Here is a 72,089-nt window from a genome sequence, read left to right as displayed (position 1 = left end):
CCATAGTGCCAACTTCTAATAGGGCCTCAAAAGGTCATGGCAACCATTGACACCGGAGCATCCATCGAACTAAAGTCAGTTGACGTATATCACACCCTAGCTGAACCCCCCGCAGCTGGAAAAGGCAAAGGTCAGGGTCATTGCACTTGGACAACCATGTCTCATTCTTGGTTGTTTCTAATCACTGGTGTCCCACAAGAGTGCAAGTATTGACACCGTCATCCATCTAGCTGTAAAAGAACATGGTATGCTGGTTAGTGGGCAGACCGCTAAAGCACTGGACCTGATCTTGTTTGTCCTTGGAGTACAAGAGGAAGAATTATCCACCATCCTTGGCTAGTTCACAGAACTGCACAAAGGCATCGGCTGCCTCTGAGGTAAAGAGGTGAAACTGCACATCGACCACTCCATTCAGCTGAGAGCTCTTCGACATCACTTTCCACTATGGGAGCGACCCTTGACCTTGTTTCCAGGTAGGTCGATCCCCACGCCGCGCAGCTCCACCTGACTGCGCCCGTGCTCCGGTGACCAGCCTCTGCTTCTGAGGGTGTTTGAGGCCCGCCTCCACCCTCTACCTCCAGCGCCTCTTCCCTGGTGGCCAGTCGTAGGCCTTAGGTTTGCTCTGTGCCCGCTCGCTTTTTGCCTGTGACCGCTGTTTTTGTATTGCCTTTTGTATTGTTTTGTGACTATATTTGCCTTGTGCCACTTGTTCCCTGCCTTTGCCTGTGCTTGTTCCTTCCTCTGTGCCCATTCCCTCGCCGATCCCACTCCCCACCGCTGCGTCCCCGCCCCCATTTCTCTGTGCCCTGCTCGCATTTGGCCTGTGACCGCTGTTTTTTGTATTGCTATTTGACTGTATTTGCCTTGTGCTACTTGTTCCCTGCCTTTGCCTGTGCTTGTTTCCTTCCTCTGTGCCTGTTCCTTCGCCGATCCCGCTCCCCACCGCTGCGTCCCCTGTGGCCCCGCCCCCCGCCACCATTGCTCCACTCCCTCCACCCAGCTGCTCCTCCCTCCCACCTCCCCTTCTTATGGCGGCCGCTGCACGGCTGTGCCGCTGGCATGCCAAAGGCAAGCCAGTCTGCGCCCGTCTGAGCCTGGACCACGCCCAGTGCCAGAACCCCTGGCCCCCGGAGGCAACACTGCACCCAACTGCACTACGACACCAGCACCCTCCACGCACTCAACCCCAGACGAGAACAGGCCTGCTACCGGGCCACACCGAAGCGCACCCACGGGCCCTTCACCTGCCGGAACTGCAGCTTCACCAGCATCCAGCCCGCCAAACCATCAAGCAAAGATCTCAACCACCTCCAATGCATCCTCCTCCACACCTGTTCCACTTGCAAACACGCCATCAAACTCTGGGACCTCCTCGACTCAACCACCCCCGACGTCGCCCTCCTGACGGAGACCTGGCTGAGCACCACCTCAGCACCAGACATCGCCATAGCCATCCCAGAAGGCTACGGTCTCCCGCAGAGACCGCACCAACGGACTGGGAGGGGTTATCGCCATCGTCCACAAGAACACCATCAGAGTCTCGACCAACACCGATGACACCCTCAACACCGCCGAGCACCTGCACTTCCAGATACACACCGACCCCAACACCACCCTCAGAATAACCCTCGTCTACAGACCACCCGGACACCGACCACAGTTCAGCGACTCCATCGCCGACCTCATCAGCACCCACGCCCTCGCCTCTATGGACTACATCCTCCTCAGGGACCTGAACTTCCACCTCTAAGACAACAACGATGCCAACACAACCGCCCTAATCGACAACCTTGCCAACCTCGGACTCAGGCAGCTCGTAACAACACCCACCCACGCCACTGGACACACGCTTGATCCCATCTTCTCCACAAGTCACCACGTCTCCTTCAACCACACCACTGAACCCCACTGGACCGACCACAGATGCGTCCACTTCACCTTCAGGAAACCCACCACGCACCACCGCACCCAACAGATGCCACGCCGCTGCTGGGGCAAGGTCACCAAAGACCAACTGACCACCACCCTTGCCCTGAGACCACCCCCTGACCCCACCAACCCAGACACCGCCGCCCTCAACCTTAAACAGTGGATCAACGACTGCGCCGACACCCTCGCTTCACTCAGGACCCCCGCTGACAACCACTCCAGCAAAAAAGCTACATGGTTCATCGAAGACCTCCAGGCCTCCAAGTGCACCTGTCGAAAACTGGAGAAGAACTGGCTCCGCGAACGAACACCAAACAGCTATACGGCCCACAAGATCACCACCCGTAGACACCACCAACTCATCAGGACCACCAAGAGGACCACTATCAAGGACCGACTGGACAACAACGCACACAATAGCAAAGAGCTCTTCAGCATCGTGAAAGAAATCTCCAACCCCAGCGCCAACATCAACGACATTCCCCCTTCTCAAGACCTGTGCGACTCACTGGCCACCTTCTTCCACTGCAAGACATCAACAACAGCTTCAACGCCACAACCCCCACCTCCACCACCGAACCCACCCCCCCTGCGACCAACATCCGCACCAGCCGCCTGAAGCCCTGGTCCAACATCAGAGACAAAGACACCATCAATACCATGAACTCCATCCACTCCGGATCCCCGTCTGACCCATGCCCACACCAGGTCTTCAACAAAGCCAGCGCAGCCATCGCCCCCCACCTCCGGAAAATGATCAACATCTCCTTCGAGACAGCAACCTTCCCGGAAAGCTGTAAGTACACCGAGATCAACACCTTACAAAGAAAGAAACACAAGGCGGACCCCAAGGACCTCCAGAATTTGCAGCCCATCTCCCTGCTCCCGTTTCCGGCGAAAGTCACGGAGAAAATTGTCAACTGACAACTGACCCGATACCTCGAAGACAACAACATCCTTGACCCATCCCAGTCCAGCTTCCGCAGCAACCACAGCACCGAAACCGCCCTCATCGCCGCCACCGACGACATCAGGACCCTGATGGACAAAGGAGAAACAGCCGCCCTCATCCTTCTGGACCTTTCAGCCGCCTTCGACACGGTCTGCCACCGCACCCTAACAGCACGCCTCCACACCACTGGAATCCAAGCCCTGTCCTGGACCACATCCTTCCTCTCTGGCAGAACCCAGAGCGTCCGCCTCCCACCCTTCCGCTAAAGACCACCGAGATCATCTGCTGCGTACCTCAAGGATCCTCTCTCAGCCCAACGCTGTTCAATATCTACATGGCTCCACTCACCCACGTCGCCTGTCAGCACAGCCTCAAGATCATTTCCTACGCCGACGACGCCCAGCTGATCATCTCCCTCACCGAAGACCCTCTCACCGCCAAAGCCACCCTCCACAGGGAATGAAGGCCGTCGCCGAATGGATGAAGGACAGCAGGCTGAAGCAAAATTCTGACAAGACAGAGGTCCTCATCCTCGGCTCCACCCCCTCAGCCTGGGACGACTCTTGATGGCCTACCTCGCTGGGAACAGCGCCAGCACCCACCAACCACGCACGCAACCTGGGGGTCATCCTCGACTCCACCCTCTCCATGACCAAGCAGGTCAACACCGTCTCCACATCCTGCTTCAACACCCTCCGAATGCTCTGCAGGATCTTCAAGTGGATCCCCTCTGAAACGAGAAAAACCGTCACCCAAGCCCTCGTCACCAGCAGGCTGGACTACGGAAATGCCCTCTACACAGGAACAACAACCAAGCTCCTGAGACGGCTGCAACGCATCCAGAACGCCTCGGCATGATTGGTCCTCGACATTCCCCGACGCAACCACATCACCCCCCCCTGAGAGACCTACACCGGCTCCCCATCAACAAGAGGATAACTTTCATACTCCTCATCCACGCACACAAAGTCCTACACAATACCGGACCAGCATACCTCAACGGACGACTCAGCTTCTACACCCCCACCCGCAGCCTCCGCTCAGCCAGTCTCGCCCTCGCCACAGTCCCATGCATCTGGAAAACAACTGCCAGCTGCAGATCCTTCTCCCACCTCGCCACCAAGACCTGGAACACCCTCCCCACCAACCTACGACAGACCCAAGACCTGCTGACCTTCAGAAGACTTCTCAAGACCTGGCTCTTCGATCAGTAGCAGCCACCCCCCCCTCTCAGCGCCTTGAGACCCTCACGGGTACGTAGCACACTCTACACATTCCTTGATTGATTGATTGATCTCCAGCCAAAAGTGAAAAAAGCTCTGGGGAAGTTAGAATGTGTAGGCATAATCTAGAAGGTGACAGGCCCCACCCGCAGGTCTATCCCATCATAATCATGAGGAAACAGAAACAGCCTGGAGAGGTCTGCATCTTTGTGGATCTGCAACATTCCCAATGTCGCCATCAAACAAGGACACCATCTAACTCCCACAGTAGACAACATTCTGGGAGAACTCAATGAAGCAAAGTGGTTCTTAAATGTTGACCTCCGCTCCTGTTACCATCAGTTACCACTCCACGCGAGTCAAGGTATATCACTACCTTTTCCACTTATGTCGGTCTATGTAGATATCGTCGCCCTCAACTTTGGCATTTCAAGTGCTGCTGTAGCCTTCCAGAACACCATTCAAGAAATTATTAATGGTCTACCAGGAGTCATCAATGTAAACAATGGCATTCTCATACATGCCGTGGGTGAAAACCACAGACACCTCCGTGGAGTGACACCTCCGTGGAGTCCTCCAGAGGATCAAAGATCCTGGACTCATTTTCCATCGCTAGAAGTGTGAGTGTCTGAAATGGGTAAATAATTTCAGGGGAAGGAGTGACACCAGACCCAAAAAAGTCTGAGATGTCCAAGAGGCCCGGCACCCACCAACATCTCAGTAGTACGGAGCGTCCTTCGTATGGTGAATAACTGTGGGAGGTTTATTCTAGACCTCCCAGGTCTCAACCAACTCAATCATGAACTCACCATAGCAAGCCCCACTTGGACCTGGGACACTGAGCAGGAAGAAGCATACCGCAAGATGAAAAAAGCTCTGACCATGGACCCCACTCTGTCCTACTTTGATCCACAGAAACCCACCAATATTGCAGTGGATACCAGCCCAAAAGGACTCAGTTCTGCTCTCGCCCCACAACAACCAGACGAAGGTTGGACTCCAATTGTGCATGCACGCCGGTCGCTCACAGAGACAGAACAGCAATAACATTTAGCCATCATCATACCCTGGGCATGCAGGCACCTCCACCTCTTTGTTTATGGACACCCTTTCATAGTCATGACGGACCACAAGTCCCTGGTGCCCCTGTTTCAAGGATCTGTTCCAAGATGCCCCCTCAATTCAAAAAATGTATGCTGCCGCTATGGGAATATGATTGTGGAGTTGAATACCGACCAGGTACCACCAACCTAGTTGACTATCTCTCTCACCACCCTCATACCTCAACCCCTAAAAAAGCCAAAGAAGAAGAGGAGACAGAAGTGTATGTCCTCCAACTGGCACTCACTGCTGTTTGGTCAGGAGAATGGAAAACCCTAAAGACACATCTGTTGCAAAGAACCTCGGAAGGCAAGAGGGTCCTAGAATCTCTGTTCAATGATTGCCAAGAACTCTAAGCAGATGCAAACGGATGCCTACTCCGAGGATTGCGCGTGGTAATCCCAAGCAGCCTCAAAGAGAAAGCTGTGCAACTAGCCCACCATGGCCACCAAGGAATTGTCAAAACCAAAAATAGACTTTGCACCAAAGTATGGTTCCCAGGTATGGATACGATGCTGGAAACCACACTAAGATCCTGCACTTGGTAGCAAGTCTTTGGATCTCCAGAAGCTCCTGCGCTGGTACTCATGTAGGAAGATCCACAGCAGCCTTGGGAGTGTGCCAGTTTGGATTTTGGACATCTACATGATGGAAGACACGCACTTGTCATGATAGACGACTTCACAAATACCCAGAAATTAAGCTCATTAGGTTGCAGGCAGCCTCTGAAGTCACTGCAAAAATAGAAAAGATAATAGCCTCTCATGGCCTAATGAAAGATGTGGGGACCAACAATAGACCACCTTTCCAAAGCCTAGAACTTGCAGAATACCTTTGCTCCTGGAGCATCAAACATCACAAAATAGCACTGCGTTGGACACAAGCCAATGAAGAGGTCGAGAGGTTCATGCGTACTTTGAATAAAGTATTCTGCATTGCTCACACTGACCACCAACACCTGGAGAGAGTGAATTATAGATTTCTATGAGAATACCAGCAAAAGGCATACTCCACCACTGGGCTATCCCCAGGAGAAGTCAGCATGGGGTGTATCATCAGGGACACCATACCACATCAACCAGGATGGACCCCAGACCCCATTGACGAAGAAAGAGTCCTCAGTAGAAGAGTCACGAACAATCAGTGAGCCAACAACAAGCAGAGAGTTCAGCAGTCAGAAGCTCAGACAGGAGATTCAGTGTTTGTCAAGGATAGATATCCTGGTAGCAAAGTCCGATTACCATTTGAGTGCCAACCATGGTCACTAAAGAGGCACCATGGCATCATCATAACTGCCCAAAGAGGTGATAAAGAAATCACCCACAAAGTTACCTTCTCCAAGAAAGTCTACAAGACACTTCAAGAACTATGGATACCTCCTCAGACACTGAACATGGGGCAGAGCAGGAGGATAGATCACTTTCACGGGCGGCAGCACCATTCCCAGGAGGACTTCCTCCTCATCCGGATGGGACTCAATCCGACTCAACTCGGAGAGGTGCAGAGGCATCAAGATCTGCCACACGAAGGTCCTCAGGACAAAGTGACTACCAAAGGTACCACCTGTTAACCAAACCAAGACCATCCACCCACCTGAAGAACTTCCTGGTCAGATGACCCAATGATGCCAGAAGATGCACATTCAGGAAAAGAACTGTACCCTGGGCTTTGTAACGTAATATCTGTAATGGGTAATTTCATAGTACAAATACAAAATGTTCTCATTCTGTTTTAATAAAGTTGGAAAGGAATGTACTATTCTATTTCCCACCATATCACACAGTGAATGCGTGTTGCTCAACTGTGTGTGTCTAAACTAGCCACTAAATTCGGCGTTCCAATAATAGATCTGACATTCCCACTTGAACTAGCCAGATCCGTTTTAGTCTCTGGCACTTTAAGAACTCAAAGTTATATGGCTCTGTTTGACCTTTATTATACACCCTCTAAGATTGCGAGCTGGGGTGGTGTTAGAGGATCTAGGGGCGACTCCTGTTCTAGATGTAAATTATTTGCTGCAGACGCAATTCATATGTTTTATGCATGTCCGGATTTTAATATATTTTTGAATGAAATTGAGGTTTTTCTTAATCAGGTACTTAAGATTCAGGTCCAGTTAACACCAGAGCTAATTATTACCGGATATGAATACTGAAGTGGTGTTGAAAGAACAAGATATATTCGTTCATTTTTTTGTTTATTGTAATAGCTATGATCAGACTATGTATAACATCACAGTGGCTAAGCCCTGAGCCTCCTACTTTTAGTCATTGGAAAGCTAGGATGCTTGCATGGTATAAATTAGAATCATCTGTTTATTTGTTGAGGGGGATGAGAAGGCGTATAACTGCATCTAAGAATTGGGCCCCTTTTGAGGACTGGCTCTCGCACTGAGACTTAGCATTTTTTACTTTTTCAATTTTTATTTGACTGTTTCTTTTTTTAATCTTATTTACTGATTTATAATTGAAAATCGATGTTTGTGCACTTATTTGATGCATCTTTGTGTTTCCTCAACCTCAATGCCTGTCTGTTTGCCTCCTAATAAACCGCAAAATAAAAAATAAAGTTAAAAAAAAACAAAAACAAATACAAAATGTTCTCATTATGTTTTAATAAAGTTGGAAAGGAATGTACTATTCTATTTCCCAACATATCACACAGTGAATGCGTGTTGCTCAACTGTGTGTGTCGGAGTAATGGTTCAATCCTACGCAGCATAAGTAGGCGATAATCAACGTTTATGGGCATGGCTTGACGGTAAGTTACACACCAGCCCTTAACAGCAACAAGTGCTGCAGTGCTTTATTTATTTATATGCACAGGGCCCCCAATAATAGAATAAGGGGCCAATTACACAGTAATAACAGCAAGGAAACCAACAGTAAAAACAGATCCATCAGACCATAAAACAGGCCCACAAACAACCAAATAAACATTCCATACACTGACCTGTCAGCCCAGCCCTTCAGCCATTGCAAGATTGCCTTTTAGGCTGGTTTTCAGATTCTCAGAGAAATAAACCTGAAATCTGCACCTGCTAGTTTTCGACCTTGCATGAGTGCAGATTTAAAATTGACAGGATTTGACAGAGGTTTCCAAATCTATGCCTCGACCTTTGTAAGAGTCTCGAGGGGAGATTCTCAAACATTTTGAGGTGGGTTAGCATCACAAAAGTGATGATAACCAGCAAGAAATGTTTTCTTCCTGATTGCACTGCAAAGTACCCACAGTAATGAATATGGCACTCTCCTGCGCGCTCCCTGTCACGCAACGCAAAGCATTGCAGCATTTGTGGCTGCTGCGCTGCATTCCGAGACACCTTTGAGAATCTGGGCCTAAATGTCTGATTCACAACGGTTGGTGTGTGATTACTCATGACTTACTCTTGTAATATTCCAGACAGACTCATGAATTGATGGAGAAAGTCAGAAGTATTCCTAGCTTATGTCTGAAATTGAGATGTATTATAAAAGTTATTTGCTGTAAATTCGTGGGTAAGGCCCTCTTGTTTCAAGGCATATTTCTGGAGAACCTTTGTGAGTTTGCACTTGTGACTATGCACATATATTTCTTGTTTTGGGACAAAGAGAAGTATAGCAATTTTTGGGTCACCTGTCAAAAGTGAAAAAGTGGAAGTAGAACCAATATCAACATGATGCAAAATCAGAAATTGAGAGAAAATCCCACATATGTTCATAACAATCAAGTAATAGAGGACTACAATTCCACATCTACTTTATGCACTAATATTCTCGGCATTTACTGTGTACCTTGTAATGCACATGAACACTAACTAAAATATGTAATATCAAAATAAAAAGTGATGGAGGCACAGCCAAAATTCTCCAAAACGTTCCCTTTTTTCTTAAATATAACGTGTTAACTCCGGTCGTCTAATTAATGAGCATTATTTTCTTCACATTCCCTTTTCAGGAAGGGGAACTGTAAATGCTAGCGTGTAGGTTATGTATCATAATAAGTGGTGTTGGGTGAAATGTATGTTGTGTCGGAGTTTTTGAGGCACAAGGTGTGGGAAGGACTAGTCAAGAAGGACGGACACATTGAGGAGGTACGGGGTTTCTGCAGCATTAAGGGAAACTTGGGTAGGGGAGCAATGAAGGGACTGCTCTGATATGGCAGCCCGGGCTTTTCCCCAGGGTGAATATGTGGACCTGAGGAGAACAATGACAGCCATCACCCAGGGCCAGTCTACAAGCTGTCCTGCGCCTCTCTTCGCTGGAGCGTGAATAGTTCCAATCTACAGCAAAGGGCCACTGAAGCTGTCCAAAACTTCACAAGATGTTCATGTGTTGCATTTGAAGATATTAATCTGCTGCTCTCGAGATAGGCTTGCACTCCACACACTCAAATACGCGCCTGTATGTGTACATCCATACATATTCTCAGTATTGATATGGTGTGGCCCATGTGTCTGGTCCACATGGAAATTAATGCACACTCACAGGGTTGAACCCATCACCAACTATCGAAAGCTTTCATTCACTTGCAGACAACCTTAGCCTGTAAGCCTTTTTTCATTTCAAAAGTTTGTATTGGTTGTTTCCACAGGAACACAAAAGACATGTGCATACAATAAAGAAAACATAGTCAATGATGGGTACAATAAAAATGGCGTCCGGCTGTAGAAATAAAAATAAATACATGCCTAGGCGAAAATAGATCATAGGGAAACAAAATGGAAACTTGGGATAAACAGGAAAAGAAAAAAAAACGGAAAAAAAAAAATTTAATGGAAGTACGGATGATTTAAAATTCTAGAAAGGTGCCATGAAAGTGTTTGCGGAAAAGCAGACAAAGGAGATTTTTCATAAACCTCACAAACATTGTTTAAAACGATAGCAACTAAGCAAGCTTTATTTTATGGATTAATAATATATGTTTTATTACCATAGTATTACATTGTCCATTACCATACACATAATAATTAATAGTGATATTATACCTTGTGTTCAACTAGTGTCAGTATTGTAAAATACAGTATGGACAGTCATTCCTAGTGAACATGGAGTACAGACATTTAAAATCACAAGTCTTTTAACAGAAAGCTGCTTTCTACTTCGGCCACCTTTTAAAAAATATTTCTGTATTTATTTGTTGTAGAAAAACTGTACAAGATGCCATCAATTACAACATTCATGTGAGCTCTGTTTGAGCTCCCACACATTATAACAGCCCACGCCACAGGGGAAAAGATTTCCCTAAGACAAATTTGACTCAATTCATAAACTTTATTCGATTCAAAATGATAGAACCACAAAAGTATACAGACCTTAGTTTAAAAAGAAGAACATATTAACATCAATAAATCAGAATGATTCATTTTACAGTTTACACATTTTAAAATCTAAAAATAAAAGTTTCCAAAAGGAAGTTTATACAAATATTACAGTTAATCGCACCCTATACCAAAGGATAAAGTTTGTAATTCATTTTATACAGATAGCAGAGGAAGAAAGGTATTTAATCAAGTAAACTAGCAATACCGTTTCCTAAGTTGCAATGACAATCGTATGAAACTTAGCATGGCGAAGCATACTCCAGGTGAGGATAACGACAACAAATAATCATAACCCTCTTTGTAATTACATGGTCGCCGATTTTTTAGAATAGGCTTGATAAACCTAGTTCTTGGTTCCTTATAAAGAGGACAAAAAAGATGAATGGTATTTTGACTGGTTTTGTCATCACAAGGACAAGGGGGTAGCCTCTCACACCAACCCCCTTGTTTTGGGAAGGCAAAAAGAAAATGGAGTGTATTTAATCTAAATCTTGTCAAATAAAAACGCCATTGAACATGGGTGGTAAATGTTGAGTAAAATTGAACTTTCGGTTTACCCAAGCAATTTGTAGGCTGGTCCAAATGTGACATATTTAAGCTGTTACGGTAACTTGTTTTGATTAAGTTTTTTATATCCCCCTGCATAATTTCGGGATTATCATACAAATGGTCCAGACCAATTTTATGCAGAGTATCGCTAACATATGAAAGCCATGGAATCTGCATTGCATGTTCAAGATTTTTACAGTCCCGAAGGATGTCTTTTGAGAGCTGCAGATCTTCTGATAACCATACTTTACCCCATAATATTAGAGGGGAGACGCGGATGATGTCAGTCACATATTCCAATCCCATCTCAGTATGGCAAAAACTGTTAGATGAACCTAATGGGACTGCTAACAAGCGTTTTAGGAATTTATTTTCCATGACCTGGATCATAGCTGGGTTTTCTGTCCCCCATACCCCTGCCCCGTAAGTGGCCACAGATAAGCACTTTGCTCTATACAAAGTTTTTAAGTGTGGGGCTGGTTTTTGTCCTAATTTACTACAAAAACGAAATAGACCCTCTATTGATCGGCTAGTGCTTTGTACACGCGCCTTCATCAAAGGAACCCAGCTCAGTTTGTTATTAAATAAATTTCCCAGGTAATTAAAATTTTCGATTTTGTCAATGGTAGAAGTCATTACCATGAACTTACGGGTTTTTGTCCCTTTAGGACCACAGACCATGGCAAAAGATTTTGCAAAATTGACCTTTAGGTCCAGGTCCAGCATAAAGTTGTTAAATGCATCCAAACAGGTCTGCATACTGTTAGCTGTAAGAGTCATTGATACCGTATCGGCGGCATAAGATAACATAGGTATATCTTGCCGTTTACTTTTGGGAAATCCGTGCAATGTTCCAACAAAAACTTTTCCAGGCCATTAGTGTAAACTAAGAACAAAAAAGGCGCTAAGATGCAGCCTTGTCGCACACCCTCGGTTGAGGGGATGGATTTTGTTCCCCCCCCCGGCCCAAATCCTATTGCCACAGTTGTAGCCGCATGTAATCTACGAAGCAGGGTAACATGGGGTTCTTCAAAACCCATGTCCTCCATCATGTGCCAGAGTTTATTTCTGCAAACAGTGTTAAAAGCACTGGATAAGTCCATGAAGGCCAGGTGGATGGAAGAAGCCCTAGCCTTCATGTACTTACCCATAATTAGTGCCAAATTTAGACACTGTTCGGTTGTTCCCTTTCCTCTCCTAAACCCATATTGGGAGTTTACAATTAGGCCCGCAGAATCTGCCCAAGTCTCCAATCTTGCCAGGATTATCCTACCCAATAGCTTGCATGATGCATCAATTAATGATATTGGGCGATAACAACGTGGATCGCACTTATCCCCCTTCTTAAAAATTGGCACCACCACTGCCTCCTTCCAAGATAGGGGAATGCGACCAACAATAGCTGCTTTGAAAACATTCAAAAGCAATGGGGCCCATAGGACAGTATTATGTTTGAAAAAGTCCAACGGCACCGCATCTGGGCCAGGGGCTTTTAATCGAACACCTTTCCTCAAAGCCTCCTCCACTTCCGAGAGAGTGAGCGAAGAACTAAGCAGGGAAGCTGTGACCGGGAGGTCCACATCCCCTATTTCATCCTGCAAACCTATAAGGGGTGTAGACTTAGGGTTAAAAATGTTCCCATAATGGGCCTTCCATGTCTCGGCCGTTATCTGCATCACCATATTATCCTTACCATCATTTGAGACGAAAGGACGGTTTATGACCTCCCAAAAGAGCCTACTATCTTTTAAGTCTGAGGCTTTCTCTAAATCATCCCAAGCTAGCCTTTTTAGATCTAGCTTTCGTTTTTTAATTGCCTCTTTATAGGTGCGTCTCGCAGTTTTTACCAACTCCTTATTCCTTGGTTTTTGGTGCAAAGCCCTTTTTAATAATCTTTGGGCTGCGGAACAAACAGCATCAAACCATTTAAAGCCCTTAGGCTGTTTAGAGACCAGTGGTTTTTTAAGATGTTCTGCCACATTCCCACATAAAATTTCAAAGTTTCTAATTATATTTTCTGGGTCTGATGTTGGTGATAAACAAAGCTCAATTTCAGAACTATTAGAATTTAAGATCTCTACCTCCAGCCCAGTTGCATCTACTTTCTCCCACTTCAGGGTAACTCCTTTATTCCTATTATATGTTATCGGTTGGTCCCAGGTTGGATGTCTTGCAATAGCAGGAGGGCACAGGGTTAAAATTAGAGGGTTATGATCGCTCACCGGATTTACATGTGTCTCAAATTTATCAATGTAATGTAAATGACTACTAGATACAATAGCGAAATCAATAACACTCATGGAACCTCCAGTTCCTTGGAAAGTTGGTATTGGACATGAGTTTGGGGGAACCCATGATTCCATTATGCATAAGTCACTGTGCCTTTAACAGGCCGGTCTCCCCACACTCCTCCTTACCCCTGCTTCCTGGTTTGCCGCTCTCCACGCCGCATCTCCTGCAGGCGCCCCAGCCGCCGCTGAGCCGCCGCCAGCCCACACTCGATTTCCCGCCGCCAGCCCGCACTCGATTTTCCCGCTGCTGCCTCCCTGCGGCCCGCCCCCCGACAGCCGATTGGATCCACGCTCCCACCACCCAGCGGACCCTCCCTCCCGGCTCCCTTCTTATGACGCCCCCACGCACGCACAGCGTTGACGCGCAGCGGGCGCGCTGATTGTGCGCCGAAGGCAAGCCCGTCTGCGCCCGTCCGCACCTGGCCCGCGCCCAGCGCCAGGACCCCTGGCCCCCACCGAAGCAAGACGACCCAACGGACCTACGACGCCGCCACCCTCAACGCACTCAATGCCGGCCGGAACCCCGCCTGCTGCCGAGCCACCCCGAGACGCATCCACGGACCCTTCACCTGCAAAGCCTGCAAATTCACCTGCCTCCGAACCTGCACCGCACCCGCCAAGCCAAGCACCAGCAGCAACCACCTGAAGTGCATCCTGCTCAACACCCGCTCCGTCCACAGACACGCCGTGGAACTCTGGAACCTCCTCGACGCTACATCACCGGACGTCGCCTTCCTCACGGAAACCTGGATGAATGCCTCCTCTGCACCCGACATCGCCATCGCCATCCCGGACGGGTACAAGATCATCAGGAGGGACCGCATCAACCAGACCGGAGGAGGCATCGCCATCATCCACAAGAACACCATCCGCATCACGACCGACGCCAACGACTCCTTCGCCGCAGCCGAACATCTCCACTTCCAGATTCACACCGACCCAAAGACGACCCTCAGAGGCACCCTCGTCTTCAGACCCCCGGGACCACGCACACAATTCAGCGAAGACATCACAGACTTCATCAGCCCGCACGCCCTCCCCTCTGCTGACTACATCCTCCTAGGGGACCTCAACTTCCACCTGGAGAACAACAAGGACCGCAACACCACCGCCCTGCTGGAAAACCTCGCCAACCTCGGACTCAAGCAACTGGTCAACACCCCCACCCACTACGCCGGCCACACGCTTGATCCCGTCTTCTCTTCCAGCAAGTACATCACCTTCAGCCACACCACCGGACTCCACTGGACCGACCACAGCTGCGTCCACTTCAGCTTCAAAAGAACCACGACCCACCACCTCCCGCAACAGGTACCTCACAGGAATTGGAGCAAGATCACCGCGGACCAGCTCACCACCTCCCTCAGCCAAAGCCCACCCGCCAACACAACAGACCCCAACGAAGCAGCCCGCAACTTCACACAGTGGCTGACCGCCTGCGCCAACGACCTCGCGCCACTAAAGAACCCTCCCAGCAGACCCAGAAGCAAGAAGGCATCCTGGTTCACCGACGAACTCAAGGACTCCAAGAAGACCTGCCGCACCCTCGAGAAAGCCTGGCTCCTCAACCGGACCACCGACAACATGACCGCCCTCAAACACGCTACCCGCAAGCACCACCAGCTCATCTGCACCACCAAGAAGAAATCCCTGAAGGAACGACTGGACAACAACGCCCACGACAGCAAGGAACTCTTCACCATCGTCAAGGAGTTCTCCAACCCCAGCACCGGCACCAACGACATCACTCCGTCACAAGACCTCTGAGACTCCCTCGCCTCGTTCTTCCACCGCAAGATTACCGACATCCACAACAGCTTCGGCACACCACCCACGCACCCAACCGTCGAAGCCACGCCCCCCACCGCCACCCTTCGCACCTGGACCACGGTGACCACCGAAGACACAACCCGCACGATGAACACCATCCACTCCGGATCACCAACCGACCCCTGCCCACACCACATCTTCAACAAGGCCGACTCCACCATCGCACCCCAACTCCGGAACATCATCAACACCTCCTTCAACACCGCCACCTTCCCGGAGAGCTGGAAGCACGCCGAGCTCAGCGCCCTCCTGAAGAAACCTACAGCAGACCCCACCGACCTCAAAAACTTCCGCCCCATCTCGCTGCTCCCTTTTCCTGCTAAAGTCATCGAGAAGATCGTCAACAGACAGCTGACCGCCTTCCTCAAGACGAACGGATCCCTCGACCCCTCGCAGTCCGGCTTCAGAGCCAACCACAGCACCGAGACCGCCCTCATCGCAGCCACCAACGACATCCGGACCCTGCTCGACAAGGGGGAAACAGTGGCCCTCATCCTCCTGGACCTCCCCACTGCGTTCGACACTGTATGCCACCGCACCCTAGTCCAGCGCCTCAGCAACATCGGTATCCAAGAGAAGGCACTGGAGTGGATCATCTCGTTCCTCGCCGGAAGAACACAAAGAGTCAGCCTCCCCCCGTTTCGCTCCGAGGCCACCGAAGTCATCTGCGGCGTCCCGCAAGGATCTTCACTCGGCCCCACCCTCTTCAACGTCTACATGAGGCCTCTTGCAGCCATCACACGCCAGCACAACCTCAACATCATCTCTTATGCCGACGACACCCAGCTGATCCTCTCCCTCACCAGAGACCCCGACGCCGCCAGAACCTGCCTACACGAAGGGATGAAAGACGTCGCCAAGTGGATGAAGGACAGCCGCCTGAAACTAAACTCGGACAAGACGGAAGTCCTCATCCTGGGATCTTCACCCTCTGCCTGGGACGACTCCTGGTGGCCCCCAGCCCTGGGCACCGCACCCAAGCCAACTGACCACGCACGCAACCTGGGCTTTATCCTGGACTCCTCCCTCTCGATGACCAGACAAGTCAACGCCGTCTCCTCATCGTGCTTCAACACCCTATGTATGCTTCGCAAGATCTTCCGCTGGATCCCGACCGAGACCAGGAAGACTGTCACCCAGGCACTGGTCACCAGCCGACTGGACTACGGAAACGCCCTCTACGCCGGAACCACAGCCAAGCTACAGAAAAGACTCCAGCGCATCCAGAACGCCTCCGCCCGACTCATCCTAGATGTCCCCCGACGCAGCCACATCTCCAACCACCTGAGGGACCTGCACTGGCTCCCCGTCGACAAGAGGATCACGTTCCGGCTCCTCACCCACGCACACAAGTCTCTCCACGACCTGGGCCCCAAGTACCTCAACGACACGCCCACCCGCCAGCTACGTTCTACCAGCCTCGCCCTCGCAGCCGTACCACGCATCCGAAGAGCCACTGCCGGAGGAAGATCCTTCTCTTACCTGGCTGCCAAGACATGGAACTCCCTCCCCATCCACCTTCGGCTGACCCAGGACCATCTCGCCTTCAGGAAACAACTAAAGACCTGGCTGTTCGAGCAGTAGCATACCCCCTCCCCCAAGCGCCTTGAGACCCTCCCGGGTGAGTAGTGCGCTATACAAATGGTATGATTGATTGATTGATTGATTAATGACAATAATGTTATTTAACGCATCACCCTGAGGTGTATGCTTAAAATGTTGCATAGGGTGGTCATTTAGATCCACCAGACCACAAACATTCGATCCACCAAATTTACACAAGAAATCACCAACCCATAAAATAAATAATGCCGGTAAATTACTACGTGCCTTGGATATATCCTCCTGTAGATTCACAATTACAGCAGTGTCATAATTGTCAAAGATGTTGTAATACCAATTGATCAACAACAGGGGCACAGGAAACAGGGATTGCAGCAAGAGTAATTGATACCAGGGCGTATCCACTATTCTAGATGCTTTTAAATTGCCCCATTTTAGGGAAATGGTGGTCATAATACCACCTTTTGCCCTGCCTGCCTGTGATGGCACAGCTAATACATTGAAGGATTGAAATCCATCAAGGTCCTGATCAGTTCTACTCCATGTCTCCTGGAGACACACGATATCATGGGTTCCTACATAATTCAGCCATGCATCATCCTGTAACCTCCTAGAGAGGCCTGTAATGTTCCACGAGATTAGGCGAAGCCCAATTACCCCCGGCGAGTCACCCAAAGGATCTATATACGTGGCCACATCCGGCCTGATATCGGGCAAATCTAACATACAATTTACAGTGTCACAAACTTCCATTTTAACAGGATTTCCATTCGTCACAATACAAGTTAATATCATCTCATCAACGTTACCTCTCAACCTTTCAGTCGTTTGTTTCACTAAAAAACTACCCACTTCACCACACAGTTTGGCTAGTTGGTAGTCAGTCTATATCTCCAACCCCATCAGTGATTCAAAGCGATTTCTTAAGGGTATATTATTTGGTGTCCACCCAAGATATTCCTCACCCTGAATTCTCATTCTTGGGTAGTTTTGGGGTGGGTAGGGAAGGGCATGCTTTAAATTGGGGTAAAAATATTCCAAACCTATGCATTGTATATCTCCCAATCTGCCAAACCTTGGTTCACGACAAATAAAATTCTTAACCCAGTTTTCTTTCAAATTTATAGGGATACAGTCTCCCTCCAGATATTTATCACTTGGCCCCACCCAAGGAACCCTTCTGACATTTAAAATATCTGTCCTAGAGGCAGGGGGAAGCGGTCTATTTTTGTTAAGCCAAAAGATTACTGAGATCCCTATTTGATTCCAGTTTGTTAGGTCTAAGCCCTGGTACTCCTGTCAAATTAGCTGTAAAAGGGGCAGAATCAGGAGGCAAATTTACACAAATCGCCCTTTTTACTGAAGCCTTTACTCCTTGGTTTATTGGGCCCTGTTTTGGTATTACCTTAGGCCTAGTAATAGCCGCCTGATTGGATACAGAAGACTTTAATGTAGATGGAGCAGTTGCTGCAGGCTTTTGATTTCCGCCCACAACAACCGCCAAAGTGGGGTTATTAGAGACTGTTTGTGGTACAGCTTTAGCAGAATCAGCTTTTTCAGAATCAGCATTTGTTACTGTTTGTAACACCCCTACTGGCTTCTTTAAACCTGCTTTCTTTGTAGCAGTAGGTTTCCCACCCAGATTCTCAATGCCCTCACTATTCTTAACCAATAGTTCAAGGGAGTGGGTGTTAACCGAAACAAGATGTTCTAATTGGTCCAGTTTCAGATTTATTATTTGCGTCTTTTCCAGTAAGGGCCTCAAAAGACTTTTAACCAATTTTTCAATATTATAAAGTAAATCATCGTTTAGGCAGGATTGATTTGGGGGTTCAACATCCACAGGCGGGGTTCCCTTTTGTTTAGAAGATTTGGCCACAGCTCGATGGGTATTGAATTTGGCTGTGTTTGCTCTGCTACCCTTATTATGAGTCCCTCCTCTTTTCCGCTTGCTCGCTTTTAAAGTTTCAATTAAATTCAGATCTGGTTCTGAGACATGAGAATCTGCCAATATTGGCGCTGTTTGAATCGAATTGCAATTTTGAGTGCTATCCCCACTAACAGTACTTAATGCTATACAGTCCGCTTTTAAGCTGTCCTCCAAAACGTTCGGGGTTACTAAGTGAGAAACTACATTACTAGATGCATCTGGACTGGGTACAGGGTTCATTATTATACTTTTATCAGGCGTGATTGTAGAACCAATCCGTCCTAATGACGACCTTTTCCCTGTCAAAAGATCCAAGGATAATCGCTATTCTGTGAGAGCGATTTCTTTTTCCAAAATCCCTGTTGCCCGGGTAATAAAAGCATCCAAAGGTCCAGTAGCTTTCCCACTACTTGTCTTCATAATAACTTGCCTATCTTTCCCAGAACGTAGGGCCATCATGGGACAATTCCTCAAGTCAGGGATGATACAATTTAAAATAGAACAAAACAACTAGTGCTACAAACCCCTGTTGATACGTACACATATACTAAACCATATAATGGGACTGTTACAAGAAAATGTTTCAAAGCTTACAAATGGAAGAGGGTGAGCCCAGCCCGTCCTTTTTCGTCCTTGGACGGCCTTAGACGGCCCGCCCTTTGCCCGGGCTTAGCCCCGGGCGCCCCCGGGCGCTCCCGGGCGCTCCCGCCCGCGCGGCGGGGTTGGTGTCTGACTAAAATAGGAGTAGGAATGAGCGGGGGGCGTGTCCAGCAGGGAGAGCAGCCCAGGTGGAAGCAATTGGGCACACAGGGACTCCTGGGAGATGGAGTCCCTGCCTCGATGCTCGCAGCCCTGCACGCAGCAACTCAGCCCACAAAGGTCCTCCTCGGGTGTATAGCCCCTTGACGACTCCCGCTGGTGTCAGTGCGCTGCGGGACCCGCGCAGCGGGTCCGGCGAGCGGTGTAGAAATGACGGTGGCAGAAGAGTGAGAAAGGCAGCAAACAAGGTCCGGCCACAACAATCCAGGTAACGAGGTCAGAATCCCCAATCCAAATTTGACTCATCTCTCATTGCTGGGCATGACCAGCAAAACGATTTCGAAGGCAATATGGGTAGCATCACACCCAAAAAATAGACCCAATTATAAAAATAAAGAATTTATAAAATTACACAAACTTTAAAGGAGAAACATGTAAAAAGGAAAATAAAACATAAATGTAGGAGATCAGTGAAATGGTTGGAAGATAAGAAGTCAAAAATAAACATGACCCTACGGAGAAATAGATTAAACATAGCCCAATCTCAACTAATGAAGAAAGTCAGAAAACCCCAAAAAAAATCGCATTGTTCTTATATGGACGTAATGCACACTAGCTAATTAGCAAGTGCCTGAAGTAGGTCTTGATAAAGGTTTAGGGTTTGTGGAGGATTAGTGCAAAGATTTCTCTTCTACCATGAATTTATAACTAATTAAATTCAGTTTAGTGGGTCAAGAGAGGAGCCCTTGCCCATGTTGAATCTCAATGTAGCTGACTGTGGTGTATCAGACTAAAAAATAGAGGGCTCTATTCACAAGGAGAATTCCACTTGTTTGTATTTCCGCACACATTGACTTCCATCTATGCCTGGGTAGAGATTTCTCCCAATTTAACCAGTGACATCAACTAATTCAACAAGTGGATCACAGACAGCGCCGAATCTGTGGTCACTTTTTCACTAAAGGTGACTTTAAGTGCTTCGGAGCATGATCAAATTCTGGAAAACTGTTTTGTGATAAGGGTGGCTTGCAAACATGGCGATATTCATAATACACTTCACTAAATCTTGTGGTGGTAGTGGCAATTGTCGGATAGGGACATGGACTTGTTCTTTTATATACTGTGATTCATAAATTGTTCTGTCACTGATTATGTTTTTATTCTGCTTAATAACGATCTGTTTAGTAAGCTTTAATTTCAACCCTAAATTCATGGGTTCTTCTATGATATACAATATGGGGAGCACTAATTTCAGGTGCTTGTTTTTATAAAAAAGCACTTGGGAAATGACTTTTTAGACAACAGTAATTTCGGGATGTAGCGTTAGGACAATGATATGTTGATTTAATATTCCAGCCCTGAGGAAGTCGTAGGGTGATTTACCCAAAAGACGAAACACATGTTGGCTGGTGCAAGAGGTGCTAATTGATTAGAAGACAAGATTTGATGAATCTGAAGACTGCTGGAGTACTTGCTTTTAGACTATACAATTGCATTAGCTCTGAGATCTTGTTTCAATTGATGATCATTTGGTGATGTAGGTTGACATCCCCACTCTTCGGAGCACTGCATTGATTGTTCTAATTTAAACTATTCTGGGTACTATGTTCCAGGGCACCTAATTTCCCTTATTCACCCACATCAGTTTGCCCTAAAATAAGGTGGGCTGCACGGCATAATACTAACTTCAAATACCTATATGGCAAATTCAATGGATTGAGTGAAGGTAGTGGAAGAGCTATTTAGAAACCTAAAAATGGGTACCAGTATAGGACAGGTAGTTGGTGGAGACAACCCACTGGGGTTTGGGTTTATCACAGTTTTAATAGCACCAACATGGTGTATATATTAGAGATAAACATTGTTAAGGGACATGGTTTTTTGATATACAGTTTTGGATATATCCTTACACTGAACTACTTTCACTTAAGTGGAGATGTAATATGAGGATTCCTTTTCTTTAGAACATGCTCCGAGTTCTTGTTTCCAGCAGTTCCAATAGCAGCAAAGAGATCGTCACAATAGTCAAGGGCTTCACCATACCAGTATCTACCACCAACAGTGTCACCCCCCCTGCCAAGACCTTTGTGCAAACATATCCGAATTCTTTTTATCAACAAAATCACAGCTATCTACAACAACTTCAACCCACATTGGAAACCCAGTAGTCTCTCCTCCAGCCTACTCACAGAAAGCTCAGGAAATGTCTTCAATACTTGGAAATCAGTCATTACGTAAGAAGCAATTAACTTTATAAGAACCATCCACTCTGGAGCTCCAGCAGACCTTTGCTCCTATCACATCTACAGCTTGGGTGTCTCCCTGATCAGTGAAAAAATCATCTAAAGCCTAACCACCTCTCTCGCCACCACCGCTGTTGGAAAATTGCCCTCTGTTAGATCTGGAGGTCTCTAGTTGGTAATGGTATTCACCTTTGTCCAAATAGGGACCCTTTTTTCTAAGTCAGGATAAGGGGATTACACTCCTAAATAACCCCATCTCACCCCCTTGGTAGCTTGGCATGAGCAGACAGGCTTATCTCAGAGGCAGTGTGTTAAGCAATTGTGAAGAAAATATACACAGTAATACAGTGAAAACACTACAGATGGACACAACACATGTTTTATAAAAATAATATTCTTTATATAGACTTAACACAAGACCATAAACGACAAAAAATCACAATACTACACTTAAGATTGCTTTAAAGGTGATAAAGCGTTGCTTAGTTCAAGTTGATGATAAATGCGACAAAGTTCTCAACAAAGTACCTGGATGCGTAAAGCAAAGTAAACAAAAGGCTAGCAAAAGGGGGAGATGCGTCAGTTCCGTGATCCGGGGGAAATGATGTGTCGTGCCTCAATGCTTGCACAGAGTAGGGGATGCGTCGTGATCCTTACCGATGCGGGGTTGATGCGTAGATTCTCGGCCTGCTGGCCCGTTGCGATGCGCAAGATGGAGCCTTAATGCGATGCGATGATCCGGTTGCGATGCGAGAAGATGGCGCCCTTTATGCGACGATGCCATGACACTGCGATGACGATGCGTAGACGCTCTGGTAGCCTTGCAATGACTCTGTACTTTGGAGCCGCGACAGGCCCTGTGACACGGTTCTCAGGTGATGCGATGGTGATTCTCTCGATGGCGTCATGCTTCCCCGGTGATGCAACAGCAGGCAGCTTTGATGAAGACACGCTTCCAGGGAGATGCAGCAAAGGCTTGCTTCTCTGGCGATGCAACGATTTCAGCTGCGGCGGTGACACGCTTCCTCTCAATGCGTCGCGCTTCCAGCTCCCAGCGGCACGCAAATGTCTGTAGTCAGAAGTCCCAGCAAGGACATTCAGACGGGAGCTGGAGATGAAGTCTTTTGTACCGAGACTTTAGCAGGAGGCACGCACAGTTCAAGCCCTTGGAGAATAATCTGTAGATAATGAAAGTCCTTAAAAAGTTCCTTCTCCTTTCCTTGGCAATGAAGCAACCACTGCAGGCCAACCGAGCAAACAGCACACTGGCAGAGGGGCAGTCAAACTCCTGCAGCTTCCTTGGTCTTCTCCTTGGCAAAAGCTTTCTTGTTCCAGAAGTGATCCAAAGTTCTTGGGACTGGGTCCCAATATTTATACCCCAAAATCCTTTGTTCTCTGAAGGCAGAGAGGCCTCTGCCTAGTCCAAACCAGTTCCTGAGCACTTTGTTTACATGACTCTCTCCTTCCTTTCACTGTGCAGGGCAGAGACATCAGACGCCCCACAGGAGGTGGAGCCAGCACAGGGAAGGGAAGGTACAGCCCTGAAGCACTTTGTGACATGATTCCTTCTCTCCTTTCACAGTGCAGGGCAGAGACATCAGACACACCACAGGAGGTGGAGCCAGCATTGTAGAGGGAAGGCCCAGCCCTATTCACGTCCCAGGTGCAACTCCTCCCTCCCATCTAGATGCAGATCTCTCTATTCACCGCTGGGCTGCCCAAGCCTGTCTCCTGGAATCCCCCAGCCTGTCATTCACAAACCCAGACAAGGAATACACAACCTAGCGGAGGCAGGCCTGGACAGTTAGGCAAGGAAATACCTACTTTCTAAAAGTGGTATTTTCAAACACAGAATATTAAAACCAACTTTACTAAAAGATGTATTTTATCATTCTGAGTTCAGGCATACTAAATTTTAATGTCTACCATGTTCCCTGAGTCAGTTAGGATTACAAGAATGTAATAATCTAACTGCCCATTCTAGCCTATCGAGAACAGGTAGCCTTGCAATAGTGAAACATTGAAAATGGCTGTAATTCACTATTAGGACATGCAACACACCAGAGCATGTCCTACCTTATACTTACAATGCACCCTGCCCTTGGGCCTACCATCGGGGTGTCTAATATGAAGCAAAGGGAAGGTTTAGGGACTGGCAAGTGGGTGCACTTGCCAAGTCAACATGGCAGTCACAGACTGCACACATGCCTTGCAATGGCAAGCCTGAGACACACTATACAAGCTGCTTCTGTGGGTGGCACAACCAGTGCTGCAAGCCCACCAGCAGCATTTGATTTACAAGCCCTGGGCACACATGGTGCACTGTACTAGGGGCTGACAGGTAAATAAAAAAATCCAATCATGAAATCACTAATTAGTTCATCAAATGAACATAGGGGGCACTTGCACTGTGGCACTGAATAGCAGTGGCACAGTGCCCAAAGCATATAACCAGCAAAAACATATCAAAACAGAGGCGGCAATCAGTAAAAATGTAAGGGAAACTCACGCCAATGATGCCAGGTCTAACACCCTCTCTGAAGGGGCACCCTTCACGTTTTGCCTTCCTCCTCCTATTTTTCTGACCCTCTTATTGTTGGCCATAGGACTCAGAGCACTTTACCACTGTTGACCAGTGCTAAAGTGCATGTGCTCTTCTCTTAAACATGGTAGCATTGGTATATTAACAATTGGCTAATTTAGTTTACTTGTAAGTCCATTGTAAAGTGGTACAACATATACCCAGAGCCTCTAACCTAAATGCTACTAGTGGTCCTGCAACACTTATTGTGCCACCAACATAAGTAGTCTTTTAAACCTATGTCCGGCCTGCCATTGCAGGTCCTGTGTGTGCATTTGTTTCCCACAGCGACTTGGCATTTAAAACCACTTGCCTTAAACACGCCTTTTCTTACACATAAGTCACCCCTAAGATCGGACCTAGCTAGCCCATAGGGCAGGTTGCTGTGTAAGTAAAAGGTAGTACGTATACTGTTATGTTTTATATGTACTGGTTGTGACAAACAGCTACATTCATTTTTCACTACTGTGAGGCCTACTCTCCTCATAGGTTAGCACTGGGAATTCCTTAAACACTATTAAGCTGTAAATCCTGATCAGAAAGCAGTAGCTGCACGATGTTTTACATCTTTGGAATGTTAATGATAATTCCTCTTGAATGGTAAAGTTGTATTTAACATTACTATTTTAGAAAGCCACTTTCAGAAAGAGGGCATTTCCTTGCTCTTACTGCTCTGTGTGCCTGGAGCCTGTCTCCAATACACATCTGGATTGGGTGACAGCTACACTTTGTGCATTCCCTCTAGACAGCCACATACACAGGTAGGGTGGGTGTGACACAGAACGCATCTGCATTCATCTGCATTATGATACCTCTTACTGGGCAGGAAGAGAGAGGGGAAGTTAACACTTATACCAGTCCTGTTTCCCACTCAAAGGGTTATTACCCCATACTGATAGCCTGGAGTCGGGGCTGGGAAGAAAGGACCTATGTGTATTTCAAAGACCCTTCTTTGAAGTCACTCCTAGTTTGAAGGAACAACTGGATATAGCCTCTGACCCTCCCAAGACAGTACACAAATGGAACTGTGAAGTACTCTTCCAAGAGTAAAGACTACTGTGCTACAAGCATTGGCACTCTGCTTGACAGCTGCTCTGGAATAACTGCATTTCTGCTTTGTGTGCTGTCCTGCTGAGAACAAGGACTAGACCCATCGCATTGGAACCCAGAGTGACACCAAGGGCTTGCTGGCGTGCCCCTGTTCTAAAGTCTCAGGGCCATCAAAGACTTCCTTCAATCCTGCAACAGCATTTGGACTCTGCCATCTGTGAGTCCTGCCATGCCAAGTGGTGTCAATCCAGTCCTGGGCACTTGAAAGTTGACATCTGTTACACAGAACCATAAAAATCATTGCAGTAACAACTTTGCTCCGATCAGAACACATGCATTGCCAACCAGTGATGCACCTAGGGCACATCGGCGTGCAGGTAAGTCTTAGTCTCCTCTCAGTTTCCAGAGCACTTTTTAGCAAACAATGTGCTAACTTTCAATTTTTGGATTTTGTCTATCTGGGCTCCTTTGGCACGACTTCAAGGGTCAAGGACTGAAGAGGCACTACATAGAGTGTTGGGACTCACTCAGGCTGGGTTCATGTGCGGGTTCAAGATGTCTGGAGATTTTTCTGACCATGTGGGTCTGATCAGGAGGACATCCATCTAGCCCTTCAGGCCACTCACTCTGCTAGTCCTGGGTTCAAGCAGTGGAACAGGGCTCAAGCAGCAGAACAGCCTGTTAGGGTTCAAAGCAAGCTTCAGACAGCGGAGGAGTTAATCCTTCCAGGTGCAGCAAAAAAGTTTTCTGAAGTACACAGCAGGCCAAAGCAGCAGGCATCGCTTTGAGAGTACTTCCTGAGGTCCAGAAAGTGAACTGAACCGTGGGTCTGAGTACCCTATTTTTATTCCTGGTGCCTCCTTTGAAGTTTCTATAGATTTTCCTTTGAATTGGTTGGAGTTACTGGCCTCTCCTGCTCTAGCTCCAATCCGACTACAGGAACAGTGAGGTAGTGTGAATTCCTTTGTGTCACGGCAGGCACAGCCTACTGATTTGCAAGTGGGGCTGTGCTCAGGTGTGCACTCCTACCCTGCCAGTGATGCCATCCAGGCCCACCTAATCCCGCTGTTGTGTGGCACTCTGGGAAGAATGTACAAAGTCCAACTGCCAACTACATCCAGTCATATGACCCAGAAACAGATGGCATGCGCAAAATGGCTAGGGGCAGGAAAATGTCACCTTTCTAAAAGGGGCATTTTCAGAATATTGACTTAAATTTGACTTAACCATTGGAGAAGATTTTAAATTACAATTCATCTGGGTCCAAACAGCACATCTCTACATGCTCCAAATCCAAAGTTCGCACTGATTAAATGTAATAAGGCAACTTAGTGTTACTCAATGGGAGCGATATGCCTTCCAGCAGTGAAAAACAACTTTAGGATCTTTGCAGTACTAGGCCATATAAAACGTAAACGCACATGGCCTGCTTTTTTAATACTGAGAACTGTGCCCTTTGAGTCTTTTGGGCTTTACTTAGGGGTGACTAGTTTGTATTTAAAAAGAAGGTTTAGGCCTGGCAAAAGGCTTATTTTGCAAGGTCAAAATGAAAGCTTAATACTGCACTTCAGGCCTGAAGCATTGTTTAAAGTGCTTCTTTAGTGGGTGATACAATGTGTGATTTAGGCCCACTTGTAGCATTTAATTTATGGCCCTGCGAACATGTAACCAGTAGATTAAATGTGACAATAAGGTGTATGCCAATTTTAAGGTATTTTAGGGAGAGGGCAGAAGCATTTTAGCACTAGTTAGCAGTGGTAAAGTACACAGAGTCCTAAAGCCAACAAAACCTAATTAAGCTGTAGTGTTTTATTTAGGAAACCTGAATCGATATTCCTATTTTATGCCCTTGTCCGGCTATAATCAATAATATCCATACAACGGCATAATAATCATATCCATAATTCAGTCGTAGCACATGCTGTCACATTAAGCAAGGCTACTTCTCCAGGCCCCCTTGTAAAGCACACCGAGTTCTCTAAACAAAACCAAGCCTCCAGCAACCTGGGAAATCCCCCTTGCTATTGTTTTGATTTCGTCCTAGAACTCCTGTAAAGCACTGTAAGAATGGCCAGTTCTTAGTGACATCTTTATTGACGTCTTATGTCCAACCTTACGTCAAACCCAGGCACCTTTCAGGTATAAATATACCAACGTTGCCTTAAGCAAACACACGGTGGTGATTCTGGAGCAGAGCAGCAATCTACTTGCCCGGGAGCCCAGCTGATGCGAGAGCCCACGGACGCTGCCCCTCCTCCTTGACGCGCTGAGAAAGACGCTATCTTTTCTCCTGCCGAGAAATCCAGCTCCGGCGTTTCCAGCCAACCCTTGCGGGTTGCTGGGATATCGAGTCCTGAGAGAGAGATACCAGACCTCCTGCTTTCTATTACCCAGGTACGGAACTGACTAAACCCTTACAGAGAATTCTTGAGTCAGATTCTTGGCAAAACAAACTTAACTTAAACTGCTACTTACTTACTCCTTCCCACGTAGTAGGCTTAGGTCAGGTACATCGGGGTAGGCGTATTTAGAAGCACCAGTTGAGTATGATTAGTCAATGTATATATGTATGTATATATTTTATCTATTTTAAAGTATCATATGGCTAAGAAACCATATCAATGCTTTTACAGTATTATTTTATAATCCTCCTTTTACTGTACGCACTTTACTTTACCATGAGCATTACAATCGTGGCAATTCATTTCTCTTGTATGAGGAAGAAGACTGCTCTATAAATAACACCTTTTTATTGAAAACGCCCGTCTCTCTTTTCTCTGCATTCTGGTGAAACTAAGTACGCACATTTGACTGAGTGAAATAGCTGTCTTTTGTTTTCACACGACTCTAGAGATATACTCTTATTCAGGGAGAGCAAAGTTGTCATGTTGTACGGTTGTCAGAAGCTAATCCCTTCTTGTCTATCCAGGGAGGTTAAACTCCTCCTCGTTTATTCAAGAAAGTTTCTAGTGACCTCTGAGCTAGCTGGCAAACCTTAAGTCTAATATAGTCAGTAGAGACCTAGATAACCTCAGTCCTACGTCTACACTGCTGAATACATTATTCCAATGCGCAGAGCCTATTGGGAATATAGGAACTACACTACATGGTGCCCAACGTTTGGTAAGGCGATAAATCTAACGCAAGACGTTAGAGTAACTCAGTCGTGCTTTTTCACACAGACCCTTTTTCCCATAAATATTCCAAAAGACATCTGGAGTGGGTAAAAGGTTAAAAAATCCACCGGAACTTAGTAGGAAGAGATTAATATGTATAGTTTCTGGTTTAGTCAACGCGCGCGGGACGGAGCCCGGGGTGAAGCCCGGGCTAAGGGCGGGCCCTCTGAGGCCCTCGCAGGCCAGAGTAGGCTGGGCTGGGCCCACCCCCTAATATTTGCCGTTTAGTAGCCCGTGCCCTGCCACGCCGAATATGTCTACAGAAGAGGAAACCCCTGGAAAAAAAGGAAGGTTACGCAATGGGTCATTGGACAATTATTTTCCCAAGGTTCAGAGTGAGGGTGAAAAGGACTCTATTTTAGCTGAGCGTAGGGCCGAGCGGCGCCGCTCAATTGAGAGCATGAAACACAGACCCCTTAGCGACAGCTCCCTGATTGTTGTGACCCGGGAGGAAGGCTCTGTAGATTTGAGTGGGGATAATGCTAGTCAGGAAGGCGTTCCCCTTTTGTTTCGTGATTTTGTATCCACACCTTGCTTGCCCTCGGATAACATTATAACTGTTTCTCCTACCCCTAGTCCTAGTCGCATCACAGTCATAACCAAGCCTAGGAAACAGAAACCTAAGCATTTAGTTGCTGCCCAGATTCATTGCCCGCCACCTAGTAAAAAAAGGAGGAAACTAAAGGTGGCACCAGGTAAAGCTAAAATCTCGCATACTGAATTTGGTAAAGGGGCAAAAACCCTCAATACAACTAAGATTATCCTAGCAGAGGAGTCGGATTCTACACCAGCAGTAGTTCCACCATTTGTAAATAGTTCACTTGAAGCAGTTGCACAGGCTGTGGTTCCTGTCAGTAATGCTGGAGCCACAGTATCTGCTACTCCCCCTCCCCTAACATTAATAGGGAATTTGGAGTTTTTGCTGAGATCACTCCTATTACCTATTAATGAGTCTATTAAAAAGGTGGAAATCAGACTGACCATACTGGAAACTGCCATATCTAGCATGGTTACTATGACTAAAACTCAGGGGAATGGGAATGGGGTGGCACACCCTACACCTATAGCCAGGCCCCCTTCTACCATCGTTCCAAAAAATCCAACTGTATCAGCCCAGGCGGCCAAAAAAACCACGCAACAACAGGGTAGGGTTGATCTCCCCTCTCAAAACCCATTGCCTCCAAAACAGTTAAATGCACCTGTAATTGAAAAGGGTGGTGACCCAAAAAAACCAGGCCCAAAGGCCCCGGCAAGCAAAAATAACCAGAACGACCATGGGGTAGGTAGCTATAATAGAATACCACGGAAAAAGGTGCCACAAGTGGAGATTCCCCCAGAAGCAGTGCCCTATGTGGTAGTTTTGACTGGGGTCCCCCCGTTAGCAGAAAATAAGAAGGAGGGATACGTAGATCTCAAAAATAAAATTATCCATTGGTTGAGGACTTACAGGCCGATAGCGCCCAATATAGATGGGGATATAGTGCATGTCAGACGGATTAACTGGCTGGGGAGTAGAACTAAAGATATAGAGGGAGACCTAGTGGTGGTCAACTTCAGAGACCCCAGAGCATCAGACTATATCTTAAACTGGCCACCTGGAAATGGGGAAACTTGCATTATCCCTCGGGCCCTAACTTATTTCTATCCCAGGACTGAGGCTATTCCTCCCAAATATCCAATTAAGTTTCAAACATACAGGCCACCCCTCACCGTGCCATACAACAACAATTATCCCGAGTATGGCCAACATTTTGCTCCGGTGCCTGACCAGCACTCCGCCTGGTCTACGGTGCCTTATAGACACAGGTTGAACCACGACAGCAGGATGGAACATCTAAGACCCTTCACTCCCTTGGACACTTACAATCGGTTTTCGCAGCTCTCAGGGCTGGAAAATTGCGATTGAAGTTTAGCGCCCATGGGGGTGACATGTGAACATCTTGGGGAGGAGGCCCCACGTCTTCGCGGTAGTATAGATGCAGGGCAAGTTAGTCCACCTCTAGTACAAATTGCCATTACTAATAACATTACTGAGGCTCCCATGATAGTCGAGTCTATGGCCAGCACCTCTAGTTGTCCTGTAAACCCTACTCCCTTGGCCCAAGATGGGGACTGCTGTATGACCATGGTGGACAATGAGGGTGCGAATAAGGGGGGACACACCATAATGCCCAAGGGTCGGCGGGTAATAAACCTCCTATCTTGGAATGTTGCGGGGTTAAAAAGGAAGTTAGATCTACCAGAGTGGCACACGTTCATTGAGAGGTTCGATGTGTGCCTATTTCAGGAAACTTGGAGCCTATTACCCTTATATAAATCGGGGTATACCACCCACTTTTTACCTGCAGTAAGTAAAGGAAAGGGTAGACCATCGGGTGGCCTCATGGTCTGGATTAAAATAGAGCTGGACTGGGTGGTCACACGCCACAACTTGGAGTGTAGGGACATACTCCACCTCTCCTCTAGAGGGAATGCGGAGAGTGGTAGGCTAGACCTCTTTAATGTTTATGCCAGAGGGGCATCAGGGGACATCGCCTCCTCAACTTTAACAGCCCTGGACTCTGCCCTAGCTAACTGCCCTTTATCTGCAAAAATTATCGTGGGGGGAGACTTCAATTGTACGTTTGAACCTCTCCTCGGGGACGACCCCCTGGGTATTGAAGATGAAGATTCAAACTGGTCCATCCCAACTTTATCCTTGCCCCCCATTAGGAAATGGTCAGCTAGGGCAATTCAAATTAATGCACTAACTAGGGACCACAAGTTAAGAGCCCTTAATGGCAGGACTATATCTGACCAGGCAGGTGCACTGACCTTCAACAGACTTACTGGGCCATCCCGAATCGACTACATCCTAATGGATGTTAGTTTTTGGGCAGACCTTATTGACATGGAAGTGCTTCCAAGTCAGGATAGTGACCATAATCCCCTGTGTTGCAAGTTTAATTGGGGCATCCTTAAAGATAGCAGGGTGAATGCCCCACTAAAAACAACTAAAGAGATTATCCCAAATAACAACAATCGTAGACTGAAATGGGATAAGGCTAACCCGAAGGAGGGTGACCTAGGGGCAATTAAATCCCTGGTAGAGGGCCTGTCCTCTGATCTGGAGGCCTGGGTCTGTGAAAATGAGATTAGTACGCCGCCGCACCGTAACCTCTACTCAGCTTATAAGGCTACAATAGATCATGTCAGCCAATTTTTTATCTCGAATGTTAAAAGCCACAGGAAACTGATTACACCTCCCACTTCTAAAAAACCTTGGTATACAGATCAGTGTAAGGGCAAAAGGAAAAATCTGACAAAAGCCCTGCTTTCTGGGGATCCTTTGCTGGTTAGAGCGGCCAGGAAGGAATACCTAAAAGCACTATCACTGGCTAAACGCGAGTGGGAGGAACAGCATTGGCAGGACCTAGCCAACGCCGTGAGCAGAAGGAACCCGAATCTTTTTTGGGAGCTGATTAATAGAACAAGGCAGAGGACAATGCAACCATTTGCAGCACACATAACCAGCCAGCAATGGTTTAATCACTTTTCATCCCTATATGGAGGTAATGATGAACCAACCAGCCCCGGGGTAACTAGTTTTGGAGCTGGGGATATCTTAGGGGTGGATGCCCCCGAATTTTCGACCACCGAGGTAGTGACGGCGATTAAACATCTAACCCCAAAGAAGGCGGCCGGGCCGGATGGGATCCCTGGGGACCTGTTGATCGCAGAGCCGTAGGCTTGGGCCAAGTTAATTGCCACAATTATGAATTTGATAACTAGGGGTCACCAGGTCCCAGACTCATGGAAGGGGGCAGAGGTGGTAACCGTTTTCAAGAAGGGGGCTAGAGATGATCCTGTGAACTATAGATCTATCAGTTTGATAGATATAATTCAGAAAGTGGTCGGCAGGGTCATCATTTCAAGGGTAGGCGATTGGATGGAGGAAGCCAGCATTCTCTCCCACCTTCAAGCTGGCTTCAGAAGGAAGGTAGGCACGATGGACCAGGTCTTTCGCTTTTTTGCCATCTATTGGAAGGCAGTTACCATCAAGAAAGGCAGTTTATATATGGCCTTCATAGATCTCAAGACGGCTTTTGACCTGGTCCCTCGGGCAAAACTATGGGAGATCTTAGGTGAGATGGGATTTCCCAGTAGGCTCCTGAGTCTGATCGTAAAGCTCCATGAGGGGAATTATGCGAGGGTCAGATGGGGATCCCAGGGACAGTTAACAGATAGGGTCCCTGTGAGGAGAGGAGTACGCCAGGGCTGTGTTATGGCTCCGACCCTTTTCTCCCTATTCGTGAATGGAGTGGTGGACCATCTGAAAGGGGAGGAGACGGATGCCCCATCCCTGGCGGGGGAAAGAGTGCCGACTCTACTCTTTGCCGACGACACCTTATTGATCTCCAAATCCCCAGTGGGTGTGCAAAAACTCTTGAACCGGTTTAGTTCTTTTTGTACCAACCGAGGCTTAACCATCAACACCTCGAAAACTAAACTGATGGCATTCTCCCCCTCTAAAAGATTTAAAAATAACTTCTTGCTTAATGGCGCACCCCTGGAGATGGTCAACTCATTTGATTATCTTGGTGTCCGGATAAATAGTCGAATGACATGGAAGGACCACTTGGCCAAAATGTTACTCAGTCACCAAAGAGCATCCGGGGTGACTCTGAGAGAGCTCCGTGAGTCAAGCAGCAAACCAGTCTCTCCTGCCATGGCGATTTATGAGGGCCAGATTCTCCCGTCGGCACTATATGGCTCCGAACTCTGGGGGTTTGAAAACGTCTCAGATCTATCGACAGCGGAAAATAATTTCCTAAGGAAGGTGGTGGCCCTTCCTGCTTCTACCCCGCTGATCCCCCTGAGATTAGATCTGGGCAGAAGATCTTTAAAGGACTTGGTAAGGTTACGCCCATTGCTCTTTTGGACTCGTTTAAGAAGAACTGAGGAGCTCGCAAAATATGCTGAAGGGTTGGACGATCTTCTTTTGCTGGACACGGGGGGAAAAATAGGATGGCTGAAGAAATTGAGAGACCTGGTTTTTAACTTGGGTCTAAGGGATGCTTGGGAGTCACAAACGCCGCCACCCAAGGAAGTGATTAAAAAGTTATATTGGGATTGGGTTCAGAGTATTGCACTGAGGGTCTTGGATGGGGGTTCACTCACGGACCAATTTCTGTTAATCAAGTGGGTAAAAAAACTGGAACCCTTCCTTGACCTGATAACCAAACCTTTAGATCGAGCGCTATATCTAAAATTGAGATATGGGACGCTTCCGGTGCATGACTTCACGGCGAGGTGGTCTAACTCTGGTGCCGCCCAGTATTCGTGCCCTGGATGTGCAGCTCCAAAGGAATCTGTGGCCCACCTATTTTTTGCCTGCCCCGCATACAAAGTGGCGCGGAAATTCTGGCTGAAACCTGTGTGTAGGGAATTGGGGCTGAGGTGCCATAGCCAGGCACTACGTATACTCTCTACTGACTCTTCTTCCTCCTCCATGATTTGCGGGGTGGCAAAATTCCTGGGCAGTGCGTGGGTGACGCGCTCCCGTCTACTGAAATTGCACATGGGGGGATCGACGGTCTGATGCTTGAATCAGCCTGTAGTAAATTAGTGACTGCGGTGTATTTCTTCCTTTTTATCCGTACTTTTAAAGTTTTACTGGTGAATTAAAATGTTATGTATATGTATGCTTTTATGGTGATCAAATTGCCGAATAAAGATATTTACTACTACTACGGTTTAGTCAACGTTGAAGGATACAGTGTTCCAAAAATATTGTGCACCTAATCTTTGTTTCCTTGAAACTTGATCTGCAACAAAAACCTTTCTGTCAGTAAAAAATGACAGAAAGTGAAGAAGAAAGGGAGACAGCTAGAATAGCAGCTCGACTCCTAGAGGATGACAATAGTCTCCTGCAGACCGACCCGAATGCTATACTCATTCCGGTCAACATAAGAAAAACTATAACTCTTAAACTTATAGAGAATGGATTAACATCGAGAGGTGGTATAGTCGTATTCGTAATTGAGGCACATGAATATCGGCAGACAGAGGTATTCTATTCATGGATAAACTTTCCAGCAGCGAATGCTGTCACACAGGAATTCCACTATTACAAAATAGAGGAACCTCCGGAAGAGTACACTCCTTTCGAGGAGGTGGAAAACCCATTAAAATACCAAGAGCACCTGCTCTGGTTTAAAGGCGCCCTAAAACATAATAATCACATCACCAGGCTCGGTCCACTAGGTAGACCAGGAGCAACGTGGCCGGTTCTAGCCAGCTACACACCACATCCAGACATTGAAAAAATGTCAATACCAGAACTTTTAGCACAGCTAAAACAACTGATTAAAATTCATAGACAATTAGTCCAATATGTAATGCGGACTTCAACAGTCCAACCAGCTATTAACATCCCACAGCTGACCCCTCATCAGGGGAATACAAATAAAATAACACCACAGAACATACAATCATGTCTTGGTAAAACACCCGCAAAACGGGAACAAATTCCATTCTGGTTAGCACAAAAAATCACTCAAATAGAGGCGGTATTTCCGGATACTACCCCTACTGAGAAACACAGAATTCTGACTATCTGCCTTCCTATGGGGATCGCACCACATGTGGAGGACTGTGACACTTGGGGCACAGTGTTTGCTTCCATTAACACAAAAACACATGGTGTTCCGTCCATGGCGGTAATACCCGATGTGCTAAGACAGATTCAAAATGAATACGGTCCAGAACCTGCTTTAACTCTGGGTATGAAATTACTAAAAGACTTCAAGCAGGTCTCGGCTATATTATTAGCCAACATAAAAGGGGAAGCAGCATCTGTGGTGATCCGCCAGAAATTGAAAGAAACAGGTATAGCAGAACAACCATTTGAACTTGCCAGAATCATAGAAAAATCCTATGAAGAACTAGGAAGAGATATTTGGGTGGGAAACCCGTAAAACCCCAACTAACTGAAAATCCTGAAAAAATATTTATTAAAAATAATCTAAACGCTCCAAAAAAGCTGGGATGGAAATAAACAATCCACTCCCAAAGAAAAAAGATTCCAGTCCAGAGGAAGGTCTCCTCGGCGGAGAGAAAGATCTCCGGACCAAGGACACAAGTCTCCCCAGAGGGAGCCCTCTGAGAAAAGATACAACCTTAGAAATAGGGATAATCTAAAGAAACCTGATAGATATCAAGATATTGATACACGTCCCTCTCGATCTTTTCAGACTTCCTCGCAGAAATCGGAAGGAAGAGGATGGTCAGAACAAAGGGAAGAGTACGTCAAGTCCAAAGACAAAGAACCTGCTCATCAAAGTAAAAAAATACAATTTCCAAGAAAGAAGGTAGCCAGCATTAAAATAATCAAACATGCCGAGGATACTGAGGACACAGCTGAAAAACAGAGAGTGGGCCCAGACAGTGCTAGACAGTGCAGCAGAAGTGACCATAGCTCGCAAGATCCTGATGAATCATCTGGAGACAGTGGACACGAATGAATACATTCAAGTGGAAACTGCAGATAGCAGAGTTAGCAAACCTCATAAAATATACGAGATAACACTACTTATAGAGGGAGATAAGACTAGGAAAGTAAGGGGTCTATTTTGGGATAACCTTTCCAAAGGCTATGACATCCTTTTATCTGAAAAGGACTGGCCACCAGAGTTTGTCAGGGAGTGCCTTCGTGGCGAAGAAATGATTATGCCTGCGTTCTCAAATCACATTCCAATTCATAAAAAATATACACTTGCAAGAAAATGGGCAGTAGCCCAAGCCCCTGCATTATATAAAAATCATGTAGGATGGGATGAGGACTCTCCTCCTCACAAAATCCAATTAAAATGTCAACCAACTGCACAAAGGCAGTACCCAATTAAGCAAGAAGCTAAAAAACAGGTCAGGGAGATCTTAGATCAACTTGAATACCAGGGGGTGATTGAAACATGCAAATATCAAAAGGATCCCTTTTTCTGGTTTTAATAGCAGCTAGGACTAAATGAATAGTCCCGCTACTCAAACTCATTTTATGGTGGTCATATCAGAAAAGTCCAAATTAGGAGTGTGCCACTCAGAATAACAAATTCACAAATCTAACATGATTTAGACAATTTTTGAGTAATTCTATGGCAGACTGTTGTGGTACAAATTCGGCAAAAAATGAGGTAAAGATAAGTTTTGCAATTCTTACTATTTATTATAAAAAGAGATTTTCAGTCTACTTATTTGTAACCATATTGTTAAAATCAAGTTTTCATACAATTTATTCAAACATAACATTACATATTATTTCAACACACATTTAAAAAAAAAACATATTATATATAAAACAAGAAAAACTGTCGACGCGGCGTTTCGGTGAAAACGTTGGTCACCTTCTTCAGGACAATGCTTTCTTTTATAAAAACAATCTAATTTGAAAAAAAAAGAAAAAACATTTTATTACAATAATGTACCAGTTCTTGTGGCCAAAACCTTCATACCATAATCTATGATTTACCATATGCTGACATAATTCAAATTTCTCTAATACAGCAATTCTATATGTTTTCATTACATGGAAGAAAAAACTGGGTGTGACTTTCTAAAGAATAAAACCACAACAGTATATCGCCTAACATTTGTTATTCTATGGACTCCTGTTTGTTTGACACCTTGATTCATACACAAAGGAACTTAGTTACAGCTTCTAAAGTATATCCTGGACATTAAACAGTACTCACTTTATGGATATACTCCAAGTTGCAGCTTGAGTTTAAAAGTATCGTACTGGAACTCTGTTTATTTCTACCACCTGTTCCGTAGTACTATAAAAAGAAAATGAGTTTGATCAATATTTTTTATATTAAATAATGGATCTGTCACTAAATTTACTGTAGGTCGTTTTTATACCTTGTTCGGGCTGACTCTTTCGGTATGTCCAGTTGACCCAGGCTTTTTAATTTAATTCCTGTGGGTTTGGAGGTCAAATATTTTACCTCACTGTTGAGAGAAAGTTTTTCTGGCTTCAGTTTTAAATTAATTTTTGTATTATTAATTGGTTGACTAATTTTTCGAGTACTGACCTTCGTTAAAGTATCTTTCAGTGGTATTATGGTGTTCTGTTTTTAATCACTCTCCAGTTAATAGACTGGGCTAGTGTCTGTCCCTCTAGTCTGAGATTTAATTTCTGGTAAGTTCTAGATAAATGAACAGACAAATAGGATTATCACTTTTTAAGTTAATGTTCTAAATGGGCTGGGCTATATAACAGAAGGGTACAGTTCTTACCTCAAGTACTATGTTATATGGTTTTCCGGAGTCTAGGACGGGTGGTCATTATGCCATTGTTTTAATTATAATCATAGCGGCCGGTATATATGCAGCTTACAACGAAGCTTGGAAAATAATGCAAATTGAAACAGCAGAAGAAATACGGGAATTTGACCGTATCAATTTGGAAAAATCACTTTCTGTTGTGGACAATGGGTTAATGACTCTGTCTTCCAGAATATATTCACTGGACAGTATTGTATCATCTGCTATAGATATAATAGAACAGGACTTGTTAATGTTACAACATGGTCAGTCCCAATTACGTTCTATTGTACAGCTTGGCTGGACGTTACAAAATCTGCGTTCAGGCTACGTGCTTTGGCGTTTAATCAACACAACGTCATTATTCTCTATCTTTAACCTTACTGATACGCAAATCAGCTTGGCACAGAAAGGAGCAGAATATACAATTCTGAACATTGTAAAACTTGAGAGATTCCATTGACAATATCAGAACGACCTGTCATTGAATGGATAATACACGGAATAATAACTATTCCGATAACTACTTTCAAATTTAAATTCTGTCAAGAATATATACCAGCAGGCCAGTATGAAATGTTGGGTAAAGGGTACATTAAGTCATCATGGAAATTACCTTACACACACACATGTTATAGTGAAAAGGAACAGAATGTATTTCTTAGTGGTAATAATTGTAAAAGATCACTAAGTGGTATACTTCTGTGTCAAGGTATTAACTTGCATGGGGCCTGTGAGGGGAATTCAAATAACCTTTCATGTCACCAGCATGGCACACCTGCAACTCGAATAGAGCCATTCTTTAGACGGCTTTCTAACGGGAGCTATATTCTAATAGTGGACCACAGATGTTGTGGCATGGTGCCAGGAAAAGCTTATCTAGTTAGCATTAGTTCCATGGTCACTTGCTGTATGCAAGTATTGTTCCCAAACAGCACTCCAGACAGGGAGGAAAACATTTGGCCATTTTTGAATATCTCTTCTATTCGAATTGATACTTTAAGCAGAATGAAGTCTGTCCTTTTGCAGACAACTGTGCCCTTGACGTCATCAAAAGAAACGTATGATCTGCAAGTCGCAAGGACAACGGCAGAGATACATAGCCTTTTATCAGCAAATTGCCCCCTACATTTCGCAGAAATGTTAAGCCAAATCCTAAATATGTCCGATACTGGCAGTATCCCACATATATTTAAGACAATTTTTTCGGGACTGTTAACACCCTTCACAGCATTTTTCCTAATTTTGTCCATTCTGTCTTTGGCGGCCTACCACTCCTGTTGGGACTCGTAGCAGGCATTTTATTTTTGATACTTCTGCTTCGTTATGGCAAGCCAAAACGCAGACAAGACTCCAGCAATGATGGAAGAAACGATCCTAGCTATACGCTATCGGGACCGCATAACTAAAGTCCTTGGACTAGCCCGGCTAAGAGATCTGAATATGACCTGGTTTCTTTCATTCAGACCCATCTGGCAGAATTGTATCTTACCTGTGCTTCGATCTATGCTATGCCGAGAAGAATGCGTGTTGGTCGTCTGTCTTACACTACAATCAGCAGTACCATTGGATACAGATACTTTGCTAAGTCCTGTAACGGCTCATGCATCGTGTTGTCCCCAGCGGTTACCAATCCTGATGACGGCATTCGTTGAGACTTCACCACTGCGATTAAAGGGTAGTGAAGAACGAGATGAGAGCAACATCACCCAGGTACGACCTTCTGTGAGCACAGCTGATCCTGTCATCGATGATAGCAATCATGCTCACGACTGCACAGTTGCGGCATTTTCCAACTTGGTGGAACTTTCACCTGAAGCCGTAGACAACTTTTTTGCGAGTCTGTCTGAAATGATGTTTTCCCCCGAACAAAAAGAATAACTTTTAAGCAAACTAGTACACAGCGTTCCCTGAACTCTGAATTCGGCCTTCGGCTTTGATAAACAAAAGCTACTGAACATATTTGGAACTATATTTTTTCTCTCTCCCCTGAAAGCGAAATTATTTTTTTCCCGATTCCAAAATATTTACCTTTTTTTTGGCACATGTACTCTGCTTGAAGTAGAACTATTCTTAGAGAACAGAGCTTCTATTTTAGGAACTCTAAAGACAAAATATCACGTCAGCCTCTAGCACATTTACAGCAACTGTATTTATATGTGATGGAATGGTCTCGACCCTTTTTTCTGTATTAAGAGCCATTTCATGTGTAAATTTCGCAAATCATTCATGCCGATATATATATGTATCCTTTTTAATGAATGATTACACTGCTTAAAAAGCGTACAGTACCTATAATCATTTTCATGTATTTCGCATACACCATTTCAAATGCAAAAATGTATTTTGGGGTGGGTTGGTATACACATGCACCTTTTATGTTTACTATTGCTTAGTTTTTAGTAATGATGGACATTAATTCGTGGAGTGGGTGTAGTGTTTTATCTAGGAAACCTGAATCGATAATCCTATTTTGTGCCCTTGTCCGGCTATAATCAATAATATCCATACAACGGCATAATAATCATATCCATAATTCAGTCATAGCACATGCTGTCACATTAAGCAAGGCTACTTCTCCGGCCCCCTAGTAAAGCACACCGAGTTCTCTAAACAAAACCAAGCCTCCAGCAACCTGGGAAATCCCCCTTGCTATTGTTTTGATTTCGTCCTAGAACTCCTGTAAAGCACTGTAAGAACGGCCAGTTCTTAGTGACATCTTTATTGACGTCTTATGTCCAACCTTACGTCAAACCCAGGCACTTTTCAGGTATAAATATACCAACGTTGCCTTAAGCAAACACACGGTGGTGATTCTGGAGCAGAGCAGCAATCTACTTGCCCGGGAGCCCAGCTGATGCGAGAGCCCACGGACGCTGCCCCTCCTCCTTGACGCGCTGAGAAAGACGCTGTCTTTTCTCCTGCCGAGAAATCCAGCTCCGGCGTTTCCAGCCTACCCTTGCGGGTTGCTGGGATATCGAGTCCTGAGAGAGAGATACCAGACCTCCTGCTTTCTATTACCCAGGTACGGAACTGACTAAACCCTTACAGAGAATTCTTGAGTCAGATTCTTGGCAAAACAAACTTAACTTAAACTGCTACTTACTTACTCCTTCCCACGTATTAGGCTTAGGTCAGGTACATCGGGGTAGGCGTATTTAGAAGCACCAGTTGAGTACGATTAGTCAATGTATATATGTATGTATATATTTTATCTATTTTAAAGTATCATATGGCTAAGAAACCATATCAATGCTTTTACAGTATTATTTTATAATCCGTCTTTTACTGTACGCACTTTACTTAACCATGAGCATTACAATCGTGGCAATTCATTTCTCTTGTATGAGGAAGAAGACTGCTCAATAAATAACACCTTTTTATTGAAAACACCCGTCTCTCTTTTCTCTGCATTCTGGTGAAACTAAATACGCACATTTGACTGAGTGAAATAGCTGTCTTTTGTTTTCACACGACTCTAGAGATATACTCTTATTCAGGGAGAGCAAAGTCGTCATGTTGTACGGTTGTCAGAAGCTAATCCCTTCTTGTCTATCCAGGGAGGTTAAACTCCTCCTCGTTTATTCGAGAACGTTTCTAGTGACCTCTGAGCTAGCTGGCAAACCTTAAGTCTAATATAGTCAGTAGAGACCTAGATAACCTCAGTCCTACGCCTACACTGCTGAATATATTATTCCAATGCGCAGAGCCTATTGGGAATATAGGAACTACACTACAAAGCAAGGCAGGATGGGTGAAGGCAAAGGTTTGGGGGTGACGCAGCAGAGAGGGCCAGGTCAGACAGACGGGGAGCTGGCAAGACAAAAAGTAGCAACACACATGAATGCTTTTGTTCTGGAAAACGCTTGATCAATTGGAGGCAGACATCTTTCCTATGTGATGATGAGGTGTGAAATAAGGTCATTACTAGAGAGCAACACATAGTTTAGCAGCCAGAGGAAGGAATTTAATTACACTACACCAAACTGAAATTCTTGAAGACAAAAAAAGGAGACCTTCTAGATCTCATTTAAACACCATGTAGAAAAACCTGCTATATTTGTATTTGAATGACTTAGTAATAAAGCATAAACTGTTTTTCCTACTTACTTGAAATCCAAAGTTGGAGATAAATGGACTTTTGAAATTGTATGGGTTACAAGTGTACCATATCACTTATTACACAGCACGTATATTTGGATGTGTGCACCACAATTCATGTTTCAGATTTAAGCATTATGTTAGGCACACCTTCTAAAAGGCACACTGACAGCTGACGTACCTATTGTTAAAGTAAGCATTCTGATTTGAAAAACAGTTTTAGGTTTCATTCCACACTTGCAGCCCTAATCTGGGGTGGGACATGTCTGACCCCATCTCATGGCAGAAGGTTTCCACTCAAGGGTGTGGAGAAAGCGGCTTCTCAAGTTTGTCATGCAGGCTTTGATATTTACGAAAAATTCATTGTTTTGACACACATTATAGCTGACATTAAATTGTCAAGTATGCCAATAAAATAGCCAACATGGTTACTATATGTTAGAGTAAAGTCCATGCAGTTAAGGTGTGTTTGAAAAGCTGAAACTTCCAAGAGGTCATAAAGACAACCTATCCAGGCCCATAGAAAAACAAAAATCAAGGGAGGACCCATTGGAAAGATGCTTTTCCCTTCAAGGGACTGATGCTCACTACCACTTAGACAGTTTTATGTCACTAATGCTAGAACCATTCCAACTTAATAATATTTCTACCATAATTTCTCAATATTGATTGGCACCATTGACATTCATCACTGCATGGAGCTATTGATGCTTATCACTACTTGCGGCTTTAAGACTCACACATTGGGGCCATTGAAGGTTATTAATTATGCTACCTTTGGGTGTTAGTATGGCTTGATGGCACTGATGTGCATTACTGCTTGGTGACATTGATGCTCATTAGTACCCAGGCTGCTGACTCGCTTGAATACATGCATCTATTAGGCTTTATTACTTTCAGGCAACCCTGATGTTCATTACTACCTGAAGCCACTATCGATGCTCGCTAATGGCTGGCTACATAGTTACACATGGCAGCATGTAGACATTGAGTCTCATTCCTGACTTACAGCATTGATGTTAATTGAGGCTCATTATTGCCATAGGACATTTATGCCCAATTATTGCCAGAGGCAATTCATGCTCATTAATCCATTGGGCCATTAAGGCTTATTCATAGGAAGGGAACCTTAGTTCTCATTAAATTTGGGTCCACCTTGAGAGATGGGTGATGTCCTTGAAGGGTTGGGGGATGGGCCGATTAAGATTATATATAAATGCACCTTTAAAATAAATAGATGATGTCCTGTTTCAGCTATTTTAGCGTGTTTTGATGGACAATACATTCTATGCATGTTTGAGGGAGTTTGTATTTTTGGTTAACATGAACTAAAGCAAGCAATTTTGGTTGGGCAACAACTTGTAAAGTTCACCCTTTGGGTGATCTTGGTGTTATTAGGTATTAAACAGCATTAGCATTTATGAATGTTGTTAATGTATTCAACATCTCAGTGGAGTCGACTTTGTTCGGGGAGATATTCCTGCGAGGAAACATGTTGTGACCCAGTCCAAATTCCTCTAAAATATAAAATTGGTTTATCTTGTTATGCTTTAGACATTTATCACACTATTCCAAGTGACAGCTATTTGAAGATCTTCGGATCCAATACCTTAAAGTGGAAAGCATTCATGAAAAGCCATTATCACAGGTCGGATTTAAATGCTTTCAATGCCTATTTTCTCATGTAAATTGTCTCTACAGAGTTTTAGTGAATGTACTGGATGGAAGCACTTCTTCTCTATTCCTCATCTATGATCTAAACAGTCCAACAAATCTGCAGGCTTATATAATGCTAAAGGTTCTAAATCCTTGTTGTCCCTCCTTTTTGGCTGGGCAAAGTGCTGGGGCGATTATCAATATGGGATGAGCACCCATTAGTGCTCAGGTTTGCACAATGCTCTGTTGCCCCTATACCTATTGTATGATTGTTGAGACAATCACATTAAATGTGCATTTTTCTTTTGCTGTGGTGGTCTAGAATATTTTGTATCAGTCTTTGGCTCAGGTGTTCATGTGCCAAGTTTCTGATTCTTTCTGATGGAAGTATAATATAAGGATACTGTACTTTCTTCTATCATGCTAAAGATTGACAATATCAATAGGCTTAGTTGCTAGCTTCGGTGTAAGATGGCACAGTCGAGAGCAATCAGGCTACTTACGTAAGCAGTGAAGCATATGTGTCACTTTTAGCTCAGACCTAAGCAAGTGTTTCTTAAATAACTCTTGTGGAACCTATGTTTACACGAACATGAACATCTAACACAGGAAGCTGCACAATTCTCAGACACACACCTCCTGGTCATCCTCTGCTGCTGTCAGTGATTGATGTACTTTTGTCCAGGCCCTTAGGGCCTTCTGGAGCTCCAGCTTCCTGTTGTTCCTTTTGACTGGAAGTTCCCTATCCTTACAGAATTTCATGAGCTCAACTACGGTGTAGTTATCCGGTTTGGCAAGCTCAAACACCATCCTTGAGGGCATAGTCACAGGCACAGACAGTCAGTTAGAATGATGGTGAATTTGGAAAATACAAAAGAGCCAATCATGGAGAATTTAAAAGAGACTTGAAAAGGTATCAAGGTATTTACCTGGGATTTTTAATGTAAGACAGCATCATTGTATGGCATTGCACAAACACAAGTCCAGAATCTCACCACTGAACACCAATGTAGGAAATTGGGTTACTGGCTGAGGGGAGTGAAAATCTACCCAAACAGCAACTACAATTCCTGTCAACATGAAACACAAGCGAATTGCAACTTAATCTGTGCTTAACTTGCAGGTTTCTTGTTACAATTTGAGGCGTGCTTAATTTGGAGACCATGTGTATTTATTCAGCACTTCAAACAATAATAAAGCGAAAGCACATCACAAGAAAAATCCCAAACCAATTTATAGCAATAGAGTACAATTTATTAAATTATTTGACATCAAAATGCCAAAAAACAATTGGTATAACCAGAGATATGCAGCTATAAATACTTAAGTGAAAGTAGTGCTTAACAGCACAAAGTGCCAGCTGTGGTTGTCTGGTCATGCTAGGCCGGGACAAAGTTACAAGTTCCGGCCATACACAATAGAGCACGGGCTGGATCCATGGACCAAATTAGGCCAGCTGAGCAAAGTACCTCAAATCCTGGTTGCTGAGCATTGCAAGATCCCTTTGCAAGAGGACCTCCTTCAAAGACCGCCTCGACAACAATGCACACAATAGCAAGGAGCTCTTCAACATCGTGAAGGAACTCTCCAACCCCAGCTCCAACACCAACGACACCCCGCTGTCGCTAGTCCTGTGCGACTCCCTCGCCACCTTCTTCCACTGCAAGATAGCAGACATCCATGACAGCTTCAACACCCAGACAACCCCAACAGACAGCAACACAACAGACCCTCCGCACACTATCGACCACGACCCCCTGCTAGCCTGGGCCAGCGTGAGCATCGATGACACCATTAAGACCATGCGCACAATTCACTCGGGCTCTCCGTCATGCCCATTACAGCACCACGTCTTCAACAGAGCAAGCAGCTCCATCGCACCCCACCTGCGTAACGTCATCAATCTCTCCCTCGAGACCACAACCTTCAGAGAGATCTGGAAGCATGTCGAGATCAATGTCCTACTCAAAAAACCTAAGGCAGACCCAAGAGACCTCAAGAACTTCCGGCCCATCTCTCTGCTCCCCTTCCTGGCCAAGGTCATTGAGAAAACCGTCCACAGACAGCTAACCCGATACCTCAAAGAAAACAGAATCCAGGACCCTTCCCAGTCAGGGTTCCGCAGCAACCACAGCACGAGACTGCCCTCATTGCCTCCACCAATGACATCAGGACCCTGCTGGACAACGGCGAGACCGCAGCACCTCACTGCCGCCTTTGACACCGTCTGCCACTGCACACTACTTGCACGCCTCCACGCCTCAGGGAGCCGAGACAAGGCTCTGGATTGGACCACCTCCTTCCTCTCCGGCAGAACCCAGAGCGTTCACCTCCCCATTCCGTTCCAAAGCCTCCGAGATCATCTGCGGCGTACATCAGGGATCCTCCTCCAGCCCGACGCTGTTCAACATTTACATGGCCCGCTCGCACACGTAGCCCGACAGCACAACCTCAAAATATTCTCCTACGTCGATGACACTCAGCTGATCCTCCACCTCACCAAGGACTCCATCACCACCAAAGCAAACCTCCACGAAGAAATGAAGGCCATCGCCGACTGGAAAAAGTCCAGCCGTCTGAAGCTGAACTTGGACAAGACGGAGGTCCTCATCCTTGGCTCCAACCCTTCAGCCTGGGACGACTCCTGGTGGCCGACGGCACTGGGGGCAGCCCTGACACCCACCGACCACGCACGCAGCCTGGGAATCATCCTCGACTCAACGCTCCCAATGACCAAGCAAGACAACGCCGTCTCCTCCTCCTGCTTCAACACCCTCCGCATGCTTCACAAGATCTACAGATGGATCCCGACAGATACAAGAAAGACAGTCACCCAGGCCCTCGTCAGCAGCAGACTCGACTACGGAAACGCCCTCTACACGGGAGCCCCGACCAAGCTCATCAAACCACTACAGCGCATCCAAAACGCCTCAGCATGACTGATCCTTGATATACCACGCCACTGCCACATCACCCCCAACCTGAGAAACCTGCCCTGGCTTCCCGTCAACAGGAGGATTTCCTTCAAGCTCCTCACCCACGGACACAAGGCACTCCACAAGACCGGCCCAGCCTACCTCAATAGACAGCTCTCCTTCTACATCCCCAACCGCCAGCTACGCTCCGCCGACCTCTCACTCGCCACCGTCCCATGCATCCGAAGAACAATCACCGGAGGGAGATCCTTTTCCCACCTCGCCACCAAGACATGGAACTCCGGCCCACTGAGCCTACGACAGACCCAAGATCTGCTGACCTTCAGGAGGGTACTCAAGACCTGGCTGTTAGATCAGTAGTGCCCTCCCCCCAGTGCCTTGAGACCCTTGCGGGTATATAGTGCGCTTTACAAATGATTGATTGATTAATTGATCCCACATTGAAGATGCGCCATGTAGCATCCATTGTGATGAGCTGCGGACTGCAATGTGAAATTCGGCATTGGGGATGCATCACACAGCAGCGATTCCGGGGAGTTGCGGGGGAACTATGCGAGTTTCTGTGTTGAGGATGCGTTGCACAGAAGTGGTTCCAAGGAGTAGTGGGGCCATCCACAGAGGATGCGTCAAACAGCAGCGGTTCCAATGTGGACCTGCAAGGAGAAGTGTTGTGCTGTATCGGTTCTGTCCAATAGACCAGAGGTGGGTTGGCAGAGCACCTTTAGGCTCACTTACAAGGGTGCAGGACTTGGGTGGCACCACTTGGTGGGCAAGACCCCTAGTAGGCAAAGTCCAAGTGCATGGTACAAGATGGTTGAAGCCTTTTCTGTGACTGAGGCTCTGAGCAGGAGTCACTCTGGTGGTTCTGGGTTCAAGATGCATGTCCAGTCCTTGCCACTCAGGGAGCAAAGCACAGCAGTACTTCTCAATCGTCCACAGGTCCAGAGGTGTACTAATGAGTGGGATCTGAGGGCCCAAAATGTATACCTGGTGCCGTCTTTGATATAGGGGATGGTTCTGGAAGTTTCCACCCCCATAAATGTTTGGAATTTCCTGCCTTCATGCCCTGGCCCTAACTTGTCTGGGAGCACAAAAGACTAGTGTCAAACCTTTTGTACAGGTGCTGAGGCAGAACGTTTGTGATTTGCAAGTGTGGTAGGTAAAATTTCCGCCCCTATCAAGTCAGAGATGGCCCATCCTGCCAACACATATTACTCCTTTTTCACTCTGTCTAGTAGCAGTTCACAAAGACCAACTGCCAGCTACACCTATTCATGTGACCCTTGATACAGGCTGCAGTCATTAAATGGTTGGAACAAGAAAATTTCAACTTTTTAAAAGTGCCAGTTTCAGAATTGTGACTTAAAATCCAATTTTACCATAAATAAGGTTTTAAAGTACAATACTTTAGACCCTACACTCTGCATTCTTACTTGTTCCCAAAAGAAAGGTGTGCCTTATTAAATGGAATAAGGTAACCCAATGTTATTCCATGGGAGAAGTAGGCCTTGCAATAGTGAAAAACGAATTTAAGAGTTTTTCACTACCAGGACATGTAAGGGTTAAAGGTACATCCCAACTTTTTAAATACAATGCCTCCTGCCCTATAGATGATTTAGGACCTACCCTAAGAGTGACTTATATGTATTAAAAAGAAAGATTTAATTCTGACAAAAGGTATATTTTTCCAGGTGAAAATGGTGCTTTAAAACCATACACACATGCTGCAAGGGCAGGCCTGAGACATGGTTAAAGGCTAGTTAAGTGGGTGGTACAACTATTGCTGCAGGGCCAATAGTAGCATTTAATTTTACAGTCCCTGGGTACAGGTAGTACCACTTTACTAGCGACTTACAAGTAAATTAAATATGCCAGTTGTGTCTGAGCCAATTCTACCATCTTCAAAGGAGAGAGCACAAGCACTTTACCACTGGTTAGCACACCTTGTGGTCGCCAGTGCTGCTCAGGGGTGCAGCCTGCTCCATTTTTACAGAGCGGGAGGTGACCACGCTTGTTTGTTTTTGTGCAGTACCACCTCCTCTTCATGTGGCAGCAGGTGGCAGGTCTGGTAGAGGGTACGGCCTATGGCTGCTATGGGGTAGAGAGTGCCGGTGCGTGAGCCATAGCACTGGGGTGCAGCACACAACATGTACCGCTGGGCGGCCCTAATAGATCATGAATAATACCTGCTTGACCTGCGTGGTGTTGACGTTGCGTGGGTCAACTGAGTCATTATTTTTTTATTTTCTATAAATGCTAATTTTGTTTTTCAAATAGCATGCTGCTGAAACTAAGAGGTAAGTTGAGTTTACTTTACAAATAATATGTGGTCCAGCTTGCGATAGCTAGGTGCTTGGTGCTACCAACATGTAATCGTTGTCACTCGCTTGGGCTAATTATTTAAGAAGTGATGCAGACTTCTCTGTCCTGTCAAGAAGATAGTAGCATATCAGAGAGTTATCATTCTCTGTGCCTTTCTTTATGTGGCTCATACATTCCCAATCTCACAGTGAAGTACAGTATTGTCAAGAAGTACCTGAATTCCACGGAAGCAGGATGGATGCATTTTCCCAACGCCCACTCACCAGTGACGCCTCCAACTATTTATGGTAATATTCCTTGGAAGGAGAGCCGGTCTTGACGCTGGCAAGAAATAAGCAAGCTGTCTCCAATTACGGTGACTTTCTCACACCGCAATAAAGACAGAACGCCGTTCTAAGCCTAGAGGGCGACTGAGATAAGGCAGCTATCTATATATTTCAGAATACTGCCAACAGAAGTCCGCCTCCCACTCTGTGAAGATGAGCGGACCGAAGCAAACTTCTCTCATGAAAGTCTTGATTGAAGTGCGCAGTTAATAGCGCATGGACTTGATTTAAACCGTTCTGCCTCAGACATGCAGAAACTCCAGTAAAGGTGGCGGCCATCTTGGAACATCTCAATTCCTTCTGCAATCATTTGAGGCTTCACAAAGATTCTTTTTCTCTTCTGTTTTTTCTGACTGTCTAGGGTTACAGATGATACACTAGCTTGGTTCCTGACAAGTATCCATTTAAAAGGGAAACTGAGTTGGCCCATCCAAGAGGGTGGAGAAGCAAAGATCATTCTTTCCAAAACATTAGTAGTTCAAACTGTAGTTTAGGTTTAGGAAATTAGGAATAGGGCTTAGTTTTAGGAAATTAGGAATAGGCTAATAGGCAGTCTGATGCGCAATGCTACTATGTCTGCCTATCAAAATATTTTTGGGTCGATTTACTGACCCATCAATCTATTTTTTTAATCTTTTCTATTTTTTACATCAGCACCCAAGGAAAAGAGGGCATCCCAGCAGGGTGAAGGGGCTGCCACCACCAGTGCCACAGCAAAGGATGATGGTTCTGCTGGCCTCAGTACATCCTGTTATTATTGTTTCCCTAACTGTAACGCTCCCCACTTTTAGAATAATTATGCCTTGTTTATTTATTTTATACTATCTCCTTTTTATCAACTCCTCTATCTAATGTTTGTTAAATTCTTGTCATCCCTGCATTAGTCTTTTTTCTATATATCATGTTTCTATAGCTGATTTCCTCTTGTCTGTACTCTGTAGCTTTCTTCCTCTTTTTAAGTGAGCTTTCTTTCTCCCCTTTTATGTCTTGTATCACTGTAGGACTAAGAACATATTTTTGGTACTGTGATAATTGCAGGCCCAAGTAGGCTATTATTCACCACACATGTTTGTTGAGAAGATTTTCTTGCTCATGCCCAAAATGAGACGCAAGAGTGGCCATGTAACCCCCCCATGGTGTGCTATCATTCATTTATATAGTATACCAGCAGTTTCCATGACAGTGCAGCATGACAGGAAAGTATGAGACCCCATTGCATTTGCCAACCAAGACCATATGTCTTTCATTGACCATTCCACCCCTTCATTGTGCTTCAATGACTCAGAGTCATCATAGCACTGTCCCTCCTTTACGAAAGACTATTGGTTGGCTTGACTACCTTGCATTTCTAACATGTAAACCAGCAAACCTCCCAAAGTGATTTTTTCAATAGAAAAATAAAAGAAGAAGAACGCTAACTAGACTGTAGTGAGGTATTGCTGATGTAATTTGTTAAAAAATAATAATAATTACTTAGGATGCGCATCTAGTATCTAAAATGTAATATCTTTTCTAGATGCACAGATCAACAGTGCCGGATGCTGGCAGCACCAGTGTGATGGAGGAAGCCCAGGAGAAGGTTGTAGGGGAAGGAATCTCAGCAATAGCAGGGACAGATGGTGGTGGGAAGTTACTTTACTTGCTTATTGACAAATTAAGAATACTGTATTTGCTAAGCGAGACAGATATCCCACCCATCATCATTGCTGTGCCCATGGCATTTCACCACCTGCGACCTAACTGCAGCATGGTTCAGTTCGACACTGCAGTGTTGGCTGTTCAATGTGTGTCAGCTTCAGTTAATGCACTATTTTGAAGTTTTCATGCATTAAAAACCAAAAACAAGGTGTGTTTTCCAGTACCCACTCAATCACCTCTTCTAGTACTTCACTCCATTATAAGTTCTGTCACAGGCTTCCAAAAAATTAAAACATCCATCCTTGATATTTGCCACATTTTCTGGCCAAGTAATTTATGTATGTATATTTCATGACTCCTTTGAAGGATTCATGCCTGTTCAAATGTTACCCTTTTGTCATCCTTCAACTACAGTGACTGACTAAGCAAAAACTTAGCACATGATGATGATCAGTGACACTTCACTATTCTATAGCAAAACCTCTACCTAGCTTAATCCCTCTAATTTACCTTGCAGTAGAGTATTGTCCTTATTGTCAAGTTAAGGTATATGTTAAAAATAATCTGTGGTGGGTGGCAAGGTCAGGGAGTAAAGTGGACATATATGCCTGATTTTCAGTTTGGCAGATGGGATACTCTGTGACAAACCTGTCCACTTCCTTGTACTGCAGTGCATCGTTGTTTCCACTGTCTACTTATGCCAGACAGGATAACCACATTTATATATGTGAAGCGTGTTATGTAGTATTGTTATTATTATTCACATGTCGCTTTGGAGTCAGGGTAGGAATGAAAGACAGTCAGAAAAGCAGGTCCATTGGACTAAATTTAAGATAATAAATTGTCCAAAACAGTTGCCCCAGCATTGAGTACCAGACTGAATGCTAGCATGCCTCCATTAATGTTGCATAATAAAAAACAGAATACTATTAATTGTGCTGCACGTTTGCCCTAGTCAATGATGAGAGATCATTTCTATTTTACACAAGTGTCTGTATAGTTTTTACTATGAAATCCTTTAAATGAAAAAATCACTTTGATTCTGGTGGTATTTGACGTTAAATTCCTAGCAGTTAGTGCTTGTGTGGGAAACACCTGGCCCTGTGACTAATCAAATCAAAAATACCAATGGCCCTAGGGGACCAGCATTGTTCTGCTACATTGCGACTTTATAAACAAATGTTTGCACTGAGCATTATTTATAATTGTTTTTTTTTTTCCTTTTTAATATAGCTACTCTTGCTGGTCCACTACCTGGGCTGGAGATAGCAGCCCAGTTGCAGCGGTATCGGATGGGGGCTATCCAGGCCAAATATCCTGCTAGTGGCTCTGAAGGAGTCGGAGGCATGTGCAAATGACCCGGTACCTTTAGCCAGCTGCTAGTGCCTCCATCCCGTCCACAGCATCGACAGTGCCACTGGCAATCATGATCGATCACTGCTGCCCCCCCCATCTTCCAGTGACCACCTCCTCAACAGCATCCTAAAGGGAGCTGGCATTGCTTCGTCATGAGGTTGTATGCATCCACACCCACATTGGAGCTCTCTCTGCCTTTTTGTTAATATATTTTATTTGGTGGGAGGGACTTTTGTTGCAGGTGGAGAGGGTGGGAATTGACAATGGGGGTTGGTGTCAGTGTTGGACTTTGTTTAGCACAATTTGGACTTTGGATTTTGGTTGGGGTGATATTTATTTGTTTGGAGATAAGGATGGGCATATTTCTATGTGGCAATGGTATTTGTTTTATTCAAATCATTTTTATTGAGGGAAAAATACAAATAAAAGAAATACATATAATAAAATTAATAAGATGAAAACAATAGCAAAAACAATAGAAATTGGTCTGACCTAAATAATACGTACAAGTAAGTTGTTGCATACATGATGAAGTACTCAAGTACCTATTGACTACACCCAGTATCTACATAATAATCATATACTGTGAACACATCAGTGAGCGAGAATAGCTATTACAAGTGGCCAAGCGATCAAGCATTGTGGTTACATTCAATACGGGAATAGCTATTACAAGTGGCCAAGCAATCAATCAAGCAAACAAGCAGTGTGGTTACACTCAATACATTGAAGTTGCAATAAAGATACTTATGCTATTGCGATAGAAAAGGACTCACGGAGGATCAAATGAGAGTGAAGAAGCGTCTAGGGACTTCCAGAGTTTCTTGTGGTGTCTACGCCAAGGGGAATTGTGGAGGACCGGATTATCCGCCCCTCTTAGGAAGGACAGCCACTCTTGTCAAATTCTAAAGGACACATCTTTAGCGTTCTTCCATTTGCATAATATGACTTTGCAAGCTAAGGTAAGCAAGAGATCCATTAGCTGCCAGTCATTATCGTTGACTAGTGTTGTGTCTAGGGCGCCTAATATGATGTATGAAAATTCTCTGGGGGGATTGATGTTGAATACGTGTTCTATACAATTATACATTTTATCCCAGAACAACTGTAAGGAGGGGCAGGTAAAGAGCATGTGGGCAAAATCACCGACAGTGGCATTACAGTTCCAGCATGTTGGATTATCTTTTAAACGTAGTTTAAAAAGTTTTTCAGGAGTCCAGTATGTTATGTTATGTTATGTTAGTAGTATTTATATGGCGCGCAGCTGCCCCAGCCAAGGGGCGTCCCGGCGCCTGATCAAGTACCACAACACAACAAGTCGATACTGGGAAAGGAAGAGAACTCAGTCAACAATGGGGAACAAAAAGGTTTTTATGGCGCGCCTAAAGGAAGTAAGGCTGTTCAAGGCTCGGATATGGACAGGAAGAGAATTCCATAATCCAGCCCCTAATACTCGAAAGGAGCGACCTCCCATCCTACTTAGTCTAAACCGTGTAACAACCGCCAGATGGAGAGATTCTGATCTAAGTGACCGCGTAGGAACATATGAGGCAACGAGCTTAGCAAGGGCTGGGGGAGAAGAGAGCTTCAAGATTTTAAATGTCAGGCAGAGAGCTTTAAATTTAATTCTCTGTCTGACCGGCAGCCAGTGGAGCGAGTTCAGGACTGCAGAGACAGAGCGCTGTCTAGGGAGGCCCACGATAGCACGCGCCGCAGCATTCTGCACCCTTTGCAGTCTAGTAGCCTCCGCCTGATTCACTCCGAGCAGCAGCGCACTCCCATAGTCCAGCCGAGAAAGAATGGAGGCTTGGATCACCAGTTGCCGAGTAGGGGGGTCGAAGAATTTGAGGACCGGTCTCAGCCCACGCAGAATGCCATAGCATGTAGCTGAGACCTTCTTCGTATGGCTGGTAAAGGAGAGTGTAGGATCCAGCCAGACCCCCAAGTTCTTAACTTCGGCAGCTGGGATGGGAGTCACCCCCAGTTCTGGAGGCCACCACTGGTCTCCCCAAAGCTCCGCCTGCTTTCCTAAAATCAGGACCTCAGTTTTTTAGCATTTAACTGCAGACAATTGGTTCGCATCCAATTTGCCACGGCTATGAGTCCTGCCCGGAATCTGACCTGTTGAGTATCATGTACTTGGTTTGAGACAAGATAGGAGATATTTTATTCGAAAAGGCTGTGCTATATATTTTATCCCATTCAAACATGAGATTGGTAGAGTTGGGTTCTGATTCCCAATGGGTTTCGTTACGTTTGTGTGACTTTCTAGGGCTGGGTAGAAGGAGTTTATATATCTTCGATACAATATGGCCTGCTTCCAAGATTCGTTAAAATTGAGAGATGAGCCATGGATCATAGGGCTTAATGGGGCCTGCTGAAAGTAGGGCTTTCAATTTCAAAAAATCGTAAAATTGTGTTGGCTTTGAAGTGTTGAGAAAGGTAATGGGTGAGGGCCTGCATAGAGATCTTTTACTAAGTTTATACCTTTCTGAGACCAGCGCTCCCAGTAGAGCATGTTACCTTCAATCTTTAGCGAGGGATTCTGCCATAGAGAAACTATATTAGATTTGTTTAATCTTAATTTTGATTTATATAGTTGGTGTAATCTCAGAAGTGCTCATCTAGTATTGAGGAGAACATATCTAGAATGGGGCAAGTGAGAGAGATCCATGGTGAGGAGGGCAGATAAGGGCATATTGTCGATGAGTGACTTCTCCACATCTAGCCAGACTGGTGTGTGGTCCGGATTTACAGTCAGCCAGTTGGCTCCTTGCTTGCATAGAAATGCTGTTTGGTAATTCCTGAAGTTAGGGAGACCCAGACCACCTTTTTCTTTAGATAGCTGCAGCTTAGTCAGTGATATTCTGGGTTTCTTCCCCTGCCAGAGCAAGGTATTAAAGAGCTTATCGATCTTGTTTAAAAAGTCAGAGGTGAAAGTCATCGGCAACATACTTGCAAGATAATTCACTATTGGAGTCACCATCATTTTCAGTGTCTCAGCCCTACCCCACCATGAAAGATATTTTGGAGACCACCCTTCCAGCAAGTTGGAGATTTTTTTAAAGACTAGATTTTCGTTAGTGTGAAGGGTAGATATCAAATCCTTGTCAAAATCCAGCCCCAGATACTTAAAGCATATTGGTTGCCATGTCAGGCCGAAGTACGCCATGACCTCTTTGTTACCTTGTTTATTAAGCAATTTTACTTCAGTTTTATCTTTGTTTAGTTTATACCCTGACACACGAGAAAAAATTCCAATTGAATACATGAGAGCAGAAATGGCCTCCTCAGCCTCTTCTGAGACCACTAAAACATCGTCAGCGTACGCAGTAATCTTAACCGTCCAATCCTTAAAATGTATACCTGAGATACGATTATTGTTCCTAATGTGGTAAAAGAATTGCTCAATTGCGAGTCAAAATAGTGAGGGGAATAGGGGCAGCCCTGTCTGGTACCCTGTTCTAACTGGAAGGATGATGAGATTGACCCTTCCGCCCAGAAACTAGCCGAAGGATTAAAATATGGAGACATAACCATCTTCGTGAAATTTTCTCTCAGCCCAAACTTACTCAGCATTGCTTCAAGGTATGGCCAGTCAACTTTATCAAAAGCCTTTTCGGCATCAAGCATTATTGCTACTGCGGGAGATGTAACAAGTTTGCCCTTTTCCAAAACATGAGCTAAGATCCTTGTGTTATCACTGGAGAGCCTATTCTTTAAAAAGCCAACCTGTGAAGGGTGAATAAGCTTGGGCAGGAATTTTTGAAGACAGTTAGCCAGAATCATAGCAAAGAGCTCACAGTCTATATTGATAAGGGAGATCGGTCTGTAATTTTTGGTTAGTGTTGGGTCTTTCCCTTCCTTAGGCAGCACTGCAATGATGACTTCAGCCAGTGTACCTGTGACCTTGCCTGCTTTGCTGAATTCGTTAAACAAGTGTAGTAGTGGCGTAGATAAGAGAGAGGGGAAACACTTATAAAATTTTGCGCTAAACCCATCTGGGCCGGGTGCCTTTCCACATTTAAGTGATTGAATTGAATTTTCAATTTCCAGGGTGGTTATTGGGCTATTAAGTTCCGATTGCGCCAAGTTTGAGAGAGACAGCAGGTCACATTCGTTAAGGTATTCTTGAATTTTAGTGTTATCTACATCTTTATTTTTGGAGTATAAGGTGTTGTAATAGTATTTGAAGATTTCCGCAATCTTTACTGGGTCAGAGTATGTTGCGCCAGTGTGATCTTTTATACTGTTAAGCGTATTCTTCGGTACCTTAAATTTTAAGTATGCAGCTAAACTCTTACCAGCCTTATTCGATTCGCAGAGCTTGAACCTTTTTTGTCTGTTTATCCAGAACCCTGCTCTATTGATTATTATTTTATTATATTCATACTTTTTATTCACCAATTTATTCACTGTTAATTCATCTCTAGGTGTAATGTGCTTACTTTCTAGGGCCAAAATCTCTTTCTCTTACTCGTCAAGGGCTTTATTGTATTCCTTATTAACGGCTGATCTGATTTTAATAATTTCACCCCTGATAGTGCTTTTCAGAGCCTCCCAGCGATTTAGGTCAGAAGTGTCATTCCTTTTATTGTGCGTCAGGTAGGACTGGATAGCATGTTCTATTAGTTTCTTATGCTGTTCCTTTTCCAACACTTCCTCATTCAGTCTCCATAGAGATTGACGACTGGTCGGTTTAACGTTGGAGATGGAGAGCGAGATACAGGAATGGTCTGAAACCACCCTAGGTTCTATCGACGTCTCCATGATTCTAGAAGTGGCGTTACTTGTGATAAATAGGTAGTCGATACGATTGTAGGAGTCATGGGGATGTGAGTAAAAAGTGTATTCCCTGCCTGTGGGGTTTTGTAATCTCCAGGAGTCCAGTAAATTAAAGCGAGCACAGAGGTTGGAAAAGGCTTTATGGGACTTGTTGCTTTGATAGGCGCACCTTGAGTCTCTATCTAAAGCCGGATCAAAAGGTAGATTAAAGTCTCCCGCCAGGACTCTGTGTTGTCCTTAATCAATCTAGATGTGACTCACCTCCCATTAGTGTCAGCTGTGTAGGATCCAATCTCAATATTCGATTTCTTTGATATCAGGGTCAGAACACCGTTTTACTTACCAACTGCTTCAGAACCCATCACCTCATTGTAAGTCTATTGAATTGTTTGGCATCAATTTTTGTGTCTTGCAAAAAAACGACATCTCCCTTTTGTTTTTGGAGATAATCCAGGATCTTCCTCCGTTTAACCGGATGGTTCAGACCTTTAACGTTAAGCTAAAGTATTTTCAGGTTATCCACTCTGGAAGTTCCCAATGGGTTTTTTGACGTAGTGTGTAACATCATGGGTGTAACAACAATTTGATCCAAGCTAGAGCAGTGGTATTACCTCTGTTGAGGACACTGGCTTCTCATTTCCTTCTTGTTATAAGTGTATGCAAGATGTTTGTAGGGGTGTAGATTTGTGGAATGTCAAATACATAATTGTTTTGGGCCTTATTAGCAGACCTTGGGTTGCAACTCAGCCAGTTATGCCACATGTATCGCTTATAACAAAGCGGCCAGCTCCCTTGGCCTACACAGTCTTGTCCCAGTGTACAATGGATCATATTAGAGGACAGAGGAGCACTGGAGAAGTCTATCGACGTAAGACATGTGGCCCCAGTTGTATAGGGAACAACGGTACTTGAGCAGTTAAAGTAATAACGTACAGACAGAAGTAAGCAAAATATAATAGTAAGACAAAAGAAAAAACAAATGAAAGTCGGACCCATACCCCACCCACCCCCTCCCCCAACCCCACCCACCCCACCCTGAGAGAAGCTAGTAGACATGGTGACAAGGGGTAAACAGCTCCCCTCCCATGGCTATGAACAAAAACCATGGTGGATTGTCGAGACTAGACCAGCATTCTAAACAGTGGGTGCCTAATGTGTAACCAATAATAGTAAAAATCCAGATTTACCTAGCTGTGGGTCAGACAATAACTGTCTAAGAAACTACAGACAGTAACTTTCTAGGAAACTGTTTAAGAAGTTAAATGTACCTAGATATGAGCCAGAGAATAAGTGACTGAACCAGGAAAGAGCCAGACAATATCCCATTTCTCTGACAGTTAGACAGACCGTCGTGGGACATAAAGCCCTGACAGTCGTAAAAGCGCAAATACCATGCGCCTTTTAAAATTATACAGAAGACTCGATTGAACTGAACTCTGAAGGAGAGCAATAGTGTGCATGCATAAACTTGCCCTATGATGAAGAACACGTGTAGGTGTGAGGTTGTCTAATTACATCTGAATAAGAAACAGGGACTAACAACATCTCTAACTAATGCTATTTTCCTTGAGAACGTTATAGCAGAAATATTGCAAACAGTAGTGAAACAGCTTCAATCAACCATAATACGTAGTAGGCCTCGGCCCTGTAGCGAAGTAGACGCCGATATAAGGCACTTAGTCTGGAGGCACATAGAAGTATAGACACTTCAGGTGATAAGACACATCGTCCAATGTGAGGCAATACAAGCAATTATGTTGTAGTGTAGTTCCTATTATCCCAATAGGCTCTGCGCATTGGAATAATATCTTCAATAGTATAGATCTAGGGCAGAGGTTAACTAGGTGTTCTACTGACGATATTAGACTTAAAGTTTTTGGTTTTGCCAGCTAGCCCAGAGTTCACTAGAAACTTTCTCGAATAGACAAGGAGGAGCTTAACTTCCCTGGATAGACAAGAAGGGATTTAGTTTCTGACAACCATAGAACATGACAACTTTGCTCTCCCCCAATCAAGAGTGTATCTCTAGAGTCGTGTGAAAACAAAAGACAACTTATTTTACTCAGTCAGTACGTGCATTCTTAGTTTCACCAGTTTGTAGAGAAAAGGAAGAGACGGGCGTGTTCAATAAAAGATGTTATTTATTGATCAGTCTCTTTTCTCGTACAAGAGAAATGAATCGATATTATTGCGATACTTATGGTTAAGTAAAGTGCATACAATAAAAGCAGAAGTATAAAATAATACTGCAGAAGCATTGATATGGTTTCTAAGCCATATGATAGTTAAAATTGATAAAATAGATACATACATATATACATTTGACTAATCGTACTCAACTGGTGCTTCTAACCATGCCTACCCCAGTGTACCTGACCTAAGCCTAATACGTGGGCGGGAGTAGATAAGTAGCAGTTTAAGTTAAGTTTGTTTTGCCAAGTGACTGACTCAAGAATTCTCTGCAAGGGGTTGTTCAGTTCTGTACCTGAGATCTAGAATGGTTGAGGGCTGGTATCTCTCGTCTCTGGTCTTGATATTCCAGCTGCCTGCGAGGGCTGCTTGGAAGCGCCGGAGCTGGATTTCTCGGCAGGAGAAAAACAGCGTCTCGTTCTCAGCGCGTCAGGAAGGCGGGGCAGCGCGTGTGGGCTTCGCTCTCTGCTGGGCTCCTCAGCGCGTCTCGCTGCTCCGATCTCGTCACCACCGCGTGTGTTTGCTTAAGGCAATGTCGGTAATATTTATACCTGTAAGGTGTCGAGATTGACGTAAGGATGGACATGGATACGTCAATAAGGATGTCATACGAACGGGCTTGTTCGCACATTCTTTTGCTGAAGTTCTCGGTGAAATCAAAACAATGGCCGCAGGGATTTTCCCAGGTTGTCATAGGTTTGATTTGTTTTGAGAACTCCGTATGCCTTATCAGGGGCTGGAGGAATAGTGCTTGTCTAATTAGATGGCATGCGTTATTACCTAATCAGATAACACGTTTCTGTGCCGTGGTGTGGCTTAATCAGATAACGGTTTTTGCACCGTGGGTTGGCTGCTAGTTAATTATTAACCAGAACAGGGCCGGGAATAGGGGAATCGATACAGAACCTATAGGAATACATCACACCCACTCCACGCTGACTATGTCCATATTTACAAGATCTAGGCATAGTAAATATACAGTAGTGTATGTGTATACCGTACCACCCCAAAATACATTTATATGCATTTCGAAAGTATGTAATATACGAGAAAAAAATAATCATATGCACCATATGCACTCAAGCAGTGGAGAAATGCTAAATTAATCACGCATATTCATACATCATTATTAATAAAATGTGAAAATAACACATGAAATGGCTCTTAATACAGAAGAAAAAAAAAAAATGCGAGACCATTTCATCACAAAATAAAATATCCATGAACATGTCAGAGGGCAGCTAATGTCTCTAAAGTTCCTAAAATAGAAATTCAGTTCTCTAAGAATAGTTTCTACTTTAAGCAGAAGATAAGTGTCCCGAAAAATTGCAAAAAAATATTTTGGGGATTGTGAAAAAATCTCCTGTCCATGCTGGAGAGAAAAATTGTTCATGATACTTTATTATCAAAGTTGAAGGCCAAATTCAGGGTGTTGGGAACGCCTTGTGCTAGCTTGTTCAAAAGTCATTATTTCTGCTCTGGTGAGAACTTCATATCATTTAGACTCTCGAAAAAGCTGTCAACAGCTTCCTGTGAAAGTTCCATTAACTCGGAAAAAGATGTTACCATGCATTCGTGAGCATGATTGCCTTCATTGATGTTTGGATCAGCATAGCTGACAGAAGGTCGTACCTGATCGATGCTGCTTTCATCTTGAACCTCACTACCCCTTAATCGTAGTGGTGAAGTCTCCACGAATGCCGTCATCAGGATTGGTAGCCGCAGGGGACAGCACAATGCATGAGCCGTGACCGGACCCAACAAAGTTTCTGCATCCATTGGCGCATCCGATTGTAGCGTCAGACAGGTGTCTAACACGCATTCTTCTCCGCATAGCAAGCACCTTAATACAGGTAAAACACAGCTTTGCCACATAGGTCTAAATGAAAGAAACCAAGTCATGTTCAGGTCTCTAAGCCGGGACAGTCCAAGGATTCTAGATATCTGGTCCTGGTATCCAATGGCTAGGATTGTTTCTTCCCTTGTCGCAGGTGTTTTGTCTGTGACACGGTTTGCCATAGCGAAATAACAGGATCAAAAATAGGATTCCTGCCACTAGTCCCAAAAGGAGAGGAAGTCCACCAAAGACGGAATGGACAAAGTCTGGAAAAATACCCAGAATGGCTTTAAATGGTGTTAGAGCCCCTGAAAACACTGTCTTAAATACATTTGAGACTCCACTGGTATCAGAAATATTTAAGATTTCGTTCAGGATTTCTGCGAAATGTATGGGGGAATTAGTTGATAACAATGAATGAATCTCTGCCGTTGTCCTTGCAACTTGGAGATCATACGTTTCTTTTGATGACGTGAGCCTGGTTGGCGTCTGAAGGAGCACAGTTTTCATTCTGCTTAAAGTATCAACTCTAATGGAAGAAATTTTCAAATTCGGCCATAACCTTGCCTCCCTGTCTGGCATTGCGCTGGGGAACAATACTCGTTCACAGCACATGACCTTCGCAGTCGTAGTTATGAGATAAGCTATTCCGGGCACTAAGCTACAACATCTGCGGTCTACAATTATAATGTAACTCCCGTTCGATAGTCTCCTAAAGAATGGTTCTATTTGTGTCGCAGGTGTGCCTAGCTGGTGACATGAAAGGTTATTTGAGGACCCTTCACAGGCTCCGTGTAAACTAATACCATTACACAGAAGTGTACCGCTTAGTGACATTGCACAATTATTGCCACTAAGAAACACTTTCCGGCCTTTATTACTGACACACGCGTGTGAATAGGGCAAGTTCCATGTTGACTTAATGTATCCTTTACCCAATTTTTCGTACATGCCAGCCTGTATATATTTTTGGCAGTATTGAAACCTGAAAGTAGATATTGGAATATTAATTATTCCATGTATTATCCATTCACTGACAGGTCGTTTTGACATTGTCAATGGTAATCTCTCGAGTTTCTCAATGCTCAGGATTGTATAATCAGCACCCTTCTGTGCCATACTCATTTGTTTATCAGTGAGGTTAAAAATATTGAATAGTGACGTTGTGTTGATTAAACGCCAAGGCAGATAGCCTGAACGCAGATTTTGTAACGTCCAGCCAAGTTGTACAATAGAACGCAATTGGGACTGACCGTGTTGTAATAACAGTAAGTCTTGCGATATTATGTCGATTGCTGAAGACACAATGCTGTCCAAGGAGTATATTCTGGAGGACAGAGTCATTAACCCATTGTCCACCACAGAAAGTGATTTTTCCAAATTAATACGGTCAATTTCCCGTATTTTCTCTGATGTTTCAATTTGAGTTATTTTCCAGGCTTCGTTATAAGCTGCATATACAGAGGCTGCTATGAAGCGTTTTTGACGCTGTTTGCGTGGTCCCATAATGAAATCACGCAAGTCAGCACCATCAGTAAGTAAAGTTAGGTGTTGCTTAATTTCTGCCAGTGTGGATGTTTGTAGCCATTGAAGGCAGAACTTGCCCACACTGTACGTGGTAATTATCCCTGGGTGTTGTCTTTGGGAATATCTAGGGTCTGGCCTGGTCAATTTGAACCCCTGGATTTTGTTCAGGAATCTGTCTTGACAGTTATTAGTATCTGTGGGCCAGATCAACCACTGTTTCCAATCAGGATGTGTTCTGTTTTGGCTTAATATATGGTTTACGTCTATCTCCTCATCTGTAGGGCTATTACTGTTCATTGTTGGCTTTGGAATAGACGGTTTGTTTAAATCTTTGATTTTGGCTAGGCCAAGACAGGTAGTTTGTTGAATAGTGTCATTCAAAAATATAATTTGTTCTGGGATCATGCAGGCTCTAAACAATGATTCTATACCTTGTACTTGCCATTCCTTTGTACCCCAAACACTTTTTACTTCAACATTTTTGTCCCAGTATTCAAAACCAAATGTACTCATTTGCTCAAAAAATGAGTCTGAATATATCAATTTAGTGTTTGTAAGCATGGTCTTTGTACCGATCTTGTTTGATAATTTGAAATAAAATGTTTCTGCATTACTTGTGTTGAACCCTGAAAAATATGAATATTTGTCATAAAAAGTTCTTGAGCTACCTTTTGGAGGGGTTGCACAGTGTTCCCATTGATTATAATTTAAAACATTTCTAGGTTGTGCAGATTTATGCAGATAATGATTACTATAGTGATTATAGCAGAACATTTTATCATAATTAGACGAACCCTGCAAATAATCATGTTTTGTAAATTTATCAGACATCACTAGGTCAGACATCATATTATTAATGCTTTCAACGTCCCAATCATCAGCAACTGAGCTTGGTTTTACAAAGTCACTCAATGAGATCTTGATTTGGTGTGGATATTTCAGGATTTCAACCGGACCATAGATTTCATAATCAGTATTGTCCCATGCTACCCCACCGGGTATAGGATTGGCTGTGAAGTTGACTGAAGAAAGTTCCCTTTTCTCGATGTGTGAAGACGTGTGTGGTTTGAGGACCAAGTTGATTTTCTGGCTTGCTGTGTCCATTTTAGCATATTTTCCCTCAATGAAGTGTCCCAAACATAGTACCATGATGAGCGAAAGTATGAGGATAAGTGCACCTAAGGCCACCCAGAATTCAATCCATGGAGAAATCAGATAGGTTTCTTTCAGATGTTGAAAAAGTTCCTTAGCTTTGTCTTTAAAGGTTTTTGTTGATGTTTGTTCCTTTGATTCACTCAGGTTTTCAGATGAATCGCTGAAGTTGATGAAGTAACCGGATGCCGTTCTGTCTATTGTTCCAATAGCTTCAGGATTGATATTTGCTTTATCCGTGTGTTTTGTTGCAGCAGCATAGTCATTTATTACTTCATTGTAGATTGGTGTGTCTCTGCTAAATGTTTTTATTTGGGTTTTTAGAGGTTTAAGTTCCATAGCATTGTTGCACAGACCTTGTTGTTGTTCTTTTGGCATTTCAAACGTGAGTAGCCTCTTAGATTGAACCTCTGTGTTTGTAGCAAACCTTGGTGTTCTACTACTTATCGGGAGTCCACTTGGCCTACTGTTTGTTATCGGCCACATGATTGTGGTTTAACCAGGTCGATGGATACAACTCGGTTCTCCTTTTTACCAGCAAGGGGCGGTAGTACTACTGATCTTGTCCCGTTGATAGACAAGACAGGAACTGCTTTTCTGTAAGAAGGCCCAAATTCCTTCTTTACCGCGATCTTTTCTCTGACTAGATCCCCGACTTTTGGAATCCAGACAGGTCTTGCTGGGACAGGTGGTTTTTCTTCAGTGGTCGTTGGCTGTTGTTTCAACTTTATGTTGCTCAGGTCTTTCCTTGTTACGTTTAAGTCCTGTAAAATAGCCAAACGATCTTTGATATCAAAGCTTTTTTCTTTAACCACTGAAGTCTGACTGTCAAGATCTAAGACCATCATTCTAGTTCCAAACAATAGTTCGTACGGACTGAATCCCCTCAGAGAATTTCTTGGCAGGTTATTTAGACTACGTTGGACACTTATTAGATGTTTGACCCACCCAGCTCCCGAACCTAATACCTTCGCTGTTATAGATTGCTTTATGCCTTTGGTTTTTTCTTTACACCATCCCGTTCCCTCAGGTAGGAAGTGAGAAGAGTCCCGCTATGCTATGCTCATTTGGCCATGTTTTTCATACGCTTTAGGGCAAGAAGAAAAAACATTCAGCCAAACGTAGCATGCTTCTAGCGTATATGCCATTATAGACTCGCAAATCTTTTTATAACAGTCCAGACGTCAGCCGAGTGCTGGGGTCTACATCACAAGTGGAAACTAGTCTTTATATGTTAATTGGACGCATTAGTTTTTATTGTTGATCAATTCTGGAGTGAAACGCCATGCTAATATACCGTTTTTCTCGCCACTGCGATCTCTATTGCAGTCTGGGCAGTTCTTTACAAAGATGTGATGATGCAGGCTCATACCTGGCCACCAGTACACTGATTGTAATTCTTCCAGGGAATCTTTTAGTTTGAGGTATCTGAGACCCTCACCCATATGCGCGTCTGCTATTAACAAGCCTCTCCTGTCCGTGTTTGGAATCACTCTATCCCCCACTCCAGGGATTCGAGCAAAAGGAACGGAGTTTGCATCGATTATGTATGTATAATTGAGTGGATAGTTGATCGGTAGTGCTGAGCAGTCGCCTTTTGATGACGTTTTCACCGCCAGCATAGTTTCACCGTCAATGTGTTTTACTGTACGCTTTTTCTTGACTACGGAAGCCGATTTAGTTGCTGCCGTTGTGGCTTTCTCAGCCAATGAATTCCCTGCAACGTGAACGCCATCACGGTGATGACTCACTGAATGTATTACGTGAGTTTTTGGTAGTTCTTTCTGTAAAAGAGCTACTTGTTCCCAAAGCACTTTTTGCTTTATTGTTGCACCTGTGTCATCTTTGTAACCGTTTTGAATCCATTTCTGTAAATCGTTATTGTATGATTTGACGCAGTAATACGAATCGCACACAATAAGTGTCGGGAATTCGCGATCGGCATTATCTAGCGCCATTTTTAACGCTATTATTTCAGTTTGTTGTTCTGAATTATTTTCCACTGAGTGTGTTTTTGTAAGTAGAGGTCTTAATTTACCTCCGCGCCACACTTCTTTTACAATTTCGCATGTGGCCTTGTAAGCCATCTCTCCCCAAACTGAGGGTTGAGCATGCCCGTCTGTATGTATTACACAGGCGTACTGTCGTAAAGGCAGAATGTCGATTGGCAGAGGGTATAGTATTTCATATTCTAGATATTTTGATTCCTTTAATTCTGGATCAAAGTAGTATTTTACTTTGTCCGTTGTAATTGAATTCACCCATTGTATCCATTCTGGATTCAACGCTGTTTTTGGTAAATTACATGGGGTTGTTAATGCCTCAAAGGCTGACTCCGTTGTTCTGACTGTGATATGTCTACCGTTGGCGTTGTCTTTTTCTCTTGCTATAGCCGTTTGAACTGCATGAACAATGTTGTCTTTAATACTGAACTTCTTTTCAGCTTCTGTGTACAAGTGTGATTTGTATGCAATTGGTACCTTTTCTCCCTCATTAGAGGTCAGGTATGTGAATCCGCATCTTCCTGGGATGACTTGAATCACAAGATTGTGTGAGTTATCACGTGTTTCTAATTTTGTTTTAATTAGCATGTCTGTTTGTAAAGATCTCAAAATTTCTGTGTGTTTTTGAGTCCAATTGATTCTTTTAAAATCTGGTTTTATTAGATCATAAAGGGGTTTGATCCTTTCTGCGTAATTTGCAATGTATGTTCTTCCGAAATTTAGGAAGCCTAGAATTGATTGTAAGTTTTTTAGTGTTCTAGGAGCTTGGAGTACAGCACATTTCTCTAGGAAATTGTCAGCCAGGCTTTTGCCTTCACTTGATAATTCATATCCTAAAAACAGGACCGTTAGATGGGCAATTCTTGATTTTCTAAAGTTGAATTTGTAACCCTCTGCTGCGAACCCAAGTATTATGGTGTTCACTCTCTTCAAGTGAGTATCCAAGTCATCATCTGTTAGGTAAATGTCGTCGACATATGATAATGCCTCGTCATCGTATGTTTGTAGTAATTCTGTTACTCTCTTTGAGAATAATCCTGGGCTATTCTTGTGCCCCTGGGGTAAACGGCAGAAACTTTTTTGCGAGCCATTTACCGAGAACGCAGTCAAATATCTGCTCTCTGGTGCTATATTTTGACAAAAGAATCCATTAGAGATGTCTAATGTTGTTTTGTATTTTTTGCGCACTATGTTATTCATTAGTGCAGCACTATGCGAGTTTTGCACTGCAAAGGTTTTGCAACATGAGTTAAGGTGTCTGTAATCCAAAACTAGACGATATGAGTTGTCTGGTTTGGAGACAGGAAACAAAGGATTGTTCATTTGTGAGGTGCAAGTTTCAATCACCCCCTGGTATTCAAGTTGATCTAGGATCTCTTTTACCTGTTTTTTAGCTTCTTGCTTAATTGGGTACTGCCTCTGTGCAGTAGGTTGTGATTTTAACTGGATTTTGTGAGGAGGAGAGTCCTCATCCCATCCTACATGATTTTTATATAAAGCAGGAGCTTGAGCTACTGCCCACTTTCTAGCAAGTGTATATTTTTTATGAATTGGAATATGATTTGAGATGGATGGATGGATGGGTTTTTATATAGCGCAATATCACCGCCAGGTCTCAAAGCGCTTTGCATTGGGAACCCGTCCTGGTTTTTCCCTGTGAGATAGCCCCTACTGGGTATCCCCAAGGTGAAAGCCAGGCATCCCGCCGCGGGGGGCCGTAGTGGAGATTAAGCAAGCTATTGCCCAGAGTTGCAGAGTGTGAACCTGTGATTCGAGTAGGCACCGAAGCGAGAATTACCGAGTCCGTGGACATTTTGGGCTCAAGACCCTGCCGAGTCGGGAATTGAACCCTGGTCCCGGGTCTGATCTCAGCGTCCGGGTCTGCCTCCTCTAACCAGTGAGCCACACCTCTCCAAATGAGAAGGCAGGCATAATTATTTCTTCGCCATGAGGACACTCCCTGACAAACTCTGGTGGCCAGTCTTTCTCAGCTAGAAGGATGTCATAGCCCTGGGAGAGATTATCCCAAAATAGTCCCCTTATTTTTCTAGTCTTATCCCCTTCTATACGTAATGTTATTTCATATATTTTATGAGGTTTGCTAACTCTGGTATCTGCAGTTTCCACCTGAATGTATTCATTCGTGTCCACTGTCTCCAGATGATTCATAAGGACTTTGCGAGCTATGCTCACTTCTGCTGCGCTGTCTAGCATTGTCTGAGCCCATTCTCCGTTTTTCAGCTGTGTCCTCAGTATTCTCGGCATTGTTGATTACTTTAATACTGGCTACCTTCTTTTTGGGAAATTGTTACTTTTTATTTGGATGAGCAGGTTCCTTGTCTTTGGACTTGACGTGCTCTTCCCTGTGTTCTGATCGTCCTCTTCTTTCCGATTTCTGCGAAGAAGTCTGAAAAGATTGAGAGGGACGTGTATCATTATCTTGATATCTATCAGGTTTCTTCAGATTATCCCTATTTCTAAGGTTGTATTTTTTCCCAGAGGGCTCACTTTGGGGAGACCTGCGTCCTTGGTTCGGAGATCTTTCTCTCCGCCGAGAAGACCTTCCTCTGGACTGGAATCTTTTTTCTTTAGGATTGGATTGTTTGTTTCCATCCCAGCTCTTTTTTTGAGTGTTTAAATTATTTTTAATAAATATCTTTTAAGGACTTTCAATCAGTTGAGGTTTTACCGGTATTCCACCCAGACTATCTCTTCCTAGTTCTTCATAGGATTTCTCTATGATTCTGGCAATTTCAGTTGGTTGGTCTGCTATATCTGTCTCTTTTAACCTTTGGCGGATCGCCACGTTTGCTGCTTCTCCCTTTATGTTGGCTAATAATATAGCCGAGACCTGCTTGAAGTCCTTCAGTAATTTCATACCGAGAGTTAAAGCGGGTTCTGGACCATATTCATCTTGAATTTGTTTTAGCACATCTGGTATTACTGACATGGATGGTACACCATGTGTTTTTGTGTATATGGAAGCAAAGACTGTACCCCAAGTGTCACAGTCCTCCACGTGTGGTGCGATTCCCATTGGAAGACAGATAGTCAGAATCCTGTGTTTATCTACAGGGGTGGTGTCTGGAAACACCGCCTCTATTTGAGTGATTTTTTGTGCTAGCCAGAAAGGTATTTGTTCCCGTTTTGCGGGTACTTTACCTAGACAGGACTGTATGTTCTGTGGTGTAATTTTATTTGTGTTACCCTGATGAGGGGTCAGCTGTGGAATTTTATTTGCTGGTTGGATTGTTGACGTCCGCATTACATATTGGACTAATTGTCTATGTATTTTGATTAGTTGTTTTAGCTGTGCTAAAAGATCTGGTGCAGACATTTCTTCAATGTCTGGATGTGGTGTATATCCGGCTAGGACCGGCCACGTTGCTCCTGGTCTACCTAGTGGACCGAGCCTGGTGATGTGATTATTATGTTTTAGGGCGCCATCAAACAAGAGCAGGTGCTCTTGGAATTTGAGTGGTACTTCTACCTCCTCGAAAGGAGTGTAAGTATCCGGTGGTTCCTCTATCTTATAATAGTGGAACTCTTTTGTTACAGCGTTTGCTGCTGGAAAGTTTATCCATGAATAGAATACCTCTGTCTGCCGATATTCGTGTGCCTCAATTACGAATATGACTGTACCACCTCTCGATGTCAGTCCATTTTCTATAAGTTTTAAAGTTATAGATTTTCTTATGTTGACCGGGATGAGTTTTATATCCGGGTCATTTTGTAGCAGAGTATTATCAGCTGCTACGAGTTCAGCTGCTAGTCTAGCTGTCTCCCTTTCATCATCACTGTCTACCATTTTACTGACAGGAAGGTTATTCTGTTTGTTTGCAGATCAGGTTTCTATGGAAACAAAGATTAGATGCACAATATTTTGGAACAGTGTATCCTTCAACGTTGAATAAACCAAGAACCATACATAGCAGTCTCCTCCTGTGAGGTTTGGCGGATATGACCTTTTACCCACTCCAGACGTCTTTGGAGTATTATGGGAAAAAGGGGTTCTGTGTGAAAAAGCACGACTGAGTTACTCTAATGTCTTGCGTTAGTTTTATCACCTATCCAAACGTTTGGGCGCCATGTAGTGTAGTTCCTATTATCCCAATAGGCTCTGCGCATTGGAATAATATCTTCAATAGTATAGATCTAGGGCAGAGGTTAACTAGGTCTTCTACTGACGATATTAGACTTAAAGTTTTTGGTTTTGCCAGCTAGCTCAGAGTTCACTAGAAACTTTCTCGAATAGACAAGGAGGAGCTTAACTTCCCTGGATAGACAAGAAGGGATTTAGTTTCTGACAACCATAGAACATGACAACTTTGCTCTCCCCCAATCAAGAGTGTATCTCTAGAGTCGTGTGAAAACAAAAGACAACTTATTTTACTCAGTCAGTACGTGCATTCTTAGTTTCACCAGTTTGTAGAGAAAAGGAAGAGACGGGCGTGTTCAATAAAAGATGTTATTTATTGATCAGTCTCTTTTCTCGTACAAGAGAAATGAATCGATATTATTGCGATACTTATGGTTAAGTAAAGTGCATACAGTAAAAGCAGAAGTATAAAATAATACTGCAGAAGCATTGATATGGTTTCTAAGCCATATGATAGTTAAAATTGATAAAATAGATACATACATATATACATTTGACTAATCGTACTCAACTGGTGCTTCTAACCACGCCTACCCCAGTGTACCTGACCTAAGCCTAATACGTGGGCGGGAGTAGATAAGTAGCAGTTTAAGTTAAGTTTGTTTTGCCAAGTGACTGACTCAAGAATTCTCTGCAAGGGGTTGTTCAGTTCTGTACCTGAGATCTAGAATGGTTGAGGGCTGGTATCTCTTGTCTCTGGTCTTGATATTCCAGCTGCCTGCGAGGGCTGCTTGGAAGCGCCAGAGCTGGATTTCTCGGCAGGAGAAAAACAGCGTCTCGTTCTCAGCGCGTCAGGAAGGCGGGGCAGCGCGTGTGGGTTTCGCTCTCTGCTGGGCTCCTCAGCGCGTCTCGCTGCTCCGATCTCGTCACCACCGCGTGTGTTTGCTTAAGGCAATGTCGGTAATATTTATACCTGTAAGGTGTCGAGATTGACGTAAGGATGGACATGGATACGTCAATAAGGATGTCATACGAACGGGCTTGTTCGCACATTCTTTTGCTGAAGTTCTCGGTGAAATCAAAACAATGGCCGCAGGGATTTTCCGAGGTTGTCATAGGTTTGATTTGTTTTGAGAACTCCGTATGCCTTATCAGGGGCTGGAGGAATAGTGCTTGTCTAATTAGATGGCATGCGTTATTACCTAATCAGATAACACGTTTCTGTGCCGTGGTGTGGCTTAATCAGATAACGGTTTTTGCACCGTGGGTTGGCTGCTAGTTAATTATTAACCAGAACAGGGCCGGGAATAGGGGAATCGATACAGAACCTATAGGAATACATCACAATGTGAGGCAATACAAGCAATATGTGAGGCAATACAAGCACTACACATCCATGTAATCCATGCTTAAGGACATTACACATCAATATATAAGCAATATATGAGGCAATACAACCAATACACATCCATGTAATCCATGCTTAAGGACATTATAGAAGGATACTCATGTGTTGGCTGTTGAAGGACCAGGTGCTGCTGTGTCCATAGAAAGTTCGTCCGGGCCATCAAGGAATCTTTTGAGTTTCTGAGGATCCGTAAAGAACTGGGGAACTAATTGGATGACCACTCGGAACCTTGCTGGGCCTGCAAAACCGAATTGGAAGCCTAATGAACGTAGCCTCGAGCGGAGAGCAAGAAAGCCGTTCCTTATGTCAACCGTCTCCTTGCTCTGGCCTGAGAAATAAAGTTTTTACTGGATTTCCAAAGGACATGGTTGTTTTTGCGCATAAAGGACAGAATCTGTTCAACATGCTGGTAACGCAGAGGCTTACACACAATTGGTCTAGGACCTTTTTGGTTCGGAGTAATTTTGGTTGGAACCCTGTGAGCTCTGTCAAATTTAAGTGGTTGATGAAAGGATAGATTAGTTGCTTGTGAGAACCAGGATTCTAAGAAGGGGATACATGAGCTAAAAGCTTCCTCCGAACCCTCCGGAATTCCAAAAATGCGTAAGTTCCCTCTTCGATTTCTGTCTCCAAGCTCAGACAGCCTCCTTGTCATGGAATTGGTGTCTCTAATGTCCTGCCTAATCGCCAAAATTTCTTCTTTAGTGGACTTCTCAAAATCATGTACTTCTGCTAATTTGTTCAGTATTGTGTCCATTGTAGCATTAATGTTTTTGTTACCTTTCGTTGGAGAATCGGGGTTTGGTGGGTCTGCTTTAAGTCTCTTAAGGTTTTTTGCCTCCTTTTCACCCATAATTCACAGACTGCACGGACCGGATTATGTTGGATTATGTTGGATGCAATGTATTGTAGATAGGGGTTGCTTTGCATTGATTTTTGAGAGACTGCTCGTTTGAGTGCTCCACGCTGAC

The sequence above is a fragment of the Lissotriton helveticus genome, chromosome 8, assembly GCF_964261635.1.
Source record: "Lissotriton helveticus chromosome 8, aLisHel1.1, whole genome shotgun sequence".
In the NCBI taxonomy this organism is placed as follows: Eukaryota; Metazoa; Chordata; class Amphibia; order Caudata; family Salamandridae; genus Lissotriton; species Lissotriton helveticus.
Note: the sequence above shows the minus strand (reverse complement) of the source record.